Source organism: Helianthus annuus, chromosome 8, assembly GCF_002127325.2.
Source record: "Helianthus annuus cultivar XRQ/B chromosome 8, HanXRQr2.0-SUNRISE, whole genome shotgun sequence".
NCBI lineage: Eukaryota > Viridiplantae > Streptophyta > Magnoliopsida > Asterales > Asteraceae > Helianthus > Helianthus annuus.
In genome coordinates this window covers 142,868,236-142,940,324 of record NC_035440.2, presented here as the reverse complement: position 1 = coordinate 142,940,324, position 72,089 = coordinate 142,868,236, and the positions used below count along the sequence as shown (strand labels likewise).

At 38.4% G+C, this 72,089-nt stretch overlaps 1 protein-coding gene and 4 pseudogenes across 1 annotated transcript; all 5 read left to right on the top strand.

Annotated features, from left to right (window-relative positions):
- The first annotated feature begins 36,499 nt into the window (after positions 1–36,499).
- Positions 36,500–38,546, top strand: LOC110943089 (annotated as a pseudogene).
- A 1,189-nt stretch (positions 38,547–39,735) lies between these two features.
- Positions 39,736–40,877, top strand: LOC110943088 (annotated as a pseudogene).
- Positions 40,878–42,698: 1,821 nt separating this feature from the next.
- On the top strand, positions 42,699–43,837 carry LOC110943087 (annotated as a pseudogene).
- Positions 43,838–45,658: 1,821 nt separating this feature from the next.
- On the top strand, positions 45,659–46,745 carry LOC110943086 (annotated as a pseudogene).
- A 10,633-nt stretch (positions 46,746–57,378) lies between these two features.
- Positions 57,379–58,743, top strand: LOC110943085 (calphotin-like). Its single transcript, XM_022184844.1, has one exon. It carries the CDS (start codon positions 57,379–57,381, stop codon positions 58,741–58,743), a length of 1,365 nt encoding a protein of 454 aa, XP_022040536.1.
- The last annotated feature ends 13,346 nt before the right edge of the window (positions 58,744–72,089 follow it).

Here is a 72,089-nt window from a genome sequence, read left to right as displayed (position 1 = left end):
CACGTTACGATGTGAAGGAAATGCTCAATCTAGAAAGATCAAGCAAGAATTACTAAAGAAAGAGTTTGAAGGTTTCACGTGTATGGAGAATGAGGGTTTGGCAGAGTTATCAACAAGGTTCCATCACCTGTTGAGTGAGATGTTTGCCTTCAGAGTCACTGCTGTGACACCTGTGTCACCGCGACCATCAAACAAATACCAAGCCGATGAAATATTGTATTTCATACTTGGGATCTTGTATAAATATGTGTATGTTTTGCACATATCAATTATTGTTCAATTTCAAACTCTACATTGCTTTCTAGAGCATTATACGCAAACTGGTGCGTAAACGTACTCAGTTTAATGCGAAAAATACTCCGGAACATCAACATATACTCAACATACCTTAAATAACCTTTACATAACTTAGAAATAAGTTTTGAAGGCTTGGGTATAGCAAAAACAAGTTAATTCGCTTACAGGGACTAAACTTGACAAACTGCGAAAGTATGCCAATTTGAACTGTAACGAACATTCCGGAACATGTTCATAAGTTAAAAATACCCTAAATATCCTCTACATAGCTTAGAAATAGGCTTTGAGGTGTTTGGTATGCTAAAACAAACTTTTGGATCATTCAGGGACTAAAAGTGTCAAAAAGTGCACAAGTTTGCACTTTCGCGCATAACTTACGTTTTGAATACATCCGGACATCCAAAAATTTATGTAAGCATCCTTATATTATGCCTTAGTGTTGGGCATGAGAAAAATCCATTCGCCGCGTCATTTGGATCGTCTTTCGCGCTTATGCGCATTCCGTCGTAATTAAGCGAACATCGCAATCGTACGGCCAAACGAACCGACATCCGGAATATTTTTGAGCATATTTCATGTCCCCTACACTTTAACTTCATCTTAGAGCCTTGAAATGAGGTTAACGGGGCTTAAACGTGCCAAAAATGGGCCAAAATACGTGTTTCTGAAGTGCAGGGACCAAAATTGTAAATTCTGATCTGGGAACCTTAGGCGGGGCGCGTAAGGATTTACCAAATCCTTACGCGGGGCGCGTGAGACTGTCAGACAGAAAAATCTTTGCATTTAATGCAGTTTGGCCTTTCGTTCGATCAAGGGGCAATGCCCTTTCACCCAATCAGGAGCCAAGGGCCAAGTTCTGACTTACCACAAGAATTTGACAAGTGTACGCTCGAGATCGCGACACGATATTCGATAAACGATCCTAACGGTTCCACTTTTCCTATAAATACCCCCCCCCTTGTTCCAAAAACCCACAAAATCAGATCTTAAGGCTCTAAGTTGGAACCATTGTTCCATACCTGAGCTATTTGATCTAGATTAGCACTCGGGGACCTTCCGTAAGTCTTCTTTCGCTCTTTTATCGCTTTTCGAGTCCGAAAGTCAACGTTTTGTTGACTTTCTGCATTGACCAGCTTATGGTCGATGCGAAGTTCATGGAACTTCATAACGTGAGCGTGATCACGATGGTTATAGTCCGTAGTGACTATACCTACTGATCACCACGTTAACTAGGCTCAGTGACGAGTCGTAGTTTCGGCCAAAATGTGCATACTTGCATATTTTGTAACCAAACTACTCGTGAACATCAAAGCCGTTTGTTTTGATGGCAAACCTGTTTTCTAAACTTAGTTAAGCATGTTCTAACATGCTTAGCTCGTCACTTTTAGTTTAGTGCTTATATAGGGTCGTAAGGTAAGCGATCTAAACCATCGCTTATACTTTCGAACCCGACCCATTTGGTCGATCATTAGGATCCGACCAAACACATTAGGTGACCATAGCTATAACCTTCCGAGGTTATACCTTGTAGTCACGATGTTAGGCGTTCCGAACGCGTTCTACGCGAACGACGCGTTAGGGTAGCATAAGCTACCTAAACGGGTCGTGACGGACCGTAAGCACTTAGGTTAAGTTTCATTTTAGTATGTAGGCTTTGTTAAACCATATTACACGAGTCTCCATACTCGTTTGGTTTACGAACCCGCGTACTATCCGATCCTTCCGATTTGGTCCGGTACATTAACATAGCTACCTATTAGGTGCCGTTTGATATCCCGTGATCTTTAGCATTATCTGGTTATTATACAAGAACTTCAAAGCAATCTCATGTGAGTACATTGAACCCCTCTTTTACTGTTTTCCAAACTGTTTTGGGGTGAAACACATGTGCCTACTTGCTACTTTCATGCTTTCCGGTTTTCACATCATATACTGCTATGTTCGATAGTACATATATAGTACATGATTTCATTGTGTTTATGCTATGTATGCCTATTGTGTGCGTACTTAGTACATTATTTCATATTGCATATCTGTTGCATATGCTCATCCAGCATATGAACACATTATTCTACATTTTGAACCGTTGTACTCTACAATACATTTCATGCTACGTACGCCCATTGCGTGCATACGTAGTACATTGTTTCACATTGCATATCTGTTGCATATGCTCATCCAGCATATGAACACATTATTCTACATTTTGAACCGTTGTACTCTACAATACATTTCATGCTACGTACGCCCATTGTGTGCATACGTAGTACATTGTTTCGCACTGCATATCTGTTGCATATGCTCATCCAGCATATGAACACAGTATACTATATTTTGAACCGTTGTACTCTACAATACATTTCATGCTACGTACGCCCATTGTGTGCATACGTAGTACATTGTTTCACATTACATTTCTGTTGCATATGCTCATCCAGCATATGAACACATTACCCTACATTTTGAACCGTTGTAACCATTTGACTATGTGAACCGTCTTACCCCTTTTGATTTCATGAACCGTCTGTAACCATTGAACCGTGTAAACCAGTTGTATCCGTTGACATGAATTACATTTGACAATAGACATTTGACTATACATGAACATTTCTACCGTTGTTAAACATTTCATCTTGATGGTTTGGTTTGAGTAAGTGATTTAAGTAACGAGGCATGTGTAATATGATACAAGCATGGTGGATACGCCGCTGGTACTTCCTTTATATAAGTGTTTGTATGGTATTACATATCGTAGCGTTATTTGAATCATTTCAATTTGAGACATGACATTTTATACAAATAACACACTTTTCACGAGACATTGCTTTACAAACGACTTATCTTATACAAATGCATTTTTCATGGTTATCCGTTTAACCATACAGTGTCTTCTTATTTATACATATCATTTGGTCTTACCGTTTTTCAAATGATTTACAAGACAAAGCAAAATACGAGGTTCATGACTAAACATTTTCTCAAACATAAGTCATGAATTTCGTTTTCACAAAACCAATGTATCTCACAGGCATTTTTATGCTGACGTACCTATTTTCACATGTGTTTTCAGGAGATGATGCATAGGACTTATCAAGACATACTTAGGCGGACCTGTGCCTTAGTGACTTAAAACGAGACAAGAACTAGTTAATTTATGTTATGTACACTTTGATTCTTGTTTAGACAATGTAAACTTTCATGTTTGATTTATAAAACGAAACTTCATTTGCCATGGATTTGAAACAATTGATTCTGTTACAACACTCCCCGACGTTTCCGCCACGTTTTGTATGTTCTACGTGGTCGGGGTGTGACAGAAAAGATGGTATCAGAGCCAATGGTTATAGGGAATTAGGTTATTAGTAATGCTTTGACCTAGTCTATAACCTTCCTAGGAACCTAACGCGAGTTTACTTGCGTTTAGTCACAAAACAATACCGTCACTTACCCTTAGGCGACGACCACAACAAGAACATAAATTTCAAAACCGCCTTGAAAGCTAATCATCTGTTCTAGGATGATTGATTACTAGGTTTTGAACCCTCTATTGTAAGGTTTTGAACCCTTTGTTATAAGGTTTTGAACCCCTTTGAATTTTCAAAACTCCCGTCAAAGTTTTGGGTCCTAAATAGTGTGAACACGTGCGAACTGGAAGAGTGAATGCCTGTACCCTGGGTTTTCTGTCTAAGGTTAGAGTGTTCGTACAAATCCACATAATCGGACCAGTCACTCTTACCTGGGAACTCTTGGGGTGAGTGTCCACTTATAGGCGAGCATGTCTTCGCGATACACTATGAGGATCTATTTGCTTTAATTCAGCCTTGGTGTTGTTTGTTTGCTTCATGATTCAAACAAATGACCATCAACCGTGATTATGGTTAGTGATTGTAACATCCTATTCTTACCCAATACCATTTTATTTGTTTCCTTTCATGTTTTTCCCCTTTTAGAATGCCTCCTCGACGCGAACACCAGATAGCAACTGCCGAGCTGGCAGAAATTATTGCGCAGCAGATGGCTGCTCAATTCCCAAATCTCTTTGCTCAATGGAACCAAGCCAACAACAACAACAATGGTACATGCAATTTCAAGAACTTTAACTCGGCTAAACCACTCAAGTTTAGTGGTTCTGAGGGAGCAACTGGGCTTCTCCAATGGTTCGAGAGCATCGAGAATACCTTTCGCCACGTGCAGTGTCCGGAAAATCGCAAGGTCGAGTTTTCTTCGAGTGTGTTTCAGAAGAGGGCTCTTACATGGTGGAACGGGGTAATGAGAGACCGTGGTGCAGATGTTGCTCTAGCACAAACATGGGCTGAACTGAGAGCTCTTATGATGAGAGAGTTTTGTCCTCGTCATGAACAACGAGCGTTGGAGAAGGAGTTTGATGATTTGAAACAAGATAGTGGCGAACACAGGGCATATACTGATAGGTTTGAGGAGTTGAGTCTACTTTGCCCGACTATGGTCGCCCCACTCGACAAGGCTATCGAAAGGTACATCGACGGCCTGCCTGACTCGGTACAAGACATTGTCACTGGTAGCAACCCTACCACACTCCGTCAGGCCATTGAGCTATCTGCAACCTTGACTGAATCGCAGATCAGAAAGCATAAACTTTTTCGAAAGGGTGACAAGAAGCCAATAGAGGAATCAAAGACCATGGATGAACAGACTGAATCTCCTAAGAAGTCAAGGAAGCGAAAGGCTTCTCAGAACTTCGCCGTGGTCGCTCACAATGGTCAAGCCGTCCCCAACCAACCAGCTCAACCCCCTGCTAGAAAACCATACAATGGAACTGCACCCTTGTGCAACCAATGTAGCCTCCATCATCACGCCAATGTACAGTGCCGCAAATGCCAAACTTGTGGACTCATAGGCCATACAACAAGAATCTGCCCAGCTGCAGCTGCACCAAACCAAGCTGGCAACAATCCCGCTCAAGGTCGTTTCCTACCAGGTTCTTTTTTCAACTGTGGCGAGATGGGTCATTTCCGAAGAAATTGCCCAAAGCTTGCTAATGCAAATCCAGCACAAGGATGATCACCCGACTGACTAGAAGACAACATCGTTTAGAAATAATCATGTCTTATGTATTAAGTTTCTTTTGTTGTCAAGATCCAAGGAACAGTTGATATCGTTGTTTATAAATAAATCTTTCATTTACATTGCAATGTATTTCGATGGTTGCATGTATAAACGACATATCCCTTGCAATACCGACAATCAAGGAACCGTATTCCTTGAAGAACAAACTACCCCCAAAATTCTCCCATTCTATAATCGCTTGCGTCTTCCACGGAATTCCTAAGTACCCGTTTATTCTAAGGAAACGAAGTACAAGGCGCAGGTTACAACACAAGACGAATACCCAAGGTACCACTATAAATCCTTAATAGGGTACCTAGGAATTTCCCGTAAGTCTTTAATTGTTGTATACCTTCATTCGAATGTGGTGATTCCTTGTAATCAAAAATCGAATTTTGGGAGATCTTTCTATCTTCTCAGATAGATTCCAGTGAACATTGAGATCCGTCGACAGGTTTCCATATCCGTATTAAATCGATAACAAGTTAATAACAAATTATGATTAAATTAAACAATTATGTGACTATGTGCTTATGTGTTTCCTTATGTATTGTTGTGTGATCCAAATTATGTTATCCAAATCTTCGTAGAATCTTACATATCCGTGTACAAGAGATTAATAGTAGGATGCCCAAAGGTATTACTTAAAATCCTCAATGGACTTCTATGTTATAGTTAAGTCCCTCGGATTATAAAGTACTACTTCATAATTAGACCCCTTGAGTGGTCTACCTAAACAGATTCATCCGAAAATCTGGTTAGGGATATCATGTGATGATATAGCTGAAAGGACTCCTTGGTGGCCTAACCAAGAGGATCCCCTGTCGATCTAATTAAAAGGAACCGATGGAAGTCTAGTCACCCTCGTCACAAGTTTGATATCCTTCCCCAAAACATTACAAAACAAACTGTGCGGACTGTGCAAGGGATTACGTAATTATGGATGCATACATAATTATGGAATTTAGTGCACAGAAATCACAGCAAGTTCTGTCATGTGTCTAGAGTTAACCCTATTCATTTCCAATTCTGATGAAGCATCCGTTGAGGAAAAATGAACTAACTATTCATTTTTCACTTCTGAAGAATATCCGTTGAGGAAATGAATATCCGTTTATCCTTCATTTCCAAATCTGAAGAATACCCGTCGAGGAAAATGACTCCGTTTGTTCATTTTCGTTCTGAAGATTTATCCGTTGAGGAAATGAATATCCGTTTATCCTTCATTTCCAAATCTGAAGAATACCCGTTGAAGACGACTCCGTTAGTTCATTTTCGTTTCTGAAGATTATCCGTTGAGGAAATGAATATCCGTTGTGTAATACTTCATTTCCAACTCTGAGGAAGCAACCGTTGAAGATGACCCCGTTTGTTCATTTTCGTTTCTGAAGATTATCCGTTGAGGAAATGAATATCCGTTGTGTAATCCTTCATTTCCAACTCTGAGGAAGCAACCGTCGAAGATGACTCCGTTAGTTCATTTTCGTTTCTGAAGATTATCCGTTGAGGAAATGAATATCCGTTGTGTAATACTTCATTTCCAACTCTGAGGAAGCAACTGTTGAAGATGACCCCGTTTGTTCATTTTCGTTTCTGAAGATTATCCGTTGAGGAAATGAATATCCGTTGTGTAATCCTTCATTTCCAATTCTGATGAAGCAACCATTGAAAATGACCCGTCTGTTCATTTTCGTTTCGGAAGAATGACCGTTAAGGAAATGACAAGATATTGCCTTACATATCATTGGTGGTTATTTGGCAAATTCACAAATAGACTCCTACGAATAAATTTCGGGACGAAATTTCCTAAAGTAGGGGAGACTGTGACACCTGTGTCACCGCGACCATCAAACAAATACCAAGCCGATGAAATATTGTATTTCATACTTGGGATCTTGTATAAATATGTGTATGTTTTGCACATATCAATTATTGTTCAATTTCAAACTCTACATTGCTTTCTAGAGCATTATACGCAAACTGGTGCGTAAACGTACTCAGTTTAATGCGACAAATACTCCGGAACATCAACATATACTCAACATACCTTAAATAACCTTTACATAACTTAGAAATAAGTTTTGAAGGCTTGGGTATAGCAAAAACAAGTTAATTCGCTTACAGGGACTAAACTTGACAAACTGCGAAAGTATGCCAATTTGAACTGTAACGAACATTCCGGAACATGTTCATAAGTTAAAAATACCCTAAATATCCTCTACATAGCTTAGAAATAGGCTTTGAGGTGTTTGGTATGCTAAAACAAACTTTTGGATCATTCAGGGACTAAAAGTGTCAAAAAGTGCACAAGTTTGCACTTTCGCGCATAACTTACGTTTTGAATACATCCGGACATCCAAAAATTTATGTAAGCATCCTTATATTATGCCTTAGTGTTGGGCATGAGAAAAATCCATTCGCCGCGTCATTTGGATCGTCTTTCGCGCTTATGCGCATTCCGTCGTAATTAAGCGAACATCGCAATCGTACGGCCAAACGAACCGACATCCGGAATATTTTTGAGCATATTTCATGTCCCCTACACTTTAACTTCATCTTAGAGCCTTGAAATGAGGTTAACGGGGCTTAAACGTGCCAAAAATGGGCCAAAATACGTGTTTCTGAAGTGCAGGGACCAAAATTGTAAATTCTGATCTGGGAACCTTAGGCGGGGCGCGTAAGGATTTACCAAATCCTTACGCGGGGCGCGTGAGACTGTCAGACAGAAAAATCTTTGCATTTAATGCAGTTTGGCCTTTCGTTCGATCAAGGGGCAATGCCCTTTCACCCAATCAGGAGCCAAGGGCCAAGTTCTGACTTACCACAAGAATTTGACAAGTGTACGCTCGAGATCGCGGCACGATATTCGATAAACGATCCTAACGGTTCCACTTTTCCTATAAATACCCCCCCTTGTTCCAAAAACCCACAAAATCAGATCTTAAGGCTCTAAGTTGGAACCATTGTTCCATACCTGAGCTATTTGATCTAGATTAGCACTCGGGGACCTTCCGTAAGTCTTCTTTCGCTCTTTTATCGCTTTTCGAGTCCGAAAGTCAACGTTTTGTTGACTTTCTGCATTGACCAGCTTATGGTCGATGCGAAGTTCATGGAACTTCATAACGTGAGCGTGATCACGATGGTTATAGTCCGTAGTGACTATACCTACTGATCACCACGTTAACTAGGCTCAGTGACGAGTCGTAGTTTCGGCCAAAATGTGCATACTTGCATACTTTGTAACCAAACTACTCGTGAACATCAAAGCCGTTTGTTTTGATGGCAAACCTGTTTTCTAAACTTAGTTAAGCATGTTCTAACATGCTTAGCTCGTCACTTTTAGTTTAGTGCTTATATAGGGTCGTAAGGTAAGCGATCTAAACCATCGCTTATACTTTCGAACCCGACCCATTTGGTCGATCATTAGGATCCGACCAAACACATTAGGTGACCATAGCTATAACCTTCCGAGGTTATACCTTGTAGTCACGATGTTAGGCGTTCCGAACGCGTTCTACGCGAACGACGCGTTAGGGTAGCATAAGCTACCTAAACGGGTCGTGACGGACCGTAAGCACTTAGGTTAAGTTTCATTTTAGTATGTAGGCTTTGTTAAACCATATTACACGAGTCTCCATACTCGTTTGGTTTACGAACCCGCGTACTATCCGATCCTTCCGATTTGGTCCGGTACATTAACATAGCTACCTATTAGGTGCCGTTTGATATCCCGTGATCTTTAGCATTATCTGGTTATTATACAAGAACTTCAAAGCAATCTCATGTGAGTACATTGAACCCCTCTTTTACTGTTTTCCAAACTGTTTTGGGGTGAAACACATGTGCCTACTTGCTACTTTCATGCTTTCCGGTTTTCACATCATATACTGCTATGTTCGATAGTACATATATAGTACATGATTTCATTGTGTTTATGCTATGTATGCCTATTGTGTGCGTACTTAGTACATTATTTCATATTGCATATCTGTTGCATATGCTCATCCAGCATATGAACACATTATTCTACATTTTGAACCGTTGTACTCTACAATACATTTCATGCTACGTACGTCCATTGCGTGCATACGTAGTACATTGTTTCACATTGCATATCTGTTGCATATGCTCATCCAGCATATGAACACATTATTCTACATTTTGAACCGTTGTACTCTACAATACATTTCATGCTACGTACGCCCATTGTGTGCATACGTAGTACATTGTTTCGCACTGCATATCTGTTGCATATGCTCATCCAGCATATGAACACAGTATACTATATTTTGAACCGTTGTACTCTACAATACATTTCATGCTACGTACGCCCATTGTGTGCATACGTAGTACATTGTTTCACATTACATTTCTGTTGCATATGCTCATCCAGCATATGAACACATTACCCTACATTTTGAACCGTTGTAACCATTTGACTATGTGAACCGTCTTACCCCTTTTGATTTCATGAACCGTCTGTAACCATTGAACCGTGTAAACCAGTTGTATCCGTTGACATGAATTACATTTGACAATAGACATTTGACTATACATGAACATTTCTACCGTTGTTAAACATTTCATCTTGATGGTTTGGTTTGAGTAAGTGATTTAAGTAACGAGGCATGTGTAATATGATACAAGCATGGTGGATACGCCGCTGGTACTTCCTTTATATAAGTGTTTGTATGGTATTACATATCGTAGCGTTATTTGAATCATTTCAATTTGAGACATGACATTTTATACAAATAACACACTTTTCACGAGACATTGCTTTACAAACGACTTATCTTATACAAATGCATTTTTCATGGTTATCCGTTTAACCATACAGTGTCTTCTTATTTATACATATCATTTGGTCTTACCGTTTTTCAAATGATTTACAAGACAAAGCAAAATACGAGGTTCATGACTAAACATTTTCTCAAACATAAGTCATGAATTTCGTTTTCACAAAACCAATGTATCTCACAGGCATTTTTATGCTGACGTACCTATTTTCACATGTGTTTTCAGGAGATGATGCATAGGACTTATCAAGACATACTTAGGCGGACCTGTGCCTTAGTGACTTAAAACGAGACAAGAACTAGTTAATTTATGTTATGTACACTTTGATTCTTGTTTAGACAATGTAAACTTTCATGTTTGATTTATAAAACGAAACTTCATTTGCCATGGATTTGAAACAATTGATTCTGTTACAACACTCCCCGACGTTTCCGCCACGTTTTGTATGTTCTACGTGGTCGGGGTGTGACAACTGCCACTCCACAAGAAATGGTGAAGAGATTCGCTGATAGCTTACCAGCAAAATGGAGCGGTTATCTTGAAATTCTCAAGGAAAATGGTGTTCTGGACACAATCACCGTTTATGAGTTAATTCAAAAATTGGAGAACAAAGATGTAGAAGAAAAGCTAAAGGCAAAAAGAACAATAACTCCTCAGAATCCAGAGATGTACTATGGGATTGCAGGAGGTATAAGTGGAGAAAAACCAGCCTCTCAACACGCGAAGCTTCAAACAGCTTTCATCTCAAACACCGGACCTTCCACAACAAATCAGTTTGATCCTTCAGCATACACGATGATGTATTCAAGACCAGATTCTTCTTCTCAACAACAACAGACAGCTCAGCAATTCACACCACCGCCTTTCTTAGACCCAAGCAGAGCTCAGCAGCAACAACCGCAACAGCAAGGGTTTTATGGAAACTCTTCAAACTTTCAAGCCACTTCCAATCTGAACACAGTCAGATTAGACACTTCCAACTTTTCCAAAGTCACTGTCGAAATAGCCAAGGAGCATATGGAGATGTTGAATACCTTGGTTAGTGCTTATTGTGGATTAGTTGCAGGTCAGATTGGGAATATCAATCTAACAAATGAAGATTATCAGCAAGTGGATAAAGAAGAGTTTGAAATGATGGATATCAAATGGGCTCTTGCTAGTGCAATTCGAAGAGCAAGGGAGTTTATGGAAAGGACGGGGAGAACCAACTTGGAAAGCAACAACAACACCAAGTATGGTTTTGATAAGAATGCTGTCACTTGCTTTAATTGTGGTGAAAAGGGTCACTTCAAGCGGGAGTGTCAGAAGCCACCTAAGTAAGGAAATCAGAATCCCTTCAGGAATCAAGGACAGCCACAACAGCAACAGAACAACAATACTGTCAGATCAATAGTTCCTGTTGGAGGAAATACATCTGGATCCACAAACACTAATCCCCACAGAGGATTGGTTGTTCAAGCTGATGAAATCTGTAACTGGAACCTTCAGCTTGGAGAAGGAGGAAATGGTGGAACAACATGTTATGCTAAAGTGGTTGAGAAGGTAGTGGAACCCGTGTCTGCTGGTGAATCTTCAGAAGATGAAGATAGTTCGGGTTATAGTGGGAGCATGGATGGGGAATCACTTGATGCTGGTGATCTATCAAGTGATGCTTTAGATTTGGAGGTTGATGAGCTTTTGGCTGAAGCTGAAGCATTATGCAAGAGGAGATCTATTCTTTGCCAGAAATCTGCTGGAACTTCCGAGAAGCTTTCTCAGTTTTTCTCTGAAGACGGATCTTTTTCTTTTCATACAGCCTTTATGGCTCATGTAGAAGGTCAAACCTCTCAGGTATGTGATACTAACTCTGACTCTATTTCTGCTTCTATTGAATGTGCAAAGTGTTTAGAATATGCAGAAAAGGAAATTTAGTTTGAAATCACACACAAACACAATCAAGAATTGATTGTAGATCTTTCTAAAGCAACCGAAGCTAACTTGTTTTTAACCAGAAATGAAAAGGAGTTTAAAGCAACAATTGCGTCATTAAAACATGATGTTTCTGAATTACAAAAGGCTGTTTTGAGAAAACAACATGCTAACAATAATCTAATTGACACAATTGAAAAGCAAATGGTAGAGTTAGCAACAGCTCGATGTGAATGTGAGACAATTAAGCAGAAATTGGAAAGCTATTCCAATTCCCGCTATGTTTTGGATCACATTATTGATGTTCAAAAGAAAAAGGGGGATGCAAAATGTATTGGTTACAAATCATGTCCTCCCCCAATGAATCACAATTACTCCAAATTGCCTGATGACGAGGATATGCCCCGTTTTGAACCTACTATGCCACTCGGTCTAGATGACTTTGCAGCAGGCCTCGGGTTCACAACTGGTACATCATCCTCGGGTAAATCAGAATCTGAGAATGTGACAGATTCATCGTGTGTTAAGGAACAGAGTCCTCCCATTATTGAGGATGCTGATTCTTCGGACGATGAATCTGAAGAAATTGTGAAACAACAGTCTAACTCGGTTACAACAGATATTCCTATCAAGAATCACATTCTGTGTGATCCACCAGTGAAACCGAGTAAGACTGAAATGTCAAAAGCAATGGAATCCCTTGTAGTTAGCTCTGAAGGGAATAACTTGTTGTATACGCTCAAAGGAGATAGCAAAATCTACTCTAACAAAGATTTTCCAATTAAACATGTAAATCAAGATTTAATTGAGCAAATTTTTGAAGGATGCACTGATAAGTTTTTGGGGAACAAAAGTGGCAAAGTTACAGTCACTCAATGTGATCCAATTCCGTGTGAACAAATTAGAAAACAATACGGAAACCAAAAACTACCAATTGAGCGAAAACAACAAGTCAACTCCGGAAAGGGTAAGGTACAGGGAAAGAAGGCTCAGAACAAGAATGTTCATGCACCTAAAGTTCAGCAGCCTAAGACTGAACAACCAAAGTTTCAACAACCTAAAGTTGAACAGTCTAAGTCTACTCAACCTAAGGCTGCATAACCTAAAATTCAACAATCAAGGGTTGAGCAACCTAAGGTTCAACAACAAAAGGTGCAAAACAAAAGAGCTCCTGTTAAGAAACAAGAACCAAAAATGAACTTTGTTGGATCAACTGGTTCAGACAAACTTGAAACATTTCAGGATAAATCTAACGTTGATTTTGTAAAACAAGTTAGAATTTTAAAACGAAATGATCAAAATAATTACACCCAACACACCAACGGATGTGATTTAGGTCCTAGTACGTCTAGATCACAAAGTTCATTGTCTGGTTCTTCGTCTGGTCATCAACATGTTTCTCCGAGGTTTGTAGAGCGGAGAACATGTTTTGAATGTGGCACAGTTGGGCATATTGTAAGATACTGCCCATACCTGCAAAAGTTGAAGGCAAAAACAAGTGCTCCCCAAGAAATCAATTACCAAAAACGACCAGTTTCCCCGAAACAAGACCCACGTGTCTTGAAAGAAAGGGAAAAGAAGTTAAAGCAAAAGAATCAAAAGGTAATTGAAAAGGCCTTAAAATCAGAGGTCAAAGAAGAAAAACCTGTACAAGCAAAATCTACAACTGTAAAACCAGTAAATGCTAAAACAATTAATACAAATACTGGTAAAGGACAAACAGCTTGGAAACAAAAACAGGTAATTCAATCAGGGGGAGCACCACAGGTTCTTTTTCCTAATCATCAAGTGATTGAAATCACTTTCCTTGATGATCAAGGACGACCCAAGTCCACAAAGGCTTGGGTCCCCCTCTCAAACTGATAAGTTAGTTGCATGTGCAGGCGGCTCCAGGAGGAACTATTAATAGTCATTGGATTGTTGATAGTGGGGCTTCCAGGCACATGACGGGCGACTATCGTCTTCTTTTCGATGTGCGAAGTATAAGAGGAGGATATGTTGCGTTTGCTGGAGACAAAGGAGGGTATATCACCGGCGAGGGAATGATCTCAAACGGAATTGTGAGTTTCGACAAAATCAATTATGTGCAACAGTTGGATCACAATCTCCTGAGTGTTTCTCAGATCTGCGACAAGAAGTTCACCGTGCATTTTGATGATGCCGGTTGTTATGTGCTGAAGCCAGGATTCAAGATTCCCGCAGAATGGATTCTCTTATCAGCACCAAGAGTTAATGATTTGTATGTCCTTGATATGAGCCAAGCAATAACTCAGTCCAAACAAGTTACTTGCTTTATTTCAAAAGCCACTGAAAAGGAGACGATCTCTTGGCACAGACGGATGGGTCATATTCACCTCAGAAAAATGAATCACCTTGTCAAAAACAATTTGGTGAGAGGTGTCAATGTGAAGAATTTTCAACTTCAAGATGTCTGTGTGCCGTGTCAGAAAGGGAAGCAAATCAAGAAATCACATCCATTGAAAAAGGTTAACACTGTAAACATGCCACTCGAACGTCTGCATATGGACCTTTTCGGCCCAGTCAAACACAAGAGTGTGCACGGGGAGGTTTTCTGCTTGGTAGTTACTGATGACTATTCAAGATTTTCATGGGTTGACTTCATGGTTCACAAGAGTGAGACTCCAGAAATTCTAAAGAATTTGATCACCTTGTTGGAAAATCTTTATAATCTAAAGGTGAGGCGAATTCGAAGCGACAACGGAACCGAGTTCAAAAACAAGGTTATGGATGAATTTTGCACTGCAAAAGGAATCCTTAATGAATACAGCTCTCGGTACACACCACAACAAAATGGAGTCGCTGAAAGAAAGAACAGAACCTTAATTGAGACTGCAAGAACCATGTTGGTTGAGTCTCAGCTTCCAGTTCGATTCTGGACTGAAGCTGTTGCCTCGGCTTGCTACACGTTAAACAGGGTTCTCACAGTGAAAAGACATGGCAAAACGTGCTTCGAACTCCTACACAAGAAGACTCCTGACTTGGAATATCTAGAACCTTTTGGTGCACCATGTACCATGATTGATCCTGACGGGAAGTTTGGTGCCAAAGCTATCGAAGGTTACTTCCTTGGGTATGCTACTCCTAATCTGCGAGTATGGAACCTGACTACCAAAAGGATTGAAGAATGGGGTGAAGTAAGAGTTCAAAGATATTCTAATCCTCCGAAGCCTTCTGGAGATCCATGGATGTTCGATTATGATGGTCTTTTCGACTCATTCAATCTGCCGACATTTGATGATGACAATGCAATTGCTCAAATGTTGTCTGAAAGCGAGAATGCGACTGGCTCTCAGTTAGCTCGCCCAATCATTGTTGACTCACAAGCATCTTCTTCTGTCAACAATCTCGTTTCAAATGAGGTGTTTAATGATGCTGTCGATTACAATTTGTCATCGGAAGATGAGGAGTATGTTGATGCAAATGATGGTGAAGCACTGCGTCCGGTTCAAGGTACTTCAGAAGCAACGGATCCAGTGTCTGCGCCAATTATCCAAGAAGAAAATGCATCATCTTCTACAACTCAACAGCTTCAGAATGATATCGGGAATTTAAATATCAATAACTTGAGGTCAAATGTTGAAATTCCTCCAGTTTCTGAAACCCGAATTCATAACATTCATCCTCAGCAGAATATTATAGGTGATGTTCTCAGTGGTGTAAGGACAAGAAATCAAATCAGAAATAACGAAAATGCTGGCTTGTATGCTGAGATACGAGAATCGGGACAACAAAATGATTGGTCTTTCGCCTGCTATGTTAGCCAAGAAGAGCCTAGATCTTGGAAGGAGGCATCGAAAGATGATTCCTGGGTGGAAGCCATGCAAGAAGAACTTCAGCAGTTCGAGAAGTTGGGCGTATGGAAATTGGTTGATAGGCCCGACAACTACAAGAAGATCGGAACTCGTTGGGTGTTTAAGTGCAAGAAGGACGACCGTGGGATTGTTGTCCGAAACAAAGCAAGGTTAGTTGTTCAAGGCTTCAGTCAGATCGAAGGTATTGACTACAATGAAGTGTATGCACCTGTTGCACGTCTGGAGGCTATTAGAATCTTTCTAGCCTACGCATCCTTCAAGAAATTCAAGGTGTACCAGATGGATGTTAAAAGTGCTTTTCTTCACGGAGTAGTCGAAGAGGAAGTATATGTCGAGCAACCACCGGGGTTTGAAGATCCATTACATCCTGACAGAGTTTTATTACTTAACAAGGCGTTATATGGTCTTCATCAAGCACCTCGGGCCTGGTATGAGACACTGTCTACCTACCTGCTGAGTAATGGGTTTAGACGGGGTTTGATCGATTGTACCCTCTTCATCAAAGAAAAAGGTGAAGATCTTCTGTTGGTACAAGTGTATGTCGATGACATTATCTTTGGTTCTACTGATGATAAGTTATGCAAGGAATTTGAGAAGGTGATGCAAGATCGATTCGAGATGAGTGCGATGGGTGAAATGACGTTCTTCTTGGGTTTGCAAGTTAATCAGTCCGAATCTGGAATTTTTATCCATCAAACCAAGTACGTCGGAGACATCTTGAGCCGGTTCCAGATGTCCGATTCGAAGCCAATTTCTACTCCTCTTCCGCAGAATCACGGGATTACTCCGGATGAAAAAGGGGATGCTGTAGACTCTTCACTTTATCGTGCTATGATTGGATCTTTAATGTATCTCACCGCATCAAGACCCGACATTATGTATCCAACTTGTCTTCTCGCAAGATACCAAGCGAATCCGAAGGTCTCCCACTATGCTGCTGTCAAAAGGATTTTTCGTTATCTGAAGGGTTGCCCTGACACCGGGTTTTGGTACCCTAAGGATGATAACTTCGATCTCAAGGCTTACAGTGATTCTGATTTCGGCGGCTGCAAGAAAGATGGAAAATCAACTACAGCAGGATGTCAGTTCTTAGGCAATCGCCTAGTCACTTGGCAGTGCAAGAAGCAGACATGTGTGGCTACATCTACATGTGAAGCGGAATACATTGCTGCGTCTAGTTGCTGCTCCCAGGTTCTATGGATCCAACAACAGATGCGGGACTACGGTTTTGAATTCCTAACTACTCCTATTTATGTTGATAATGAAGCTGCTTTACAGATCACTAGAAATCCTGTACAGCACTAAAAAACGAAGCACATCGATATTAAATATCACTTCATACGTGATTGCTTTGAAAAGAGACTTATCGATGTGGTTCACATTCATACCGATCACCAACGTGCCGACCTTTTTACCAAAGCATTTGATAAATCAAGATTCGATTATTTACTTTTGGTAAACGGCATAAAGGTGAAGCAAGAGTAACCGACATCAGGAAATCGTTTTTGTAAATATTTTTCTAAAACCAAAAATCCAAAAATATGTTTTTACTTTATTTTATTTTTGAATTTTAGGGGGAAAAAGTTTCAAGAAAAATACAAAAACATTGAAAAACCACAAAAATACAAAAATATGTTTTTACTTTATTTTATTTTTGAATTTTAGGGGGAGAAAGTTTCAAGAAAAATACAAAAACATTGAAAAACCACAAAAATATAAAAATATGTCTTTAATTTAGTTACTTTCTGCATTTAAGGGGGAGAAAATTCAGAAAAACACAAAAACAATAGAAAATCAAAAATGAGTTTCTTGGTAATATAAGAGAAAATGATATTACATCAGAGGTCAGTTGAAACATGTTTCTAGAAATCAAAAGAAAAGAAAATGATAAGTAGCTCTACTAATGATGTACCGGTAGACTCACGATCATTTTAAAGTATGCAGGAGATATAAACATAACGAACTGAAAACTGCGTGGGAACCGTTCATTGGCATATGGTCTTGGTACCGAAATTTCGTTTGATAGATTGCCGAGGTTCTGAGATATTCGGGGTTTATGCTGTTTATCATCTGGGTATCATGGTTGTTTCTATAAAAGACAAAGTCTAGTTCTTCCATGATACCATACATACGTGTACATATCTCATACTGCATTCGACCTCAATAAGTGATAAACAATCACATGTCCATAACAAATAAGTGATAAAATATCACATTTATCCGGGAGTCAAGTTCGTCTCTCTGCTGTACGGAAGTACTGACCTGTTCACGGACTTGCTCCTGTGCCCTCATGCATCGAAAATCAAGTTCCTCATCAATAAGTGATTCTATCACATAGGGCTTGTTTTCAAATCAAATAAGTGACTTGTTCACATGTTATATACGTTAAAAACGGATGATAAATGGTATACTCCCCAGTAAGATGAACTCTCGTGCATACCTTGATACGGGAATGTGTCGTGAGTGGATGAACACCGGTCGGTAAGTATAAATCATACCTTAAATGTATCTCATTGTATTATGATTACACTTGATCGCTGAGTTTAAGTGGATAACAATATCGGTAATTGTGGTAGAATACTTATCTACTTCTGTAAAAGAATTTTAAAAGGAAATGTGTTTTGACAAAAGACCGCAAGCTGATATGATTCTCTTCGCCAGAAACTCGCAAAAATATTGTGTGTTTGTACATATTTATTTACTGCTTTATTTTAAACAGTTTGTGTCGTTTGGTGCATATCAGCACGACATTAGCGGTGATGTCGTTTGATAACATTCAAAGGATATTAAAATTGTTGTCTTTTATTTTATCAAAAATCCAAAAAGATTTTCAATTTAATATTATTTTTGATTAACTGATGTTGGTGCTCGATCCGATACATGGCAAGCCGAGATACTTCATAAAACTAACCTTTGCAGAACTTCATAACGGACAATTTTTCAAAATGGTCAATTCTGAAAACCTCTAAATTTTTGAAGGGTTTGAATTGGAAATTCCCAAAATCCAAAGTGTTGGTGGAAATCTGATCCTTCGAGGAAGCAATGGCCCTCGAAAGATCAGATGGTCAATGAAAGTCAATGAAAGTCAATAATCTCAGTCGAAAGATGAATTGGTCAACGAAGGATTTGACCAATTTGATCTTTCGAGGTAATCAGATCTTTTGAAAGATGGATACGGTCGAAAGATATCCTTCGAGGATCCTCACAAATATCTGGTATCCTTCGATCCAGATCCTTCAAATATCTGGTATCTTTCGAGCCAGATATGGATCCTTCGACCCAAGGCTGATCTTTCGAGATACCTTTTCATCTTTCGACAGGAAATTGATCCTTCGAGACGGTTCGACTTTCGAGGTCAGAGTATAAAAGGTGTCATCTTCTTCATTTCAAATTATCAGTCAAACTTTCATCACTCAAAACCCTCTCATTACCCCGAAACTCTGCCAAAATCAAAACTAGTTAAGATCAGGATTTTTACATAACGTTCACGGTAGGATAATCATTATCATCTTAACATACAACGGCTCAAACATCAACATGATCATGTGTTCTTATTTTTCTAACTTTTGATAGGATAAAATGTGAAATGTGTATATGTTGTAAATGGGTCAATGGTAGAGTTTGATGATCATATGGTTTTCTTTTTATCTGTTTATTTGTGTTCTGTTTTTTGGTTTGAATCTTTTGATGTCAAGGGTTTGGGTTGGGTTAAACAGAGATTGTTTGGTTTTTGGTCTAAATCAGTGAATGTGGTTGTTTTTAGTGTCCGGATTGGTCTAAATTGTTGATGTTTTTAAATGGTGTTTAGTGTTGTTTCTTGTCTGGTATAAAACACACTTGAAACCCACTTAAAACTATCACCAGAATTTAAATTTAAACTGACCACCGGAATATCGCCGATGAACAGTGTTGCCGGACTTTCAACCTCGAAGGATGTTGACTTTCAACCTCGAAAGATGAGTTGTAAAATATCTTTCGAATTGAGACTCGAAAGATGTTAAGTCTCTCGAAGGATTCATCCTTCGATTGATCAGACCTTTCGAATGATCAAGATATCTTTCAAAGTTATGATCCTTCGAAAGATGATCTTTCGATAAGGCTGTCATCCTTCGAGGAAAGTAACATCTTTCGAACAGTCTGTCATCCTTCGAGCCAATGTTTCAATCCTTCGATGGCTAAATGATATCTTTCGAGGGTTCAACACTTAGAAATTTTTCAAGAAATTGAAATTTTTCTAAGTGTGAAATCCTTGATTGACTGTTTGACTGGTTTCTCATTACGTGTCATTGTTTGATGTACAGAAATGGCACCGAAAGTGAGGAAAGAACGGGCAAAGCCAACGAAGAAGGAAAAATCTGAGGTTGAATCTAGTCTGAACCTAGACATAACATGGCTGCTTATCTACAACCAGAAGGCAAAATCAGTCCGGAATTCACGGGAATAATGGAGTATCTTCATCGCGCTCGTATCAACTATGCAATCACTACACAGCACACTGCTTATCAGTCTCATATCAAGGAGTTCTGGAACTCGGCTGTGGTTGAAACCGTGGAGAACAAGGAAGTGATTAGTGGATCAGTTGCTGAGAAACCCGTGGTAATTACAGAGAACACCATCAGAGCACGTTTGCAGCTTGGAGATCAACCAGAAGACTCTACTTCTATTGATTTACAATGTCAGCGGGGCTTACTGATGAGGCTGCGGTACAGCGATAACGTTCTTGCAAATCAGATCAACAAAAAGTTTATGCCGCTTCGATACAAGTTCTTATTGCATATCCTTATTCATTGCCTGAGCAACAAACGATCTGGATATGATCTGTCGCCGATGGATTTAACGGGATTGTTTACGGCTTTGATTCTGAACAAGCCATTCAACATATCACGTTATATTTTCGACAATCTGAAAGAAAATGCTCGAAGGCCACTCCCGTCAGCAACCCAACGAACATCTACCAAGTTTTGGCTATATCCTAGATTTCTGCAGATGATGATTGATGATCAGATTCCTGGTCTTCCTAAAGCTGAAGCAGATGTTCTACCTGTCAATCCGATGAATGAGCGTACACTGCTGATCTTCAAGTCCATGTCCAACTATAAGGAATCGGATCCAATTAGAAAGCTTATTCGTCATCTCGATGTTCCGAACTACGAGGCACCGCAGAACAACAAATGGCGTCGAGATGCGAGTGATTCTGATGATGAAGAGCCAAGGTTAATCGCTTTGGCTAACACGCAGCTCGGGGCTAAGCATGGTATTAAAGCATCGAGCAGAAAGTCTGCTGGCAGTTCCAGTGCTGCAGCACATGTTGAAGTCGATGTGAATGTTGCTGCAGAAGAAGTTCAGGGAGTGTTTGTCGATCCTGATGCTCGTGTTGGTGCAGGTGGTGATGGTGGTACTGTAGTTGGTGAGACAGGCGGTAGTGCAGGTGGAGATGGTGGTCCTGCTACTCAGTCAGGTGATGTTGCAACTGACAAGGGTAAAGGAAAGGTAGATGAGCCTAGGAAACTAGTGGATGACAGTAGTTCATCTTCTGAAGATGAAGGAGGTTCTGGTGACGATGGTTCGTCTTCTGAGGATGATAATCCTCCTCCTCCAGGGATGCGAAAGGTCTATGATAATCGCGGGAATCTCCGTTTTGAACGAATAGAGAAGACGGTTAGAACTGGAGAATCTGACAAAGATGAGGATTATATCCCTGCCGCTCCTGGTTTGATTAGAAAAAGGAAAGCAAAAAGACAGGGTACTCGTGCGTCAAAGAAAACGGCTGGTGATTCCTCTATTCCTGTTTCTATTCAGCTTTCAACTGCTCCAGAGCAACAACTACCTCCTGTTAGTGATCAACTGACTGCATCAGAGACGCTGGACCTGATGTCTTCTCCTCAGAGGTCTTCTGGGACGCGCACGGTGACTGTTGATCAACAGCCGCCTGCAACTCCCGTCTCAGGTACACATGTCCGACCTCCTCTTGTTATTACTGGTCCAACAGGTGCTTCTGGTCAGGCTGGTCAGTCTGGCTCCTCAGGACCTGAGCCTTCACGGCCGACTCTGGTAGAGACTTTGTCTGTTTTATCTGAAGCTGAAAAGATTCAATTCCTGATTGAATAAGTCAGTGAATTGGGTTCCATAGTCGGTCGGCATACAAGAACGATTGAAGAGTATCGTGTGCAGCGAACACAGGATGTGGTGGCACACAACACGCTGTGTTCAATTGTTAATGCTCAGAATCTCAAGATTAAGGAACAGGCCCTAGAAATTGAAAGGTTGAAGGAAGCGAACAGGGCACGTGACAGGGAGGTCGAAATAATGAAAAGGCATAGTACTGTGTTAGAGAATGAGGCAAAAGCGTTAAGGCAGAAGCATGAAGAGCTGTCAGAGCGCTATAAAAATCACGATGATCGATTAATAGAAGGCTTCAAGCCTGTTCAAGCAAATTTCAAGAAGTTGGAACACAAAGTAGGTACGCTGTGGAATGAAAGGTGCAAAGCTTTAGACATCGTTCCCTCAAAGCGTGGCGATGACAAAGATGATGATGCAGCAAATCCTGATCAACCAGCTGCCTCAGGTTCCGGTGCAACTGCATCCGGTGCTGCAGGTGGGTCTGGCACATCTCAAGATGCTCCTACTGCTCCTTCAACAGCTACTACTGGCCCATCCGAGCAGACCGAAACGCTAGAAACTTCAACAGGGCTTGAACATGTTAGTCTGGAACCAGAAGCGTTTGCAGATCTTCCTGAATCCTCAGCTGTTCATCAGTATCATCCAGTCACGGGTGAACTGTTGGAAGAGGGAGAACATGTTACCGAAATGTCTGATGAACAGGTACTGGCTCTGACAGAATTGGGTGAAGTTGATGTGAGCATGATTGATGCTACTCCGTTGGTTCAGGACCAAACCGATTTCTCTACAATTGATGAAATCTTCATCGGTTCGGATCCTGAATGTCCTGTCTATGTTGGGCAAGATAATGCGGAGGTTAATGCTCTTGATGATGAGTATGTGGCAGAAAAGACAGCAGAATTTGCCAATCTTTCTTCAGATTCTCCGACAGCTCAAGAAAACCGTGAGAAGACTGTGAACGAATGGCGAGCGGATTTCCTAGCTAGGAATCCTCCTCCGCTCGCTCCGTTGGATCAGGTTAATTACATGAGTCTGGAAAAGAATCAGGCTCGGGGTCGTATCATTAGTTGGATGTTTGTTAAGGAACTTCACTGCATGGTAGTGAAACGAGAATGCGGTCTTCAGTACTTCAGATCTCTTCTCAGCATTCTTTCACTTCCTTACTATGACGTTGCAGTATTGGCTCAACTTGAGGTTATTAACCGAGTCGAAGACAAGATGGTGGATCTGTTTGCAAAGAAGATCAGGTTGGAAAGAAGAAGGGGTTGGAAGGATCCACTATACAAGCCGCAGTTTCCTCGATACGAGCAGATCAGGTTTACGCTTGATCCAGAAACCAACACTGCTCGCTATCGTTTGGTTTATGATCCTCCAAAAGTGATGAAGAAGATACCTTTGTTGAAAATGAAGACAGACTTTCTAGGAAACTTTCGTTGCTGGGTCTATGATGCGGATACTGGAGAAGCCGTGATCTTATTCCGAGATAGTCAAGAGAACTTTCGAATAATAGATCCGATGTGGATTACTAACATGTCCAGGTCGGATATTATTGTTCTTAAGGATCACGAGATCAACTACTTGGTTCGGGATCGGGAACAAGCAATGAAGTTTCAGAAGATGGCCTTGTACTGCTTCAATCTACTGGTTAATGCGGGAAGTGCATGGTCATCGCATCATTTGACAGTTGAAAGGACGTCCGAGACTTAAAGACACGAAGATCGAGACAAAGCTACAGCCAAGGGGGAGTTTGTTGGTGCACATGTGTCTGTACTTTGTCTGTATTTTGTAATGTTATAAAACGATGTCTTTTGTTAGTCTTGTTTACGTCTTTTGTGTTTTATATATGTGTTTGGATGTAAGTTTGACCAAGTCAACCATCCTCCTGGTTTGACTTGGCCAAACAGTCAACACTAGTTTGTAAGTTTGTTTGCTTCGAAGGATGTCATCGAAGGATTGATTATATCCTTCGATGACCTCGAAAGATAACCTTCGATGGATTCAAATGGACCTCGAAGGATATACCATCCTTCGAGGTATATGTGGATCCTTCGAAAGGTTTCTGGTCGATAGATGATCTTTCGACAGACATTCTGATCCTTCGACACAATCAATCTGTTATGGGTATATATACCCATGTAAGGGTTCACTTCACAGCTAGACATCAGTAAGACATCCGAAAGTAGTTAGACAGTGTATGTGAGTGAACCAAGTCTTGTAGAGAGCATTTTTCAGTTTGGTCAAGGGCTGTAACCGTGTCCACTGAAATACAAGAGAAAACTTTGATATCTTGTGTGTCTACTCTTTCTCTTTGTTGCTTGTGTTCTCATATAAACTACCGGTTTGCATTCTAGCTTGGATTCCGCACTTGCTAGAGTGTTAAACATAACAAGGATAAGGTTTAACCTCAACCTCCGAGGGACCTACACCAAGGAAAGATTCTCTGCAGAAGAAAAGACAACAGCAAAGGACAAACCTGACAACCAACACGGGGCCGTGCTAAGGCAACACGGGCCTAGTCAACTCTAAGATTCACAGAATCTGAGATAGTACAACAAGTACAATGGCCATGGGCTGTGCCGTTGACACACGGGGCCGTATTAGTACAAGACCTAACACTGTAGTTAGTGAGGAAGAGAGAGAAAGATGGCCACGGGGCCGTGCCAGGCGGGCACGGTCCGTGTTGAGCGTCTGACTTCAGCTATAAATAGGGGTGTTTGGTTCCATTCCAATCCATCCATTGGGAAACCACTTCTCTCACACTTGCCACCACTCCACCACCACTACAACACCAATATCCACCACCATCATCCATCTTCCATCATTTAGAGTGTGTAGTAGTCTCGTGATCCAAGATCGATCGTAAGAGTTCTTGTCAAACAAAGGCCATGCTTGGCTAAACTCTTACATCACTTGGTGAAGACAAATCTTTTATGTATTACTTTTTTATTTCCAATCTTTGGCTCCTTTTTATTTGGGTATGTTTTAATGACTTTAATAACTAGTTTTTTATATTGAAGGCGAATTTATCTAACCATTCTTCATATGTTGTTGATTCACATATTCGTGTCTTTACGGTTTATATAAAGCGTATTAACTACTTGGAAGGGGGTTAAAAGGGAGGTTGGGTAATTCTATGTCTCTTTCAGTGTATAGATCCTGCGAGAACCTGGTTCAAGTTTAGTAATACTTCACGGATGGGTGGTACTGTCCGCCCCGGAAGAAAGTAAGAAACCGCTTGAATCCCTTATCTATAAAGTACTATTAAAACTTTAAACCAATCCTGCGAGGACTGTATCTCTGCTTGTAGGATCGTGTGGATGACCCGAACGAGTCATTTAGAGGAGTTTTGATCAGTTTCAGGTGCGGAAAACAAGAATCTGACTTAGAAACAACTTGTAATTAACTTTAAACACCTTGTTGATTGATCTAACAATGATTACATGCAAGAATCAAACCGGCAGCACCTCGGTATGATTTTCAGAAAACTATTACATATGATTCCGCTCCAACCCTATTTATAGACTAGGTGATTCCTCTTGAAACAGCTTCAAGCGGAATACGTCTCAAGCGAAATCTCTCACAATACAACTCAAGCGGAATCAAATCATTCTGATTTCGCTTGAACACTCTCAAGCGGAATCTCTTACAATTGCACTTTCAAGTGAAATCATCTATAATATCTCCTATTTTCTCGATCTACGTGCCCTGATCTATTATATCTAGTACAACACTCGATACAAGACGAAGTCGACAGATGCATGCACTAACAGACTCCCCCTCAGATGTTAACGAGTCTTCTCATCTTCAGTCTTTATCAGTCTTTGGGCTTCACTCTTACTATCAGCATCACAGATTCCCCCTAACAATGTGCTGGAATTCCTTAAGTTCATCAGCATCATCTGCTTCAGGATCGTAATCTGGCTTTCACATGTTCCAGATCGTTGCTTGGCTCAAACTTTGTCCATAGAGTTCTCAGGTATCGGAAACTGGCTCTCTAAACACAAGCTTCTTAGGATCAATCAACCTGGCTCTGCTATATCCAAACTCCCTTGATGTTGTTTCAAGATCATGACCTGGTTCTCATTTAGCTTAGGATCGTCACCTAGCTCAGATTTACACCTGCACAATCTTTACCTTAAAGTAAACCTTACAAATTTAAACATTTCAAATTTAGGTATTCAGACTCCCCCTCAAGTTTAACAATAATTTTGATGAATCATTTGTAGATTTGATCAAAACACATTTGTTTCCAAAACACAGACTCCCTTTCACAAAAATGTCATCATGTTTAGCACTTGGGACTTTGAAAATCAGCTTTTCAACACCAATTGTCAAAAATCTTTTTGAATTTTTCAAAAGTTTATGCTAAAACACACTAAAATCTTTTTGGATTTTTGATTGTAAAGAAATGCAGTAACAAAATATTTACAGACAATATTTTTGTGAGTTTGTGTAAGAGGATCATATCAGTTTATGAGACAAATCACCAACACCGTTAAGCTTTATTTCATTATAAGTTCAAAACAATTCACCTAGATTGTCAGTATGTTGGTCCACTTAAATTTTCACACAAAGTTCAACTATTTCGAGATACGATATTAATGTCTTAAGCACTTAAACTTATTCGTGTGTCCCACCACTTGAATATACTCCCGTATCCAGATCCCAATATTCAGTCTTACAGGTGAGTATACTACAGATGATATCTGTAAAGGGGTTAAATGTGAAACCGTGAGAGCTCAGGTCAGAACTTCCGTTCAGCAGAGAGATGACGGTTCGACTTTTGGTGTGTCCCCTTTAGAGGATCTTTTCTTCAACAGCAATGATTGTCAATTTTATTGTTTCATCATTTTGCTGAGGGCGGTGCTTTATTTCAAGCATTTGCAGAAAGTATTATATGGGGACTGTTGGTGCACTACATCTGTTGATTCCGTCTAGATGTCTAGGATCAGGTCTTGCATTGTATTGTATAGAATAGGGCACGTAATACGAGAAATTGAGAGAATGTATAGTTTTAGATAGTTGGACCGCTTATATGTCCGTTAGGGTTGTGGATCGCTTTTAGGACCAACAATCTTGGGCTGCTCATGTGTCAAGTTAGTGGGTCGCTCCAATGTCACGTGTCTGGGCCGCTTATTGGGCCTGTCCAATAAGCGGTCCCAAAGTCCTATAAATACCCTAAAGGCGGTCTCATTTGTAACGGTTCCTGATTTTTGTACCGAGGTGCTGCCGGATCGAAAACAGGTTGTATTCATCGTCAAATCAATAGAAAAGTAGTTTAAAGTGTATATCTAGCTATTCCTACGTCATTTACTTGTTTTCCGCACCTGTAATTGACGAAAACACCTCTGATCGACTCATTCGGGTCGCCAAACGATCCTACAGGGACTAGGTCAGAATTTCCATTCAGCAGAAGCCCGGGATAATACCCCAGATATCACTGAGCATAAAGACCTAGTATCTCAGAAAGAGGGACCTTTCAAACAAGATTTCAGGGGTTACCTATATATCCAAGAAATTGTTCCCCACGAAATAAGCAAGTTTGAAATTTTTAGGTTTATATCTCGTTACAATCTACTAAATGTGCAAAAACCTACTAGCATATCCGCAGTGAGATTGTTTATCACATTTTTACTTTCCATATTTTAGCATGTTGTGATAGTCCACTGATGTACTATCATTTCCTCTTTTTCTCAACAAAACTCATTTTTGATTTTCTCATGTTTTTGGCTTTTTCAAATTTTCTAATGTTTTTGGATTTTCTGAAATTTTTACTCCCCCTAAAATGCAAACACATTTAAAAGAAATTTTAAAAACAAACTATACAGAAAGTTGACAACCAATATCGAATTGCCTCAATTCGCCATCCACTTGGCATAAACAATCAGAACTCCCCCTTTCAACAAACTATTTTCTCATTAAGATTTCAAAACATTTAAGTTTATTTTAATCAAAATGATTTTTCCGGAAAATATATTTGTTTTTACCATTTGTAGGGACTGGATCATCTTGTTCAATTTTAACTACTTGTAGAAAATCAAGTACAAATTAATGTCCTTGGTTTACCACTTTTCGAGTATGCACAATGAAACCTCTGTACCAGTTGTAGGAACACAATCACCTGTATCAAGTGTAGGAATAAAACATCTACACTTAATTCATTTTACCAGCTAAGATGCCGATTCCTGCTTCGCACTTACCAACCTGGAAGCTCCGGCAAGTCCTCATCCTGTAAAATTTATCAACATTAAAATTCATTTACATATTCAATTTTAACAAGAATGATGCCGATTCCTGATCCACGATTACAAACTTGGGATCTCCGGTAAGTCCGGTTTTTCACATATTAAACACAGACATCCAAGCCTCAGGAAGCTTGGATGATAGCTTATCAAGTTCACTTTCAGTTAGGGTATATGTTGCTTTCTTTGTTTCATAAAACTCTTTTACCCCTTTCACTTTCCTATCAACCATTTTTTCAAAAATCTTTTTCACACTTCCATTAAACTCTTTATCGACATCAAATTCTTTCTTTTCAGAATAAAATTGATTCGATATCTCAACCTTACCAATTTCTGACTTAAAATTTTCAGACCTCAATGGTGGAAAGTTCTCATCATCCATCGGAGGTACTGAGTTTTCCTTTTTAACCTCAACCTGTGGCTCCTCTGATTTTGTGGAATCAGGTTCATCGTCAACTTTCTCATCTGACCTTTTAACAACCCACATTTGGTTGTCTTTTGCTCTCTTTTTGTAAAAAAATTTCTTAGAACACTCACCATCTTCATAAGTTGAATTTTCAAAAATTTTGAATTTCTCAGTTGGTGGTTCAACATCGACAACTTTTTCTTTAAGTTTTTCAGATACTCCCTGTTTTGGTTTGGTCGGTTGAGAACAAGTTGATGCAATATGACCAGCTTCATTGCATTTGAAACAGGTTCTAGTCTCTTTTGGATGAAACACTCCAGTTCCTTTCCTTTTCTTCTCAGCAAGAAACTCCTGGTTTGATTGTCTCCAGAAAGGTTTCTTCTGTTCATCCTTAGCACTTCCACCTGAAACAAATTCTGTTTTTGTTTTAGAATTTTTCTCATTTTTATAGTTTTCTGGTGGAATAAAACCTAAACCTTTCTTTTTGACATTACCATTATGGTTTGGTTTCTTTTGAAAACCAGAACCAGAATTGTAACCCTTTTTCTTGTTTAATCGCTGTTGAACTCTTGAAGTGTATTTTTTAGGTTTTCCAGTAAGATTTAAACCTTTTATTTCAGAAATATTAATTTCTGTTATTTTGAAAACCTTTTTGATCATTTCAAATCTAACACTTCTTATTAGAAATTCTTTGTCAGAATACAATTTGTCAGAATCATTTAAAGTGTATGCCACTTCAAATGTTTCATCATTCAAATTTGATTTTGATATCAAAAACTCTTTACTGTACGCCCTTTTAACCATTAGTTTTGGACTGTGGACTGACGAACATGAACCTCCAGACTCAGACATTGACTCAGATTCCTCATCAGTATCCAACACCTGATCGACCACCTTTTTTATTAACTCAGACTCATGATCAGTGTCAGACGATGTGAAAGTGACGTCAATATTTTCTGGCAATTCATCAGTTGTATCGGTTTTTAACTTTATATTGGCTGCCTTTTCGACTTGCTCCTCATTTGGTTTTCTGGGAGAATAACCTTCCCAGATCGGAGGCGGACACTTGTTAAAGTTAACAGTCGGTTTCTTACCAGTATCTTTCTTCTTTGGCTTGTCATCCTGAAAAGCTTCCATATCTGCAACAGTCGGATAAATTCGATCAATAAGATAATCAGAACTGGAATAACTCTGCAATAAGCGTCTGATTCTCTCATTCTCAATTTTCTCGGTTTCCAACTCTTGCTTCCACTTTGCACTTTCTTCTATGTAGAAGTTAATAGCATTCTACTTCGTCATCATCGTTGCGTTCATCATTGTTAAAGCATTCTCTCATTCAGAATTTGTCTTTTGAAGACCAGTTACTGTTCTGTTCAAAACATCATAAGATTCCTTTACGTAATTGAGATTGAACAGTAACTGTTCCTTCATCTTCTCATACTCAACCAGCTTTTCATCTTTAGCTCCACATTCCTTGCATGGTTCTAAACACTTTGAGCATGATTTGATGACTTCCACAATCTTTTCTACTTCAATTGTTTTTACCACCTCAACCACTTTTTCTGCTTCAGTCACCTTTTTTGTTTCACCAACCTCCTTAGCAACAATGTTAACCTCTTCATTTTGAACAGTTTCATCTTGTTGAAGAACACTATCAGACTTCATCTGCTTTTGCTCTTTTGCTGCTCTTTTCTCCTTCAGCTTCTCCAAGCGATCTGCAAAATAAAAATGAAAACTTTCAGGAGAGAGATGAGATTTTGCAACATTAATATGTTTTTCTTCCTCATCATCACTGCTGTCATCAGTTGGTGATTGATCAAACTCTACTGATTTGTCAGAACTATCATCCGAAGAACCAGAATCAGATGGTGTTTGATCAAAGATAACTTCTCTTTCTGAACTCTCATCTGAAATCTGTGAGTTTTCATCAGATGAAACAGATTTTTCATCTTCATTCTTCACACTAACACCAATTGATTTCATCCACTCTATAAACATATCTGGTTCTTTCACAATCTTGGCAATGAAAGCTTTGAAATCTCCTTTCTCATCTACAAACATATCCCAGCTAAAACCTTCAGGTAACCTTTCATCATCCTGATTGATTAAGCATGCTTTGCTGTCAGATGAAATGTACTTGTTCCAGCTAAAATCTTCTTGATTCACCAAACATGCTCTCTTTGAATCCTCTATCACTTTTCTACCATGAGCTACTTGTGGTTCTTGTTGTTGTTGTTGACCAACTTGTTGATATATAGCTTTCCGGTAGTAGTCATCTTTTCCGAAAGGATTCTTTGCTTCACTAGCTTCTCTATTCTTGCATTCCCTCTTGAAATGACCTTTTTCCCTGCATCGAAAACAAGTAACTTTAGATTTATTAAAACCCAAAGTTGAAACATGTGCATCAAGAAAATCATTTCTTCTAGTAATCAGTTTGAATTTTCAGCTCTTCTTAGGACACTAGCTAAACACCATTTGATGTCCATGAGCTCCATTTCTTCAGCGTCTATCTGATCGTAATCCTCCTTTGTTAGCATAGGATTCCCGATTCGCCCTGCAACCAAACCTTCATAGGATAGTAGCACGGAACCAAGTAATGCCATGTGATCTTTCGCAACTTCTTCAGAGAAACTTTGACCATCAGGAAGATTCAAGGCAATGTTGCATTGTATCACATAATCATTTCCACTTTTAGAACTTTGATGCTGAAAGCTTGATGTTGTATCTTTTGGATTAACACTCGGATATGAAGAGAATCCGCTGCTTTTGTTTGGACTTTGATCAATTTTTCAGATGAGCCTCCAGCACTAAAAGCAGTTTGAATTTTCGGGCTTCTTTCAAGTTCTGGAACACTGCCTTTGTAATACATTTTCACATCTTGTTGACCACTTGGATTGTTCATTTCTCGCAATCTTTTGCTGTTCCAGATCTTGACCTTCAATCTTCTCAATAAACTGAGAAATCGTCAACCCATCATAAACTCCAGTGTTCTTCAAGATCATCAAGTAAGTACCCCACTCTTTTTGCGGTAAAGCATCAGCTAATTTGTCGACCCATTCTTCACGATCTTTTGTTATGCTTAGCATCGACATGGATCGAATGGCAATATCGTTCAATTAGCTTCTTTGTATCTTCTCCCGGTAAACTACTGAAAAGATCAAATTCCTTTTTAAGCAGTGCCTTTTTGCTCTTAATCATATTTTCACTACCCTCAAACTTGATTCGAAGAGCATCCCAAATTGATTTTGATGTCTTGTCATGTTGAAGCAATACAAAGATGTCTTCCTTAATAGCTTGCTGAAGTAGACTGATCATCATCTCTTCGGCTTTGTACATATCACGTTTTGTGTCAGAGAACTCAGAAATTGTTTTCTCAACTTGCAGATCAGTACGTGGTAGTACATACTTTTTCAGAATACACTTCCATGATCTTAGATGGTTAGCTTGAACCCAGTTTTCGAATCTGTCTTTCCATCCGTAATACTCTTCAATGCTCATTAGCTTTGGGGGCTTTTGTAAAGTTCCGGTCTCGTTTTCCAAATTCATGTTCTGAGCAATGGAAGCCGGAGTAGTCGGGGATGTGGCGACCGCGTTATAAAAATCTTCACTCATGATTCTTGTTCAAGCGAAATAACCAAATTCAGTTCAAGCGGAATACTAAACAACCCTTTCAAGTGAAATAACCCACTATCTCTTCAAGCGGAAATACTTGTTTGGAGCGGAAACACAAGCAACTTTCAAGAGGAATACCAAACTTAGCAATTTGGAGCGGAATAACAGGTCTCGCTTGAAATTTCAAGCGGAATAGAAACTTTGAAGCGGAATCAGGCAATCTTAAGCGTAATCAAGAACTATGTTCGTTCAAGCAGAATCACTTCTAAGGTCCATTTCAGCCATTTTTAATGCGAATTTTTGTCTAATTCTTTCAAGGCTTTGTTAATTTGTAGTTTTACACAAATTGTGAGAAATTGAGCTAATTTTGACCGTTAAATTTTGTTCAAATGATGAAAGAAGGTGTAGAAGTCAGAAAACACAGTGAAATCAGGTTGTAATCTGCAGAACTCCTCCTCCTGAGCTCTGATACCAATTGTAGGATCGTGTGGATGACCCGCACGAGTCGTTCAGAGGAGTTTTGATCAGTTTCAGGTGCGGAAAACAAGAAACTGACTTAGAAACAACTTGTAATTCACATTAAACACCTTGTTGATTGATCTAACAATGAATACATGCAAGAATCAAACCGGCAGCACCTCAGTATGATTTTCAGAAAACTATTACATATGATTCCGCTCCAACCCTATTTATAGACTAGGTGATTCCACTTGAAACAGCTTCAAGCGGAATACGTCTCAAGCGAAATCTCTCACAATACAACTCAAGCGGAATTAAATCATTTTGATTTCGCTTGAACACTCTCAAGCGGAATCTCTTACAATTGCACTTTCAAGCGAAATCATCTATAATATCTCCTATTTTCTCGATCTACGTGCCCTGATCTATTATATCTAGTACAACACTCGATACAAGACGAAGTCGACAGATGCATGCACTAACACTGCTGACTCAGACAAAAGGTCAGTGTCAGACGAGGTAAACGTGACGTCAATGTTTTCTGGTAATTCATCAGTTGTGTCGGTTTTTAGCTTTATATTGACTGCTTTTTCAAGTTGCTCCTCGTTTGGTTTTCTAGGAGAATACCCTTCCCAAATTGGAGGTGGACACTTGTTATAGCTAACAGTCGGTTTCTTACCACTATTTTTCTTCTTTGGCTTGTCATCTTGAAAAGCTTCCATACCTGCAACAGTTAGGTAAATACGATCAATGAGATAATCAGAACTAGAATAACTTTGTAATAAACATCTAATTCTCTCATTCTCGATTTTTTCTGTCTCCAACTCTTGCTTCCATTTAGCACTCTCTTCGATGTAGAAATTTATAGCTTTTTGCTTTGTCATCATGACTGCATTCATCATCGTTAGTGCTTGTTCTCTTTCTGAATTTGTCTTTTGGAGACCAGTTACTGTTTTGTTCAAGACATCATAAGATTCTTTTACATAGTTTAGATTGAACAGCAACTGCTCCTTCTTCTTCTCATACTCAGCAATTATATCGTCTTTTGCTGCACATTCCTTGCATGCTTCCAAACACTTTATGCAAGGCTTAACAACTTCAACAATCTTTTCAACTTCGATTGTTTTCACCACTTCTATCACTTTCTCTGTCTCAATCACCTTCTCTGTTTCAGCAATCTCCTCAGTAACACTTTCAACTTTCTCATTCTAAACAACATCTTCAGTATTCCTTTGTTGTTGTTCTTTAGCAGCTCGTTTCTCCTTCAGTTTCTCCAAGCGATCTGCAAAATAGAAATGAAAACTTTCAGGAGAAAGATGAGATTTAGCAACATTAATATGTTTTTCTTCCTCATCATCACTGTTGTCATTTGGAGGTGACTGATCAAACTCTTCAGATTTTTCAGAACTAGCATCTGATAAACCAGAATCAGATGGTGTTTGATCAAATGCAACTTCTTTTTCTGAATTAACATCATTCTGTACACTCTCATCTGCACTCTGTAAACCATCATCAGCACTTTCTGAGCTTTCCTCAGATGCAACAGACTCTTCTACCACACTTTTCACAGTCTCACCAATAGACTTCATCCACGTGGCAAACATATCTGGTTCTCTAACAATCTTAGCAATGAAAGACTTCAAATTTCCATTTTCATCCATAAACATATCCTAGCTAAAGCCTTCGGGTAGTCTTTCATCATCTTGATCGACTAAACATGCTTTGCTTTCAGATGATATGTAGTTGCTCCAATTGAAGTCTACCAAACACGCTCTTTTAGAATCCTCAATCTTTCTACCATGAGCCACCTGCGGTTCTTGTTGTTGACCAACCTGTTGATAAATGGCTTTCCGGTAGTAATCGTCTTTTCCGAACGGATTCTGAGCACCACTAGCTTCCCTATTCTTGCACTCTCGCTTGAAATGACCATTCTCCCTGCATAGAAAACAAGTAACTTTAGATTTATCAAAACCTAAAGTAGACACATGTGCATCAAGAAAGTCATTTCTCCCGGTAATCAGCTTGAATTTTTCAGCTCGTCTGAGAACACTCGCTAGACACCATTTGATATCCATTAATTCCATTTCTTCGGCGTCTATCTGATCGTAATCCTCCTTTGTGAGCATAGGATTTTCGATCCGACCAGCAACTAGACCTTCATATGAGAGTAACACCGAACCAAGTAGAGCCATGTGGTCTTTAGCAGTTTCTTTCGAAAAGCTTTGACCCTCTGGAAGATTTAAAGCAATGTTGCACTGAATCACATAACCATTTCCAGTTTTTGTATTCTGAGACTGAAAGCTTATATTTGACTCTTTCGGATTAACACTTGGAAATGATGAGAATCCACTGTTGCTGTTGTTTGAACCCTGATCAACCTTTTCTGTTGAATCCCCAGCACTAAATGCAGTTTGGATTTTCGGACTTCTCTCAGCTTCTGGAACCGGAACACTACCTTTGTAGTACATCTTTACATCTTGTTGACCGCTTGGACTGTTCATTCTTGCGATCTTCTGCTGTTCCAGATCCTGACTCTCGATCTTTTCTATGAACTGAGAAATCGTTAGCCTATCATAAACACCCGTATTCTTCAGAATCATCAAATACGTTCCCCACTCTTTTTGTGGTAGTGCATCAGCCAACTTGTCTACCCATTCTTCACGATCTTTTGTAATACTCAGCATCAACATGGATCGCACTAAGTGGCAGTAGCGTTCAATCAACTTCTTCGTATCCTCTTCCGGTAGACTACTAAACAGATCAAACTCTTTCTTAAGCAACGCCTTTTTGCTCTTTATCATATTCTAACTACCCTCAAATTTAACACGAAGAGCATCCCAGATTGATTTTGAAGTCTTGTCATGCTGTAACAGTATGAAGATGTCTTCTTTGATAGCTTGTTGAAGCAGACTGATCATCATCTTCTCGGCTTTATACATAATCCGTTCTTGATCAGTAAACTCAGATAGATCTTTGATTACCTGTAAATCTGTTCGAGGTAACACGTATTTCTTCAAGATACATTCCCACGACCTAAGATGGTTTTCCTGAACCCAGTTCTCGAATCTGTCTTTCCACCCGTAGTATTCTTCAATATTCATCAATTTCGGGGGCTTTTGGGTAGTTCCCGTCTCGTTCTCTAGATTCATGGCCTGAGCAATGACATTTGGAGCAGACGGAGTTGCAAACGCGTTGTAGAACTCGTTATCCATGATGACTTATCACGTATTTCAAAATCAGTGACTTTCGAGAGAAATTAACAGATTACAACTTAGAGCGAAATAGTATGATTATAGAAGCGAAATCAGAAAATGGCAACTAGGAGCGAAATTAGAAAACAGTTTGGAGCGAAATCCCTCAGAACTTGTCCACCGGAGCGAAATCAGAACAACCTTGGAGCGAAATCAGAAAACGCAGCTTTGAGCGAAATCACTAGCTTATCTGTTTGGAGCGAAATTAAGATTAATCTCGAGCGAAACCTCAACTTGTGAAACCCACGAGCGAAATTACAATCAAATCTGGAGCGAAATTAACAAGTTATGGCAATTTGGAGCGAAATCAAAATAATGCCAGGAGCGAAATCTGATGTTCAGTTCGAGCGAAATCAATTCGCAGGTCAATTTTGTCCATTTTTAGTCTGACTTTGGGTGTGAAACTTTCAGGGATTTGTCTTTGTCCAATTATCTATAGTCTGTGAAATTTTGAGCAGTTTTTGACCGTTAAAACTTCCTGAAATAATGAAAGAAGGTGTAGAAGTAAGAAAACTTGATGAATTCCAGCTAATTTCTTCAAAACTCCTCCTCCTGAGCTCTGATACCACTTGTAGGATCGTGATCTGACCCGAATGAGTCGTTCAGAGGAGTTTTACTCTGTTTCAGGTGTGGAAAATAAGAAACAAAGCTAGAAACAGCTGATTCTTTACTTTAACTACTGATTGTATTGATAAAATCACAAATACAAGCAGTCTTCACACCGGCAGCACTTCGGTATGGAAATCGTACAACTGTTATTTGATTTCGCTCAGGAGACCCTATATATAGGGCTCTGATTTCGCCCCAAATACCACATGCTCACATGAGCGAAATCAACATAGTGATTTTAGGCGAAATCACCTGCTAAGACACCTAGGAGCGAAAACAGCATGCTACACACATAAACTATCCTATTTTCTCGTAAAACGCGCCCTAATCTATACAATGCAATCTAAGACTCGATACAAGACGAAGTCAACAGATGTATGCACCAACACACTCTGATACCACATGTTGATCAGTTCTTTATAAACATAAAGGAAAATATATAAATAATACCTAATACACCAAACAGGCCAGCGGAAAATCCAGTCAGAGACGCAGCCATTGTGTTCGACATAGTTGTCAGGATGTTCTCGTTCCCCATTAGGATGTAAGTTATTAATGATTGTACCAAGTTCTTTTGGGTTGAAGAACTTGTAGTAATGTAGAGAGAAGAGGGGGTGATTTTAGTGTTGATGTTATGAGAGTCTAACCCTAATCCCTCTCTAGTATTCTCCTTATATACACCAAAGGGGAAACCCATTTAGTTAATAAGATTAATATGGTTCATCAACAATTACCAACTAGTTATATTATAGTTTAAATATATTTTGATCCATATTATATAAATGATAATGATGGCTACTGGTTTAAATACATATATATAAGTATTTAATATTACACTTCTGTGCGAATCAAAAAACGTCTTTTTTCATCTCGGTTGCACTTTTGATAAGCATGATGTTGCTGTCTGTTTGGGCCGTTTCAGAAGATCCCTATGTACCAGAGGCTCGGTCGAGGACGGTGCGACTAGGAAACAATAGATGGTTGCGGCCTTAAAAGAATTATAAAAGCCCATGTGGATTTTACTGCTAGTCACTTTCTTTAACTGGCTGACATGGTTTCCGTTTTTGTTATTACACATGGACTGGATGGGCAAGGATGTGTACGGTGGAAAGGTGGGGGCACTGGGTTTGATGGTTAACTCGGTCGTGTCAGGTCTGGTGTCACTTTGCGTTGAGCGTTTGGCTCGATGGGTTGGTTGTGTAAAGCGGCTGTGGGGTGGTATGAATTTTCTGTTGGCGGTATGTCTGGCGAAGACATTGGTTGTGACACACATGGCTATGTCTGAGCCAGAGTTTACTAACGCGACACCTACGTCTGGTGTCGTCGGCTTAGCTTTTGCTACATTTGCCGTTCTCGGTGCCCTGCTCGTAGTGGTGAATTTTTTGTTAACATTTTAAAATTTATAAAATTACGTTACTAAATTCTTTGTTTGAATTAGGTACTTTAAGTGTTCCATGCGCTCTGGCTTCTATATTCTGTAACAACTCTCGAGCTGGACAAGGTAAACTCTAAATTGTATTTTTTAGTTAAATGACTAAAAATACAATTTTTTTAACTATTATTTCCAAGCTTGTAACTTACAGGTTTGTCACTCGGTATTCTGAATCTTGCGATTGTCATACCTCATGTACTAACAACTCTGTTTCAAAACATGATTTATAAGATTTTGTATCATTGGTGCTAAATTTTAATTCCTATTCTTTCACAGATTGTGGTATCCTTGCTGAGCGAGCAATGGGACTCGCTAATGGGCGGTGGCAACATGCCTGCATTCGTGGTGGGAGACGTGGTTGCTGCTTTTAGTGGAATTATCACATTCACCATGCTTCATTCACCACCACTAGACGTCCTTGTAAAGGTTTCCGGTGGCAGCGGGATGCATCCGAAAATTATGATCTCAAATAAGATTTTCGGATTTATCTAAAATTTGTAATTTCGAATAAGATTTCGGATTTATCCGAAATTGTGATCTCAAAAAAGATTTCGGATTTATCGAAAATTTTAATTTTGAATAAGATTTCGGATTTATTCAAAAATTGTTTTCCAATATTCGTTATCTACTGATTTTTGGTAGCTAGTTGTGATAAGGGTGAAAATCCGAAAATTAAGGGATCATGGGATCATGTTTCCTGTTTTAATGCAGATTTATGTTTATCTAATTATTTTGAGAATATAATTTATTAAAATTATAACAGATTTCGAAAACTTTTAATGGATAGAACTATATCAAAACAGGAATAACACCCTTTGATTCTAAATTCATTCCAAAATAAGGGTATTTTTTTCAAATTTTCATAACAACATGAAGAACTCTAATACTTAAGATTTCTAAAAATATACAGATTTAACTAGGAAATCTATTTTCGGAAATTATTTAGGGATAGAATTCTAATTAAAATTCTGAAAAAACACAATGATATTCGGATCATACAACCAAATAAGGGTTTGATTTCAGGAATTAGTGATGAACATCATGAGGACCCTAACACCCCCGAAATTTTAAAATCTTAACCTTTTTGAATCAAAATTTTACAAGTTTAATTATAGATTTTGAAGATAATATATATAATAAAATTGTGAACTTGATTAAAACGACTTTCATTAGATTTTAACAAGAACATGTTTTTCCGTTTTAATCTAGAATAAGGTAAAACATAACTGATTAAGCAACATACACTCTGTTGCCAAATCTTGACCAGTTCTGTATAAACATAATGGAAAACATGTAAATAACACCTAGTACAGCAAATAGGCCAACGGAGAATCCAGTCAGAGACGCAACCATTGTGTTCGAGTTGTTAGTTCCCCTTTAGGATGTAAGTTATTGATGGTAGTAACAAGTTCTTTAGGGTTGAAGAACTCGTAGTAATGGAGAGAAAGTAGGGGACGATTTTAGTGTAGATGTTATGAGAGTCTAACCCTAATTCCTATCTAGTAATCTCCTTATATACACCCAAAGGGAAACCCAATTAGTTAATATGGTTAATATGGTTCATCAACAATTACCAACTAGTTAAATTATAGGTTTTAATATATTTTGATCCATATTCTATAAATGATAATGATGGCTACTAGATTAAATACATATAAATAAATATTTAATCTCACACTTCTGTGCAAATCTAAAAACGTCTTTTTTTTTCATCTCGGTCTCGCTTTTGATAAGCATCCTGTTGCTGTCTGTTTGGGCCGTTTTAGAAGATCCCTATGTACCAAAGGCGGTGGTCGAGGACGGCGCGACTTGGAAACAGTAGATGGTTGGGGCCTTAAAAGAATTGTCAAAGCCCATGTGGATTTTACTGCTGGTCACTTTCTTTAACTGGCTGACATGGTTTCCGTTTTTGTTATTTCACACGGATTGGATGGGCAAGGATGTGTAAGGTGGAAAGGTGGGTGCACAATTGTACAACCGCGGTGTTCGTGCCGGGGTAATGGGTTTGATGGTAAACTTGGCCGTGTCAGGTCAGGTGTCACTTTGCATTGAGCGTTTGGCTTGATGGGTTGGTTGTGTAAAGCGGCTGTGGGGTGGTATGAATTTTCTGTTGGCGGTATGTCTGGCAAAGACGTTGGTTGTGACACACATGGCTAGGTCCGAGCCAGAGTTTACTAAGGCGACACCTACGTCTAGTGTCGTCGGCTTAGCTTTTGCTACATTTGTCGTTCTTGGTGCCCCGCTCGCAGTGGTGAATTTTCGGTAAAAAAATTAAAATTTATAAAATTATGTTACTAAATTTTATCATTTAATTTGTTTGAATTAGGTGACTTTCAGTTTTACATGGGCTCTGGCTTCTATATTCTGTAACAACTCTCGAGCTTAACAAGGTAAATTCTAAATTGTATTTTCTAGTTTAATGACTAAAAATACAAATTTTTTAACTATTAATTCCAAGCTTATAACTTACAGGTTTGTCACTCGGTGTTCTGAATCTTGTGATTGTCATACCTCAGATACTAACAACTCTGTTTCAAAACATGATTTATAAGACTTTTATATCATTGGTGCTAAATTTTAATACCTTTTCTTTCACAGATTGTGGTCTCCTTGCTGAGCGAGCAATGGAACTCGCTAATGGGTGGTGGCAACATGCCTTCATTCGCGGTGGGAGCCGTGGCTGCTGCTTTTAGTGGAATTATCGCATTCACTATGCTTCCTTCACCACCACCAAACGTCCTTGCAAAGGTTTCCGGTGGCGGCGGGATGCATCCGAAAATTATGATCTCAAATAAGATTTTTGGATTTATCCGAAAATTCTAATTTCGAATAAGATTTTCGGATTTATCCTAAAATTGTAATTTCAAATAAGATTTCAGATTTATCCGAAATTGTGATGTCAAATAAGATTTCGGATTATTCCGAAATTGTAATTTCGATTAAGATTTCGGATTTATTCGACATTGTGATCTCAAATAAGATTTCGGATTTATCAGAAAACTTTAATTTCGAATAAGATTTCAGATTTATCCGATATGTGATCTCAAAAAAGATTTCAGATTTATCCAAAAATTTTAATTTCGAATAAGATTTCAGATTTATCCAAAAATTTTCTCCAAGATTCAAAATCTACTGATTTTTAGCAGCTAGTTGTGATAAGGGTGAAAATCCGAAAACTAAGGGATCATGTTTCCTATTTTAATGCTGATTTATGTTTATCTAAATATTTCGAAAATATTATCCATTAAAATTATAACAAATTTCGAAAACTTTTAATAGATAGAATTATATCAAAACAGGAATAACACCATTTGATCCTAAATTCAATCCAAAATAAGGGAATTTTTTCAAATTATCATAAGAACGTGATGAACCCTAATCCTTAAGAATTCGAAAAATATACAGATTTAATTAACAAATCTGTTTTCAGAAATTATTTAGGGATAGAATTCTAATTAAAATTCTGAAAATACACAATTATATTCGGATCATACAACCAAATAAGAGTTTGATTTCAGGAATTAATGATGAACATCATGAGGACATTAACACCTCTTAAATTTTAAAATCTAAGCCTTTTCGAATCAAAATTTTAACAGTTTAATTAAGGGATAACTTTGTAGAATAGTAACCAAGTTTTAAAAGTGTTCCAATTAGGTTACTCAAATTTCAAAAGTGTTCTAATCAGGCCACTCAACATTCATTCTTCATTAAAATTAAGGGTTTTTTCATTCATTTCATAGGTAACGGTGGTGATGTGGATTTTTATTTTTTTTTCTCTTTTATTTGATGCTAACGTCGAGTGATGACGTGGATTGTAACTTGTTTTTTAATTTTTAATGTAATTAAATGGTTTTTATTTTTAATAAATATAATTTCATATATTAAAATAATTCGACCCCAACATCTTATGCTCCATTTTTTTCTTGACACGTGGAAAAAAAGGACATGGCTCGATTTGAATGGTAAGTTATCTAATTGGGACAAAAACAACACCAGTGACCTAATTAGAACACTTTTAAAACTTGGTTACTATTATGTGAAAGTTTCCCTTTAAATTATAGATTTCGAAGATAATATATATAAGAAAATCGTGAACTTGATTAAAATGATTTTCATTAGATTTTAACAAGAACATGCTTTTCCGTTTTAATCCAGAATAAGGTAAAATAGAACTGACTGAGCAACATACACTCTGATACCACATGTTAATCAGTTCTGTAAAAACACAATAGAAAACATGTAAATAATACCTAACACGACAAATAGGCCAGCGGAGAATCAAGTAAGAGACGCAACCATTGTGTTCGACATAGTTGTCAGGATGTTCTGGTTCCCCTTTACGATGTAAGTTATTGATGGTAGTACCAATTTCTTTAGGGTTGAAGAACTCATAGTAATGGAGAGAGAGGAGGGTACGATTTTAGTGTTGATGTTATGAGAGTCTAACCCTAATCCCTCTCTAGTAATGTCCTTATATACATCCAAGGGGAAACCCAATTAGTTAATAAGGTTAATATGGTTCATCAACAATTACCAACTAGTTATATTATAGGTTTTAATATATTTTGATCCATATTCTATAAATGATAATGATGGCTACTAGATTAAATACATATAAATAAATATTTAACCTTACACTTCTGTGCGAATCTAAAAACGTCTTTTTTCATCTCGGTCGCGCTTTTGATAAGCATCATGTTGCTGTCTGTTTGGGTCGTTTCAGAAGATGCCTATGTACCAGAGGAGGCGGTCGAGGACGGTGCGACTGGGAAACAATAGATGGTTGCAGCCTTAAAAGAATTATCAAAGCCCCTATAGTTTTTACTGCTTATCACTTTCTTTAACTGGCTGACATGGTTTCTGTTTTTGTTATTTCACACGGACTGGATGGGCAAGGATGTGTACAGTGGAAAGGTGGTTGCACAGCTGTATAACTGCGGTGTTCGTGCTGGGGCACTAGGTTTGATGGTAAACTCGGTTGTGTCAGGTCCAGTGTCATATTGCAATGAGCGTTTGGCTCGATGGGTTGGTTGTCAAAAGCGGCTGTGGGGTGGTATGAATTTTCTGTTGGCGGTATGCCAGGTGAAGACAATGGTTGTGACACTCATGGCTAGGTCGAGCCAGAGTTTACTAAGGCGACACCTACGTCTAGTGTCGTCGGCTTAGCTTTTGCTACATTTGCCGTTCTTGGTGCCCCGCTCGCAGTGGTGAATTTTCGGTAAAAAAAATTAAAATTTATAAAATTATGTTACTAAATTTTATCATTTAATTTGTTTGAATTAGGTGACTTTCAGTTTTACATGGGCTCTGGCTTCTATATTCTGTAACAACTCTCGAGCTTAACAAGGTAAATTCTAAATTGTATTTTCTAGTTTAATGACTAAAAATACAAATTTTTTAACTATTAATTCCAAGCTTATAACTTACAGGTTTGTCACTCGGTGTTCTGAATCTTGTGATTGTCATACCTCAGATACTAACAACTCTGTTTCAATACATGATTTATAAGACTTTTATATCATTGGTGCTAAATTTTAATACCTTTTCTTTCACAGATTGTGGTCTCCTTGCTGAGCGAGCAATGGAACTCGCTAATGGGTGGTGGCAACATGCCTTCATTCGCGGTGGGAGCCGTGGCTGCTGCTTTTAGTGGAATTATCGCATTCACTATGCTTCCTTCACCACCACCAAACGTCCTTGCAAAGGTTTCCGGTGGCGGCGGGATGCATCCGAAAATTATGATCTCAAATAAGATTTTTGGATTTATCCGAAAATTCTAATTTCGAATAAGATTTTCGGATTTATCCTAAAACTGTAATTTCAAATAAGATTTCAGATTTATCCGAAATTGTGATCTCAAATAAGATTTCGGATTATTCCGAAATTGTAATTTCGAATAAGATTCGGATTTATTCGACATTGTGATCTCAAATAAGATTTCGGATTTATCAGAAAACTTTAATTTCGAATAAGATTTCAGATTTATCCGATATGTGATCTCAAAAAAGATTTCAGATTTATCCAAAAATTTTAATTTCGAATAAGATTTCAGATTTATCCAAAAATTTTCTCCAAGATTCAAAATCTACTGATTTTTAGCAGCTAGTTGTGATAAGGGTGAAAATCCGAAAACTAAGGGATCATGTTTCCTGTTTTAATGCTGATTTATGTTTATCTAAATATTTGGAAAATATTATCCATTAAAATTATAACAAATTTCGAAAACTTTTAATAGATAGAATTATATCAAAACAGGAATAACACCATTTGATCCTAAATTCATTCCAAAATAAGGGAATTTTTTCAAATTATCATAAGAACGTGATGAACCCTAATCCTTAAGAATTCGAAAAATATACAGATTTAATTAACAAATCTGTTTTCAGAAATTATTTAGGGATAGAATTCTAATTAAAATTCTGAAAATACACAATTATATTCGGATCATACAACCAAATAAGAGTTTGATTTCAGGAATTAATGATGAACATCATGAGGACATTAACACCTCTTAAATTTTAAAATCTAAGCCTTTTCGAATCAAAATTTTAACAGTTTAATTAAGGGGTAACTTTGTAGAATAGTAACCAAGTTTTAAAAGTGTTCCAATTAGGTCACTCAAATTTCAAAAGTGTTCTAATCAGGTCACTCAACATTCATTCTTCATTAAAATTAAGGGTTTTTTCATTCATTTCATAGGTAATCGTGGTGATGTGGATTTTTATTTCTTTTTTCTCTTTTATTTGATGCTAACGTCGAGTGATGACATGGATTGTAACTTGTTTTTTAATTTTTAATGTAATTAAATGGTTTTTATTTTTAATAAATATAATTTCATATATTAAAATAATTCGACCCCAACATCTTATGCTCCATTTTTTTCTTGACACGTGGAAAAAAAGGACATGGCTCGATTTGAATGGTAAGTTATCTAATTGGGACAAAAACAACACTAGTGACCTAATTAGAACACTTTTAAAACTTGGTTACTATTATGTGAAATTTTCCCTTTAAATTATAGATTTCGAAGATAATATATATAAGAAAATCGTGAACTTGATTAAAATGATTTTCATTAGATTTTAACAAGAACATGCTTTTCCGTTTTAATCCAGAATAAGGTAAAATAGAACTGATTGAGCAACATACACTCTGATACCACATGTTAATCAGTTCTGTAAAAACACAATAGAAAACATGTAAATAATACCTAAAATGACAAATAGGCCAGCGGAGAATCAAGTAAGAGACGCAACCATTGTGTTCGACATAGTTGTCAGGATGTTCTGGTTCCCCTTTACGATGTAAGTTATTGATGGTAGTACCAATTTCTTTAGGGTTGAAGAACTCATAGTAATGGAGAGAGAGGAGGGTACGATTTTAGTGTTGATGTTATGAGAGTCTAACCCTAATCCCTCTCTAGTAATCTCCTTATATACACCCAAAGGGAAACCCAATTAGTTAATAAGGTTAATATGGTTCATCAACAATTACCAACTAGTTATATTATAGGTTTTAATATATTTTGATCCATATTCTATAAATGATAATGATGGCTACTAGATTAAATACATATAAATAAATATTTAACCTTACACTTCTGTGCGAATCTAAAAACATCTTTTTTCATCTCGGTCACGCTTTTGATAAGCATCATGTTGCTGTCTGTTTGGGTCGTTTCAGAAGATGCCTATGTACCAGAGGAGGCGGTCGAGGACGGTGCGACTGGGAAACAATAGATGGTTGCAGCCTTAAAAGAATTATCAAAGCCCCTATAGTTTTTACTGCTTATCACTTTCTTTAACTGGCTGACATGGTTTCTGTTTTTGTTATTTCACACGGACTGGATGGGCAAGGATGTGTACGGTGGAAAGGTGGTTGCACAGCTGTATAACCGCGGTGTTCGTGCTGGGGCACTAGGTTTGATGGTAAACTCGGTTGTGTCAGGTCTAGTGTCATATTGCAATGAGCGTTTGGCTCGATGGGTTGGTTGTCAAAAGCGGCTGTGGGGTGGTATGAATTTTCTGTTGGCGGTATGCCATGTGAAGACAATGGTTGTGACACACATGGCTAGGTCCGAGCCAGAGTTTACTAAGGCGACACCTACGTCTAGTGTCGACGACTTAGCTTTTGCTACATTTGCCATTCTTGGTGCCCCGCTCGTAGTGGTGAATTTTCGGTTAAATTTTAAAATTTATAAAATTATGTTACTAAATTTTATCATTTTCTTTGTTTGAATTTGGTGACTTTCAGTGTTCCATGCGCTCTGGCTTCTATATTCTGTAACAACTCTCGAGCTGGACAAGGTAAATTCTAACTTGTATTTTCTAGTTAAATTACTAAAAAAACAATTTTTTTAACTATTAGTTCTAAGCTTATAACTTACAAGTTTGTCACTCGGTGTTCTGAATCTTGTGATTGTCATACCTCAGGTACCAACAAATCTGTTTCAAAACATGATTTATAAGACTTTTATATCATTGGTGCTAAATTTTAATTCCTTTTCTTACACAGAGTGTGGTCTCCTTGCTGAGCGGGCAATGGGACTCGCTAATGGGTGGTGGCAACATGCCTGCATTCGCGGTGGGAGCCGCGACTGCTGCTTTCAGTGGAATTATCGCATTCACCATGCTTCCTTCACCACCACCAAACGTCCTTACAAAGGCCGGTGGCGGCGGGATGCATTAGAGTAACATAAGGTAGATTTCTAAGATATGTTAAGTGTGATCGGTCACATATGAACTTGTTTATAGGTTAAAAGGACTTGATCTGGGACAATTGAGATGAAATAAACTGTATTAGTTGGTTGGTTGGTGATTTGGAAATGAACTTGTTAAATCTATCTAATATTAACTTGTTATTATGTTTGAAGACTCAAATTTGTTCTTATTAGAACTATTCCTAGGGTCTCATAGTTCAAACAAACTAATATTTTTTGATTTGGAAAGCCAGATGTGATTGTATCAAGTGAATATGGATGGTATGAACATTCAGTTAGTGATCTAGTAGCTTGTTTAAATTGTATTTGGTTATAAGCTGGTGCACTGGTATGGATTAAATCGAGTGCAACTGAATAAGATAATGAATTATTCCGAAATTATGATTTCGAATGAGATTTCGGATTTATCCGAAAATTATGATCTCAAATAAGATTCTCGGATTTATCAGAAAATTGTAATTTCGAATTAAGATTTCAGATTTATCAAAAATTGTGATCTCTAATAAGATTTCGGATTATTCCGAAATTGTAATTTCGAGTAAGATTTCAAATTTATCCGAAATTGTGATCTCAAATAAGATTTCAGATTTATCAGAAAATTATAATTTCGAATAAGATTTCGGATTTATCTGAAATTTTGATCTTAAAAAAGATTTCGGACCTATCCGAAAATTTTAATTTCGAATAAGATTTTGAATTTATCCGAAAATTGTTCTCCAAGATTTGAAATCTGCTTATTTTGGCAGCTAGTTGTGGTAAGGGTGAAAATCCGAAAATTAAGAGATCATGGGATCATGTTTCCTGTTTTAATGTTGATTTATGTTTATCTAAATATTTCGAAAATATTATCCATTAAAATTATAACAGATTTCGAAAACTTTTAATACATAGAACTATATCAAAACAGGAATAACACCCTTTGATCCTAAATTCATTCCAAAATAAGGGAATTTTTTCGAATTTTCATAAGAACATGATGAACCCTAATCCTTAAGATTTCAAAAAATATACAAATTTAATTAACAAATATGTTTTGGGAATATTTAGGGATAGAATTCTAATTAAAATTCTGAAAAAAAAAACACAATTATATTCAGATCATACAACCAAATAAGGGTTTGATTTCGGAAATTATAACATCATGACGACATTAACACCTCCGAAAGTTTAAAATCTAAACTTTTTGAATCAAAATTTTAACAGTTTATTTATAGATTTCGAAGATAATATATATAAGAAAATTGTGAACTTGATTAAAATGATTTTCATTCGATTTTAATAAGAACATGTTTTTCCGTTTTAATCCAGAATAAGGTAAAACAGAACTGATTGAGCAACATACACTCTCATACCACATGTTGATCAGTTCTGTATAAACATAATGGAAAACATGTAAATAATACCTGATACATGTGAGTGCATAATGTCTATCACTTCCGTCAATCACGTATCGTAGCAAGAAACTGATCAAGACAAGGTTTTGTAATGATAAATATAGGAGAATGGCACTCTTGTAAATAAGGAGTCTATCCTTTACGAGAGCCCTATAAATAGGGAGCTTATTATGTCATTTAGGAACTTTTGCACATTTGAGAAGGTTTAGAGCTCTAGAGAGAGAAAGTCTTGTACAAGGTGATTCAAGGTGTTGTATTTATCAAATCTTCAATAGAATCATCATCATATTATATTCTTGTGTTCGATCCACACATGTATACGGATTCCGCACGTGATACGTGTTCTTCGCAATCGTCGGGAGTTTGAATTCGATCCGAAAATGCACGTTCAAGTGGTATCAGAGCGGGAGATCGATTGCACGGATTAGAGATACAAGAATTCAAGTGATTTCATTAGATTTGGAGCTGAAATTTGTCAAATTCGTCATATTTATTCTTCCACTCAATTTCTTACTTTCTGAACTAAAAATCTCAGATTTACGGTGATTTCATGGTTAAAATCAATTGAATTATTAATATGATATGCGAAAACATGTTTTAAACAATCCTACAAAGTTTCAAGAGTTAAATCGAAGGATTTGTTGTTCAATTTTTGAAAAAAAAACTTGCTGAAAAAATGGTATATTCGCGTGAACAGTGAGTATCAGCGCCCATCCGTTCGATTAGACCTCATCTGGACCAAATTGTTACCTATTCGTAAATTTTTGGAAGCCCATTCGTAAGATTAGTGGCCCATTCGGACCTTTAGCAGTCTATCCGGAATATTCCAAGCCCATCCGTAGTATTTGAGTGTCCATTCGAAAACTTATAAGTCCATCCGGAAGTATATATGTTCCATTCGGTCTTATAATAGCCTATCCATGAGTTTAATTGTAGATCCGGTCCAAACAATAAGATACCCGTTCGTGAATTCTAAGTCCATTCAATAAAAAGGTATCTTCATTTGGCTTTTATACATCCGGCCGACTAGAACTTCATCAGGGTTTACTGTACATCTGGAGATTTTAGGTTCATCCGGAGATTTCAGGTTCATTCGGAATTTTCAGCATTCATCCAAAGAAACCTCCATTTGGAAACATCTTCATTTGGTAAACATTTCCATCCGGAAAAACCTCCATCCGGACGAAACACCCATCCAAGATTCAAGCACACTCGGAGATTAGTTCCATTCGGGGTTTGTCCATCTGGAGTTTACGTGTTCCTTATATAAAGATTTAAAGTTCATTCACTGTTATACTTTTTGATTCGCTGGTTCATCCAAAAAACTTTCTGCAAATCAGTGCATATGAAGCAGAAAGTTGATGGCGAGACAAAGCTATCAGTATCAGGTTGTCAAATTTTCTTTAAATGGTTTTGAATTTTAGGGGGAGTAAGAATTGTTGTCACAAAAACCAAAAACATTAAAAAACTTGAAAAAGCCAAAAACATGATAAAATTCAAAAATGAGTTTTTGTGTAAAAAGAGGAAATGATAGTACAGCAGTAGACAATCACAGTATGCTAAAGAAATGGAACGTTAAATGTGATAAACTGTCTCACTGATGATATGCCAATAGGTTTTTACACGCTTAGTAGATTGTTTTCGAGATATAAACCTAAATATCAAATACTTACTTATCTCGTGGGTAACATCTCTCGGATATATGGGTAACCCCAGAAATCTTGTTTGAGAGATTGCCTGATTCTGAGATACTAGGTCTTTATACTGTTTGATATCTGGGGTACTATACCTGGTCTTCTGATATTGCGGAAGCAATGGCCTAGACTTCGTATAATACTTTACACGCTTTAAAAAGCTCACCCTCTGCATAAAAATTGATAAAATATCGAAAGATACGAATCAAGTGCAGTTGTAAAGAAGATTCCCAAGGGGAACACACCTAAAGTCGAGCCTTCATCTCTTTGACTGAACGGAAGTTCATACATGAGCTCTCAAGGTCTCGCACTAACCCAGAGAACAGATATCAAATTGGTATACTCACCTGTAAGACTGAATCTAGGGAATCTTGAAACGGGAGTATATTATGAGGTGGGACACGCGAATAAGTTTAAGTCCTTAAAACACTAATCTCGTATCTCGAATCGATTGAACTTTGTGTGAAAATTTAAGAGGATCAGTATACTGACAATCTAAGTGAATGGTTTAGAACTTAAAGTGTTAATAGCTCAACGGTACTAGTGATTTGTCAAAAACTGATATGATCCTCTGTCGCGAACTCAAACAAAAATATTGTTTGTAAATATTTTTATAATTGTTTACTGCTTTATGTTTCAGAAAAATATACAAAAAGATTTTGATTTCATTTTATTTTCGACAACCGATGTCTGAATGTCTGAGTTTCAAATTCTGAGTATGCTGAACATGTTTATGAAAATAAAACAAGTTCATTAATTTGAAACTTGAAGTTTTTATTTAAAAATCAAAAATAGTTTGTGAAAGTCTCCAAGGTCATTAATTTGGACTTGGATGATAAATCGTGAAGGTTTTGTATGATCAAATTGTTAAAGATCGGTCGCAAAGAGCTAGGTTTCGATCTTGGTTGCTTAAACTGCCAAATCTATAAAGTATTTTGATAGGGGGAGTGACATCAAGTTAATTCTGGTTATAGTCATTTTATTATATTTTCGAGCCAGGTTCTTGATTCAAAAAGTTTTTTTTTTTAAAAGCCAGGTAACCGTTCCTGGATGCTCAAAATGTTTTTACTTATAAATGTTTGAGATTTGTAGATATTGTACCAGATTACGATCCGAATAGCTGAGCCTAAGGGGGAGTCTGAAGACGAGCTCGACGCAAGGGGGAGCTTGTAACCGGAAAGCCAGGTGTTGATCCCAAAAACACGGAAGCTTGACGAAAGGGGGGGGGGCTGAAGAAAAGATGTCACAACCTGAAAATATCAGAGCTGGTGTGACTGGACTTGTATCTTCATTGCACAACGGAAGCAAAATAAGCTAGGACTTCTAGAAATTGAACGCCCACTAAGTACTCATATCTCCAATGGCCCTCCTATGCCATTATTTTTGATATGCAACCTGAGAAAGAAACATGCGAAAAATCAACATAAAGTTGAGCGAGTTCATAGTTTGTTTTGGAAAAGATTTAAAACAAATCTTTTTGATAACTGGTTTTGAAGTTGTGTAAATACTGAAAAATCATTTTTCTTGGCCTGATATATAAACACTATGAGCTCCAAACAACTTGTAAACCTTTGAGAAACTCCTTTGAAAACAGGTATGAAAAGCACTTATGAACAAATCAAATTAAAGTTTTGCAAGAACATTAAAGCATGTGAGGACATAGGGAGCACTCAAAATGAGTAGGCTTATACCCTCATCGATTTCCCTCGACTATGTCGAATTCCCCTTCGACTATGTCAATTCACCTTGACTATGTCGATTTCCCTCAACTGGGACACCGAAGCACTCAAGTGATCACATGAGGACCATGAGTGGGGCTCGGCCGTACTCGTTAGATCTAACCTTCGTCCCTAATTAAGAATTAATGGCATTTCAATATTAAGTCTATGCTCACATGAGCTAATAGTGCATTTCATAGGCATTTCATACCGTTTAAGCATTTGTAACATGTATTCCACCCCCGAGAGTTATAAAACCAAAAACAGTTAAGAGAAAAGGGGGTGCATGAACTCACTGGGTTGTCTCGTTTTACGTACGCAGACCAACCCAGTCCCGTTATTATAACTAGGACCATCCCGTCCCTAATCATGAAAATCATTCACGTTTCGAAAATACGCATTTGTTTTGTAAAACCGGTATCCTTAGTATGAATCATTCGTAAACCATTTGAGTTCCTTGAAATCCATTCGTAACATGATTCAGAAATATGAGTTTTCGTTTATTCAAAGAAAAACCTCGTATGTTCTTTGCAAAACGTGCTTTGTCTAAAATATGCAATCTTTGTTCATCGAAAATTTTGTATGTTTCTACAAAACGTGCATGTCTTTCCACCCCGAAAACATTTATAAAAATGTAAAACCGTAAAAAGGTGGGGTTATGAACTCACCTAGATTGTCTTGTGCCAAGCTAGCTAATTATGATTCTCTGGAGTCGTTTCCAAGACGTGACTCGCTAGCGTGCATTCTACAATATTCCTAACACGGAATATCTTATAAATTTCTAGATAAAAGCGGTAACTAAACTACGTGTCACCGAGCTCTACCGAATCGTTGACCGAACGATTCGACGATTAAGTTGTTAAGTTAATGGAAATGACTAAGTTATACTTTGTCGCCCCGAGAAGTTGTTTGTGTATATAGGAATATTCGTATGAAAGTAATATATAATAAACTTGTATTATGTATATTGCGTCTTGTATATATTTGCCAAAACATATGTATATGTTGTTTCGGCATTTGAAATAAATATAAAAAGTTATATTTATTTTATAAGAGAATCCTCGAGTTGTTGTGTTTGAAACAAATATAAAACTATATTTATTCTTATAAAGGAATTCGTGTGGTGCGATACTTGAAATAAATATAAAAACTATATTTATTTTATAAGACGAAATCGTGTTGTTTGATATTTCAAATAAATATACAAACTATATTTATTTTTACAAAACGAAATCATGTCATTTGATATTTGAAATAAATATCTAAATTATATCTATTTTAGAAAAGAATTCATAGGGTTTGATACTCGAAAGAATTGAGAATAATAAAAAAATTGAAAATATTATATCACATTTTATTTTATAAAGAATTGTCAAAAATAATATCCGAATCGTCGTTTTCGTGATGTTGTAAAGTGTTGTCGTTTTGACAACCCTCACAATTTCAGGTATCCGTACACTTAATTAATGTTTAATTTGTGCCTAATGACTGTGCTTGGTTACAACTGACAATTTAAAATGCTTTCTGATTTCTGTTACATACATACACATGCATCACATTCATACGGTCACTCCATTTATTTCACACAAACATTAGTGACAAACTTGATGCACAAAGCACAGTTAGCACAGTGAGCGGATAACCCAGAAAACATGCTGACAATGCCAGCACATAGACAGACAATGTTTTTGAGGCCAGTATGAGCCAGAGACGGGGTACTACACTAGTAGGGAGTGTAGGGAAGTGAGGACCATAAAACTGCGTCACTAGGTGGTAGTCAAGGTGCCGGGAAGTGCCTAAAACACACTTTAACTGCAAAATTCTGCACTTTTAAACAAAATTCAGCATTTAATCATGCTAGTTACTTGCAAAAATATGGCAAAATGGTCCTGTATGCTTTCCTAAGTGCCAGGAATTAAAAGTGTCACTAAAAGTTGTATAAAAGACACTTTGCGGATTAATTAAGCACTTTAACAGAACGATACCCAACCGAACAACCGGACTTTACCTGGGACACAAAAATATTACTAAAAACATTGTTACACTTTTTCTGAACTAGTATTGGTTCCCGGACACTATAGCACCTTGCATAATACCCGGTACACACTAAACACTAGACATAGCACTAAACTCCCACTAATTAACTTATTTACCCACAAATTTACATCTTACCCCCCATGTGTATAACCGTCCCCATGGGACCTCCATCACACAATTTCTATGAATCTTACAAATTCCCATGTGATCACCTAGGAAATGTCAAGATTATGATTGGACTTGTACTCACCATTGATACTTACACTTAGCATCCTTCTAATCACCAAATACCCACCAAAACTTACACTAAACCCCCCTAATTCTTTACTGATTTCGGCTCACATGGCCCCACAAGATATTTTATTTGAATTTTGTACATTCCCCATGTAATCTCTATGGAGATTATGGATGATTATGTATGGTACTTCCTATACATATAATCCACTGGTTAAAAGGAAACTAGGTTATAAGCATCACCATTATCCTCAACACTTCATCACAAAAATTTCTTTCCCCCTCCCCAAACAAGCTACAGCAGAAACCCTTGTCACCACCATCTTTATTTTCAATTCTTGTTCAAGTGTTCTAAACCCACTACAAGGTGCACTAAGGCGAATCGTAGAGTGTGGAGCTCACGGATCGTCAAGGACCTCCCTCGTTTGTCTTTAACCACTCATTTTTCGCCTTGTTTCTTCCCTAGCTTAAAAGCTAGTAGTAAGTCCCTTTGATCCTCATTTACTTCTCATTTATGGTGGTTAATAGTTATGTTGTGATGTAACCACAAGAACACTAAAAGATCATGAACACAAACTTGAACATAAAGCTAATATGATGATGTAATAAGATGAAATCTTGTTAAAATAAAGTTGTTTTGATATTGTTATTATTTATTTGATGATTACTTGTAATAGGGTGTTTAACATTATGGGTGAACTTGTTAAAATAAGATTAAAAACTTAAGTTAACAAGTTCGGAGGTGATTAGTGAGCTACTTAAAAAGAATCACCTTCATGTTTCAACATAAACTTGGTAACAAAGTGGTATCTTGAAAAAAATAAGTGAACTAACTGAGTAGATGGTCTTATGGACCCAACATTTACAAATGATTTTTCTAGAAAAACCAAGTTAAAAGACGGGTTTTTGAAGAATCATGATTTTTACACTATTTTTGAAAGAAATAAGTATATAAGTACTAGTAAGACATGAAAATGTAGTACATAGATATTTTTGTAAAATAAGTTCACAAGTTGTGAACATCTAAAAATCCCGAGAGCGCGATTTTAACAAAAATAAACACACTCTGGAGGGTAACTAAACCCACTAAACACCCCACTAAGTTACTACGCGTTTTTACTAAAAACCAAGTTCATGTTATCATGTAAAGTGCATTGTTTTGCACTTGGTTAGTGTAATGTTGTCCAATAACTTGTTGATGATTGTTGAATGAATTTTTTTAAAAGAAAATGATATGCTTATAAGCATGGACACCTCCATTTACAAAGGGAACTCTGGCGAAATTTTTCTAAAAATCCAACATTTAGGAAATATTTTACTAACAAGTGTTTACAAATATATTTTTAACTTAGTTTCCAAAATAAACTTCGCCATCGTTGTTGTTACAAAATACCAAGTATCGGAGGTTGATTTTACAAATAAAAATGGATAAGTATATATTTAAAATATATATTTTATACAAGAGACTTGTGTGACTATTTGTTTATTTGGTGAACTAGTTATATTATTTTTATGGTAAAGTAATATAACTTAATACATATCATGGGAAATTACAACTCCAAAATAATACCAAAACTTTCACGGGATAAATATTTGAGTTACGCATTGTTATTGCAAAACTGAACGCTAAAACGTAACTTATGTAATATTTCAGAAAATACACTTACCCATACATTTTTGGTAAAATATTATTTTGGAAATTAATGAAGTAAAATATATTATTTTTGGAAAAATAGATATATTTTGAATCAAGATGTTTTTGGACAAATAATTTAAATATATTTTTCTAAGTGGGACTTAAAGTATATTTTTCGGAATTACACTAATACATGTATAAATACCCCCATCATTGGGAATGAAATACGAAGTTAAAATACTTGTGAAGTATAAATACGAAATATTATTTAACGATTATTCCATAATAAAATATAATTTAAAGTTAAGATAATTATTTTAACTAATAATTAAAACTTGGAATAATGTTCGGAAACTTAAGAGTCGCAACTCAAAAACTATAAACCCTAAAGCCAAGGCACGACCCGTTCGTCTAATAGACATTAGTACGTGTAGGTCGTCGTGTAGCGGACAGAGTTTGGGTTGACGATTCGATTCAGAGGACGCAGTATAGTGAGTTCATATCCCCCTTTTCTCTTAACTGTTTTCAGTTTTATACTTCGGGGGTGGAATACATGTTACAATTACTACAGACAATTTTATACATGGTATGGTTAGCTTAAGGAGGGTTTACTACTAGATCATGTGAAGGGTGGGTACAACACTTAAGGACATCAATCCTCGTTGTTAGGACCGAGGGACATGAGTGATAGATCTATTTGGGTGTAGCAAGCCCACACCCATGAGGCCAGGGTGGCCCACAGAGGTGACTGTGTACTACATTTTCATGTCTTACTAGTACTTGTATACTTATTTCTTTGGGTGTAGCGAGCCCGGCCCATGAAGCCTGGTAACAAATTTGCTAGGTTTGAGTCTTCCTGCACCTTTTCACACATACCAATGGCTTTGCAACCCATTGGTGATCTCTTTTTCCTTATTGCTACATACCAGGGACTTTTATTCATACTTGAAGGTTTATACATACTCACTTTTACATGAAATTGCTCAACTTTTGTTGATTTTTCAAACTACATGTATTTCAGGAAATTAGTGGATCTGGCGAAGTGTGCAATTGTGTCAAGCTGCGTAGTGAACAACGATGTCATCCAGGTTTAGGAGGTGTAAACCTTACCTGGACGGGTTACATGTCTTTAAACCACGTTTTATTTAAATCTTTTGTTGTGTCATGTGAACACGTTTTAATCTTGTCATGGTTGTAACTTGTTTTATGTGTCGACATTTTCAAACAATGATGTTGTGGTATCTTTAAACTTAATGAATGGATGATCATCTTGTGTTTTATTTTCATATAGCATTGTTATGATTGTTGTTATGGTATTAAGAAGTCACACCAATTAAACCCACACTTCCACAAAAGCCAGGGTGTGACAGTTTGGTATCAGAGCCTCGATCATAGTGAACTAGGATTCTTCCTCGAGTCTAGACTATGATCACTAGGGCTCTCACGAAAACATTTTTACATTGCATACACAAAACATCCAGATCCAGGGTACAAACATTTTTACAAACAAAAGGCACAAATACACTTTTCAAAATTTATATTTCAGTCTTAGAGACTGAGGGTGTTCAGCCTTAGAGGCTGGGGAAGTTCAGTCTTAGAGACTGAGGGGTTCAATCTTAGAGATTGGGGATGTTTAGTCGTAGAGACTGGGAGGTTTGGTCTTAGAGACCAGGGAGTTGGTCTTAGAGACCAGGGGATTAGTCTTAGAGACTGGGAGTTGGTCTTAGAGACCAGGGAGTTAGTCTGAGAGGCTAGGGAGTTCAGTTTGAGAAACTGGGAGGGATAGTTTGGGGAAGACTAGGATGATTACTTGCTTGCATGATTGCGACTTACATGCTTATTTGATTACATGTTGATATATGTGCATATGTGTGGTTGTGATACAGACCATGCCATCTTCCTCGGATACCGGAGTGTCAGATACGCTCGACCCTATGGCGGTAGTCTCGGATGATGAGATCCTGTCCGAGAGCGAGGTTTACACGTCAGACACTACTAGCACGGATGAGGATGCCTTCAAGCCGTTTGCTCTTCCTGATTTTGGGAATGATATTCCTCTTGCTGATGGCCCTGTCGACGGGGACCTACCTCTTATTCAGTTCCCTGCTCCTCTACCACTCGCCGCAGTTCCTCTCGAGGATCTGCCATATGATGAGTTCGCTGATGATGACATCGATTTGTTCCTAGAGGGTCCCCTGGAGGGTGACCAGGATGGTGTGGCCCTTATAGATGCCGATGTCCCTCTTGCTGATCCCGTTGTCGACCCTGTTATTCCCTTGGTTGAGATTCCTGCTGATATGCCCATTGCTGATCCTGTTGTTCCTGTCGAGGCTCCCATAAAGGAGGCTCCATTTGATCCGTTTGGTCCTTACTCATTCGAGTCGGTAGCGTCCGCTTCACTGCACGCCCAGGGCGTACAGCACCACCCCTCCGACTCCGACTCAGACATGGCGATGTCTGTTACACCCCTCGTTCCCCACGACGTTGACCCAGAGCCAGAGGTCGAGTTTTTACCTGATGAGCCTGCTCCAGTTGGTCCGGAGCTGGTCGTTGCTCATGACCCCATTGATGCCCCAGCGGTTGCACATTTGCCAGACCATTTACCTGAGCCTGATCATGTCGATATACCAGACGTAGTACCACCTGTCATTGTTGTGCCCGCCATTGTACCACTGATTCCGAATGCTCCTGTTATTGATGCACCCATTATTGCACCGATAGTACCTGTTTCGGCCCCTGTGCATGCTGACCATGCACCATTTGCCGCTCACATCGATCCTCGTTATGCTGACACCCGTAATGGGTGGATCGAGGATGATGATGACTACCCACCGTTTGTGCTACCGGTCACTCCTCCTGTAGCACTTGTTTCCGCACCTATCGATGTCCCATTTTTCCACCCACACATCTCTGATGTCCATCGCACCGACCTTCCTATCACATTCCTCCAGGACATTCCTCCACCTCGTCCTGGGGAGGGTTCGTCGAGGCAGCAGCCTGCTTTCGTTCCTCCTGTGTCATCATCTGTTCCGTTCATATCTCAGTTCCCTCACACTACACCATCTTTTGTACCTTTGGGCGAGCCGTTTCTGTGGGCTTCGCCCAATGTTATGCCGTTATCAGACCAGTACCACCCTTTTCATGTGGGGTACACTACAGAGGACATACTTGCATCCCTGCAGCTACAGCAGGATGCTCTAAGTCGTCGAGTCGGGGAGTTAGAGAGAGCTCCACGTCCTCCATGTCACTGTTAGACTCCTTTTGCCGCACCACACACTCCCCTCCCGCTACCCCCTGATTCAGATATTCGTTTCCTCACCTCCGAGCAATAGATTGCCTACTTGCTGCGCGTCATTCGTGCACTAGAGGAGGACTGGGTGCGCATGTGCCGGTTGCTTTTCTCTTATTTTCCTCCTCCTCCTCCGCCATCAGCATAGATATTTTTGGTTTGATGCAGGTAGATCGTTTTGGTGAGAAAGTCGCAATTGAGCCAGCGTACGAAGACCTTTGGAAGACCACACTTTTGTATATGATTTGTGTAGACTAACTTGTATTTTGGGGGTGACGTAACCCTATGATCTTATTTTTGATGTATGATGTACTATAAAACATGTAAAAACTATATTGTGGTCATGATTAATAAAAGCTCAATGGCAACGTTCTCACTACATGTTTTGTTGAATTATTTGCTTTGTATTATAAATGGGAGGTTATGTGTATTGTGGTTGATGAATGTTATTACGTACGCATATTATTTACTTACTATGACCTGACCAATATGATCATCTTTTGGAAGATGCCTCCACGACGAAACGTACACCTGCCTACTACTGAGGCGGAACTACAGGGGCTAATTGCCACAGCTATAGCACAGTATGCGGCCTCCCAAGCAGAAACAAGCGGAAACACTTCAGGAAACAACAACCCACCTAATGGTAATGTTAAGTCGATTGAGACACATTACGTTACATTTGGATATTTCTAGCACATCCGCTAATACCATCTGTAAATACTAACGTATGTGCAGGGTGCACCTACAAACAATTTCTTGACTGTAAGCCCGTAAATTTCGACGGCACTGGAGGTGCTGTTGCATTCGTCAGGTGGGCAGAAAAGACAGATTCTGTCCTGAGGATGAGCAAGTGTGCCCCTGAGCAACAAGTTACATACATCTCAGGGTTGTTTCTTGACGGTGCCCTATCATGGTGGAATCTGCAAGTGCAAACATTGGGAGAAGCGGCGGCGTATGCACTAACATGGGCTGAGCTGAAGGAGCTCATGAGGAAGAAATACTGTTCGCGGGCTGAAATACAGAAGCTAGAAACTGAGTTCTGGCACCTAAAAATGGAGGGTCCTAAAATCGCAGAGTATGTTCAGAGGTTTCATGATCTGTCCCATGTTATAACAATCCTCGGTAAAAACCGACACCCTCATAATAGTTCTGACACCCTAATATATTTTAAAATGTCTCAACATGTCTTTATATGCACCCCGTATGTGAAAAACCGAGCCAAAATAGATTATAATATATAATATAAATTAAAAATCTTAAAAAGTAAGCTGAGGCGGGCCGCGTAGGGCCTCACCTCAACTTAACGCGGGCCGCATTAGGATGTAACCAGACTCCGCTGAAATCATTAGTTGATGCGGGCCGCGTACGAGTTCGTTTAAGTTAATGCGGGCCGCGAGCGACCTAGAATGTGGCGCAGCCCGGTGATGACACGTGTCATCACCGTGTCAAGTCTAGAGTACCGGGCCAAGCTATACGTTGACCGGAGGTTGACGCGGGCCGCGTAAGGGTTAGCCTTACTTAACGCGGGCCGCGTGAAGATGCGATATCAGCCCTATAAATAAAGGGCAACGGGCCTTCAGTCTGTTCGCTCATTTCTTTCTTTCTTTCTCAAATTTTCTGTAGTGGCGTTATTATACCCGGGCATTATACCCCTAATTAGCGAGGTTCTGCTACGATGTAAGTATTATAACCCCTGGAGACGTATTAGATACGCTGCCCGATTGATCTAGGGTTCCGTAACGGCTGTCGTGGTTCTGCCCGACGTAGTCGTTGGAATGCCGTCTCGGGGAGGGTATTACTAATGTTAAAATGGGTTATTATACTAACACACGTGCATTTGTGTAAATTATAGATATTCACCAGGAAACCCTAAAGAATAACCTAAAACAGCAATGTGAGTAATCTCCTTTTTATAAACTGTTTTTACAAAATCTCACTTAATTAAATATATACAAAGCAGTTATTGAGTATTTGTAAAGAATACAATTATAGTGGGTATGTTGGGGTTTTGTATACAAAATTGGTTACTGGCGTGGTAACATCCCATAAGTTGAGTATGACTGTACCACTGATGTTAATTGTGATGTCTTGGAAACAAATGTAATTGCGGATGTGCCCTCAATACTGCAAATTGGTTTTTACTTAAACTTGATTAAACTGGGATTCACTGACCAGTATTTCCCACTGACAAAATGTTTTAAAACGCGTTTCAGGTAACAAAATGTGAAAGCCAAATAGAAGCCAGCTGGACAGCACTGAAGGCTTGGAAAAGTGGCAATAAAGTTACCTAAGAATAAAATGGATGTTTTTATTAAATAAATAGGATTTATTCCTATAAAATGTGTGTACTGAAAACTTGGGTTTTACCCATATGTTTAATATTATTAAACGAGGTGGTTTACTCTGATTTAACATTTCCTAACTACGATCCTGATGAAAATTTCCGCTGCCAAATTGAATAAATAAACACGATACCACCAAAACTGGCTCACGACCGCCCGTTCCCGGGAACTAGGGATCGGGGGCTGTGATAGAAGGTGGTATCAGAGCTATGCCACTGATTCAGCCACAGAAGTGTTCTGCTGACATCAACATTCGAAGTGTTAGGAAATAAATTATGAAAATACGTGCATAATTGTATTTTCTTGCTATGTGTTATCTGACTATTTGTTAGTTTACAGTATGAGCGACCAAGGACCTTCTGACGCCTATCGTCAACTGTCTGGTTCGCCTAGGAGCGAAGGCACCTCCTCTTCTCAGCCTGCCCTCTCAGGGTATTCTGCTGACACAGAAGAAGGAATCTTTGTGTTTAAGGCTCAATCTGAAGAGCCATTTCCTCAGAAAAAGAGGGGATGGTTCAGTAGGGGAGCGCACGAGCGTAGGAAACGAATGAAAAAGTTGCAGGAACAGCGAGTGTTAGCCGCAGCAAAAAGAGAGACTGATGCTTATAATCAGGATATGCTCAATAGGGGTATCGCTAATATCCATATTTTAGCAACCACTGCTGCTGACCCAAACCTGGAACAAATGCTAGCACCCCAACCACAAAATCCTGACCAACCCATGGAAGTAGAAAACCAGATAGAAATGCCTGATTACAACCCGGAGGAGATACCTAGGGTACCTGCACCAGATCCCCTAGACCCAAACAACTACGACCCCTGGTGGGACGATGTTAGGGACTACGTGCAACAAAACCCAATACAGGAAAATGTGTCAATGCCCAACTTAGGAGCTTATCCAGGGTTAGATCCTCAAGATCCCTATAATATTAGTGATGCATATGTTGGGGAAATTTTAGAGAATCCATACCCATACCAGGCCCCTATGCCTCCGTATCAGGAACCCGTACCCTAGTTTCCAAACCCAGTCCTAGAACCTGCACCCCCAATGAGTGCAGAAAATGTCCAAGAACTTAGGACTTTTGGGGAGGAAATTTTAGAAAGCAGTGAGAGAATGCGACATGTGGGAGAACGCCTCGTATGGAAATACGAAGAGCGTAATATGGATTCTGGATGAATCCATATCAGTGAATGCGATGGCAGTAACGATAGTAGTAATAATAATAATATAATATAATAATATATATGTGTGTATGTGAAAAAAAAAAAGAAAAAAAAACTACGGATGCCTACTATTAGTATTGTAGCTTTACATTTTAGTTGGTATTGTAATTTAAATTTCAGTACTAGTGTGTAATGATGCATACTATATAAATAGAGTAAAAGTCGCAATGCTCGATGCTTTTGATTAAAAGTGCGTGTCATGTGATTGGCTATATTCAAATATTAATTGTGATATTAATATTTGGTAAATGTTTAAAATTCAGATGGCCGACGAAGGAAATCAAGATAATCTGAATAACGATAACAAGAGTAACAATAACGTGGTTAATGAGAATCCAAACAACAATGGAAACCAAATGGATAATAGTGCCGTTCAACACATAGTGGCACAAGGAATTATAGATGCAATGCCATTTATTATTCAAACGGTTCAAGAAGCGAATAATAAAAGTAAGCATAGCAGTAAGCGACCAAGTGAACCAGAAAATAGTGTGAACAATGGACCCGTACTTCAAGCGCCCATCCCCAAAAGAAGAAGAACCATGCCATATGGTTGTTCTTACAAAGAATTCTGGTCCTGTAAACCAATAGAATTCTCGGGCAATGAAGGACCCATTGCAGCCCTACGCTGGATAGAGAAAACTGAGGCTGTTCTAAAAATAAGCAAATGTGCTGAAGAAGATAAGATAATGTTTGCTTCAAATCTATTTAAAAATGCAGCCCTAGAATGGTGGAACACTATCCTCCAGTCAAGAGGAAGTGATAGGATTTATAACATGGAATGGGAGGAATTTAAGAACATGGTAGAAAGGAAATTATGCCCTCCCAATGAAAAGGAACAGATAGCAAATAAGTTTCTGAATCTTAGAATGACCGGGGTAGACAGTAAAGGTTACACTACCACATTCTTTGAATATGCTAGGATAGTACCAACCCTTGCTTCACCTGAACCAGTGTTAATCTCCCGTTATATCTGGGGATTAATTGGAGAAATTAGACATGTAGTCAAGGCAGCTAGACCTCAAACCATAGAAGAAGCTGTAGAACTAGCCAATACCTTGACAGATGAGTTAATCCGTACTAGAGAAGAAGACCAGAGAAGAAACCTATCCCAAAAGCTTACTCAAGAATTCCGTTCGGGGAATTTTAACCGTAGGAACGTAGGTTCTACCTCTGCACCATACTGCAAAGCCTGCAGAAAGAAGCATTCCGGAAGATGCTCTATTTACTGTAATTTTTGCAAGGCCCCAGGACACAAGGAAGAGAATTGCAAGAAGAAATCTAGTAATGGAATGTGTTTCAATTGTGGAGAAAAAGGTCACATCAGGACAAACTGTCCGAAATTGGCTCCAGTTGCAAACAACAAGAATCCTAAAAATGCTAGAGCATTTATTCTAACTGCAGATGAAGCTAGACTGATTCCGGACGTCATTGCTGGTACGTTTTTAGTTAATGATATATTTGCTAAAGTATTATTTGACTCTGGTGCAAACCAAAGTTTTATTAATACTTCATTTTGCAAACTCCTAAATCAATCATTAACTAAACTACCACAAGAATGTCTAGTAGAGACAGCAAATGGAGAAACTGTTAAGATTTCTGAAATCTTGCAAGGAGTAAGAATAGAAATTTTTAATCAAAAGTTTATTGCAAACATTTACCCAATGAATCTAGTAGGATTTGATATCGTGTTAGGAATGGATTGGTTAATAGCCAATAAAGCCAATATCTTATGTGATCAAAAGTCAATACAAATAAAATCACCAAGAGGTGAAAAGATCACAATTAAAGGAGATAAACCATCTAGATCCACTAAATTCATCTCTGTGATGAAAACTGCAAGTTATATAAGGAAAGGATCTATAATGTATTTGATCTCTATAATCACTAACACGAAAGGAAAAGAATTAAAAGACATTCTAGTAGTGTCCCAGTTTTCAGATGTCTTTCCAGAAGAATTGCCAGGACTACCACCCGACAGGGAAGTTGAATTCAGAATTCACCTGTTACCAGGGACAGCTGTGACACCTGTGTCACTTCAACCATCAAACAAATGCCAAACCAAGGAAATATTGTATTTCATACTTGGGATTTGTATAAATATGTGTATGCTTTGCACATATCAATTCTTGTTCAATTTCATACCCTACAACGCTTTCTGGAGAATTATACGCAAACTGGTGCATAAACGTACTCAGTTTAATGCGACAAATACTCCGGGAGACCATCATACACTTAACATACCTTAAATAACCTTTACATAACTTAGAAATAAGTTTTGAAGGCTTTGGTATGGCAAAAACAAGTTAATTCGCTTACAGGGACTAAACTTGACAAACTGCGAAAGTATGCCAATTTGAACTGTAACGAACATTCCGGAACATGTCCATAAGTTAAACATACCATATATATCCTTTACATAGCTTAGAAATAGGCTTTGAGGGGTTTGGTATGCTAAAACAAACTTTTGGATCATTCAGGGACTAAAAGTGTCAAAAAGTGCATAAGTTTGCACTTTCGCGCATAACTCACGTTCTGAATACATCCGGACATCCAAAAATTTATGTAAGCATCCTTATATTATGCCTAAGTGTTTGGCATGAGAAAAATCCATTTGTCGCGTCATTTGGATCATCTTTCGCGCTTATGCGCATTCCGTCGTAATTAAGCGAACATCGCGATCGTACGGCCAAACGAACCGACATCCGGAATATTTTTGAGCATATTTCAAGTCCCCTACACTTTAACTTCATCTTAGAGCCTTGAAATGAGGTTAACGGGGCTTAAACGTGCCAAAAATGGGCCAAAATACGTGTTTCTGAAGTGCAGGGACCAAAATTGAAAATTCTGGTCTGGGAACCTTAGGCGGGGCGCGTAAGGATTTGCCAAATCCTTAGGCGGGCCGCGTGAACATGTCTGACAGAAAGATTTTGCATTTAATGCAGAATCTGGCCTTTCGTTCGATCAAGGGGCGATGCCTTTTCACCCAACGAAGAGCCAAGGGTCAAGTTCACTGAACTTATCCACTTGGACACATGTACGCACGAGATCAAGGCACGATATTCGATAAAACGATCCTAACGGTTCCACTTTTCCTATAAATACCCCCCCCCCTTTAGTGTAAAATTCACAAAATCAGATCTTAGAGCTCTAAGTTGAAACCATTGTTTCATACCTGAGCTATTTGGTCTTGATTAGCACTCGGGGACCCTCCGTAAGTCTTCTTTCGCTCTTTTATTCGCTTTTCGAGTCCGAAAGTCAACGTTTTGTTGACTTTCTGCATTGACCAGCTTATGGTCGATGCGAAGTTCATGGAACTTCATAACGTGAGCGTGATCACGATGGTTATAGTCCGTAGTGACTATACCTACTGATCACCACGTTAACTAGGCCCAGTGACGAGTCGTAGTTTCGGCCAAAATGCGCATTCTTGCGTATTTTGTCACCAAACTACTCGTGGGCATCAAAGCCGTTTGTTTTGATGCCAAACCTGTTTCTAAACTTAGTTAAGCATGTTCTAACATGCTTAGCTCGTCACTTTTGGTTTAGTGCTTATATAGGGTCGTAAGGTAAGCGATTTAAACCATCGCTTATACTTTCGAACCCGACCCATTTGGTCGGTCATTAGGACCCGACCAAACACATTAGGTGACCATAGCTATAACCTTCCGAGGTTATACCGTGTGGTCGCAATGTTAGGCGTCCCGAACGCGTTCTACGCGAACGACGCGTTAGGGTAGCATAAGCTACCTAAACGGGTCGTGATGGACCGTAAGCACTTAGATTAGGTTTCATTTTAGTATGTAGGCTTTGCTAAGCCATATCACACGAGTCTCCATACTCGTTTGGTTTACGAACCCGCGTACTGTCCGATCCTTCCGATTTGGTCCGGTATATTAACATAGCTACCTATTAGGTGCCGTTTGATATCCCGTGATCTTTAGCATTATCTGGTTGTTATACAAGGAACTCAAAGCAATCTCAGGTGAGTACATTGAACCCCTCTTTTACTGTTTTCCAAACTGTTTTGAGGTGAAGCATGTGTACCTATCTGTTATTTTCATGATTTCAAGGTATAATTGATTATACATGTTAGTATTTATCTTTTGACAAACTAAATGACTATCTATGGTTTAAACACTGATTTCTCAAAAAATTACAAAAGTAATTGTTCACCAGACCGATTGGTAGTATGATATAGCGCTATAGGACTAGACACCCCATTCCTGTTGTCATGGAATGTCTGAAACCAATTTATTTCTCCATCCAAATAGGGATTTCCTTTGTGGTATCCTTATAGTCTCAAAGGTGTAGTTTGATGCACCAGGTCTGAATGAATTCTTAAATCGCACCTTTAAAGTATAGTTTGATATACTCTCATGTGTGGTGTTGTACAGAACCAACATATATTTTGTAATCATCCAAAGCATATTTTGATATGTTATTTACAAACCAAGACATAGTTTAATATGTTATTTATCACATCCAAAGCATATTCTGATATGTTACTTACAAAACTAAAGCATAGTTTAATGTGTTATTTATAAATCCAAGGTATACCTGTAATATACTACTGAAAACTATTATTTTGAACACCTAAAGTATATTTAATATACTATCTATCAAACGATTTGGTTTTGGTTAGTGTTTAGATAACAGAACGAGTGTAATGTGATGAAAACATGGTAGATACGCCGCTGGTACTTCTTATATATAAGTGTTTTCATTGCATTACATACCGTGGCGTTATTTAGTACACTTGGGTTAACAATATTGGAACTGAAATATATTTTAATATATTACTTATTCAACTTTCTTAAAACCAAGGTATATTTTATATATACCATAAACGTTTTATTAAAACATTGTTTTTCAAAAAACTTAACTTATACAAACTCATTTTACATGGTTATTCAGTTAACCATACATTATTCTCTTATTTATACATATCATCTGATCCTATCGTTTTTCAAATGATTTACAAGACAAAGCAAAAATACGAGGTTCATGACTAAACATTTTCTCAAACTCAAGTCATGAATTCCGTTTTCACAAAACCTATGTATCTCACAGGCATTTTTATGCTGACGTACCTATTTTTACACATGTTTCAGGTGCTGTCTTGAGATGATTGTTGATGCATGCTACATTTAGGATGGACTCGTGCCTTAGCAACTTTAAAACTTGGAAGATCATAGTTGTACTTATGTGATTGTAATAGAACAACGAGTTCATTTAATCAATAAAACAATATTTAAATTTCCATGTGTTATGAAACAATGATTCTGTTACAACACTCCCCGACGTTTCCGCCACGTTTTGTATGTTCTACGTGGTCGGGGTGTGACAGAAAAGTTGGTATCAGAGCTCATGGTTATAGGGAATTAGGTTATTAGTAATGCTTTGACCTAGTCTATAACCTTCCTAGGACCCTAACGCGAGTTTACTTGCGTTTAGTCATAAAACAACACCGTCACCTATCCTTAGGCGACGACCGCAACAAGAACATAAATTTCAAAACCGCTTTGAAAACTAATCATTTGTTCTAGGATGATTGATTACTAGGTTTTGAACCCTCTGTTATAAGGTTTTGAACCCCTTTGAGTTTTCAAAACTCTCGTCAAAGTTGGTCTAAATAATGTGAACACGTGCAATCTGGAAGAGTGGATGCCTGTACCCTGAGTTTTCTGTCTAAGGCTAGAGTGTTCGTACAAATCCACATAATCGGACCAGTCACTCTTACCTGGGAACTCTTGGGGTGAGTGTCCACTTATAGGCAAGCATGTCTTCGCGATACATTATTTTTGACCTATTTGCTTTGATTTATCACCGAGGTCGTTTGTTACTTTGTAGTAACAAACAAATGACCACTATCCATGCTTTCATCAGATTTGTTTCATCTCATTCTTTTCGTCTAATTCTCTCACTCGTTTCCTCTCATGTTTCCTCTTTTAGAATGCCTCCTCGACGCGACAATCAGATGGCGAATGCCGAACTGGCGGAAATCATCGCGCAACAAATGGCTGCTGCCTTCCCAATTCTTTATGCTCAAATAACTCAAGCCAACAACAACAACAATGCTCCATGCAATTTCAAGATTTTTAACTCAGCTAAACCGCTCAAGTTCAATGGTTCTGAGGGAGCAACTGGGCTTCTTCAATGGTTCGAGAGCATTGAGAATACTTTCCGTCACGTTCAGTGTCCTGAAAATCGCAAGGTCGAGTTTTCTTCGAGTTTGTTTCAGAAGAGGGCTCTTACATGGTGGAACGGGGTTATGAGAGACCGCGGTGCAGAGGTTGCATTAGCACAGACTTGGGCCGAGCTTAGGGCTCTTATGATGAAGGAGTTCTGTCCTCGTCATGAGCTTAGGGCTCTAGAAAGGGAATTTGATGATTTAAAGCAAGACAGTGGGGAACATCGAGCCTATACTGATCGCTATGAGGAATTGAGCTTGTTATGCCCTACTATGGTTACGCCTCTGGATAAGGCGATTGAGAAATACATTGATGGGCTTCCTGACGTAGTTCAGGACATCGTTACTGGCAGCAACCCTACTACTGTCAGACAAGCCATTGAATTGGCTGCCACTCTGACTGAATCCCAAATCAGGAAGCGCAAGCTGTTTCGGAATGGCGACCTAAGACCATCTGACAAGACTGCTCATGTGGAACCAAAGGAAGAAAGTGCTGAGGTGTCCAAGAAGAAAAAGCGCAAAGCCTCTCAAAGCTACGCGGTAACTGCTCAAGACAAACAAGTTGCACCAAACCAGCCAACACAACCTCGTAAAAGACAAAACTATGTTGGTACTGCACCGTTGTGCAACAAATGCAACCGTCATCATCTAGAGCAAGAGCAGTGTCACAAATGTACCCACTGTGGGCGGTTGGGACATTTGATCAATGTTTGTCGTTATGCAAATCAAACTGCTGCAAACCCTGCTGTTGTTCAAGCACGGTTCCCTCCAGGGTCATGTTATAACTGTGGTGACCTTACCCACTACAGAAACAATTGCCCAAGGCTTGTTAACATACCTCCAGCGCGTGGACGAGTGTTCAACATCAATGAGGCAAACATGAACAATGAGGCAGCAGTGAACAATTAGTGTTTTGTATTTCCTTAGTTGCTATCTTTTGACACTTCAAGACAAATCCGGTGCTACATAAATAAAGATTTGTTGTTTTTATTTATGCAAAATTTATGCGTTTGTGTGAATGCTTGATGCAACTTTATGATGTCAACCCAAAAACAAACTACTCGTATGGTTCTGTCATATTATGATCACTTGTGATCTCCCCAAGAACCTTAAACTCTCGTTTCTTTTAAGAAACAAAGTCAAACACTTATTGAGAATCCCTCTATCTTTATAGATAGATCTTCATAAATCGTTAAAGTGCCAAATGAAATCCATAGGTTGGATTCCTAGTGTGCCTTAATATCCATACCTAAGGATAACAAAATAAAGAATCAAGTTAACTAAATTTGTGCTTATGTATTTTCTTACATGTTTTGTGGTTGTATGTGATCCATCCAAATCCTCATAGAATCTTTCATATCTTCATACGAGAGATTCATAATGGGATATCCAAAGATACTATCTTAAACCCTCAATGGATTTCAACAGTGTAGTTAAGTCACTCGGGTTATAAAGTATTATTCTATAATTGGACCTCTTGAAAGGTCTGCTTAAACAGATTGATTTTGAAAATCTGATTAGAAATATCATGTGATGATATAAAAATGATCCCTTAAGCGGTCTATTTAAAGAGATCGTACGACGGTCTAGTTAAGAAGATCATGTGTTGATCTAGTTAAAAGATCGTTCGTTGATCGAATTAAAAGGATCCTTTGGTGGTCTAGTCAAATCGCTTCATATTTATTTAAGTAATTTTCCTACGGATTATGAAATGGACTGTGCGGACTGTGCAAGGAATTACGTAATTATGGAGGCCTACATAATTATGGAATTCAGTGCACAGGAACCACAGGAAGTTTCATCATGTGTTAAGACCTAGTGACAAGAATAATGATACGGGAGAAGTCTCGGACCTCGACCAATGTCATTTATTCTCACACTCCCCCAATTCTGATCTCAATCACACACCAAGTTTTCCTATGATAAGCCTTCATAAGAAACGTTCGTCAATCAGTAGTTCAAAATTTCATGTTTTACTATTTCAAGGAATTCACTCTGAGGGTTAACAAATTCGCTAAGAATCCTAACATGGCCCAGGGTTTTACCTAAGGGTTCAATGGATCTATTATAAGGCGAAACCTTCACAGCTGTCCTCACGAGTTTCCTCTAGAATTAAATTTCGGGACGAAATTTCCTAAAGTAGGGGAGACTGTGACACCTGTGTCACTTCAACCATCAAACAAATGCCAAACCAAGGAAATATTGTATTTCATACTTGGGATTTGTATAAATATGTGTATGCTTTGCACATATCAATTCTTGTTCAATTTCATACCCTACAACGCTTTCTGGAGAATTATACGCAAACTGGTGCATAAACGTACTCAGTTTAATGCGACAAATACTCCGGGAGACCATCATACACTTAACATACCTTAAATAACCTTTACATAACTTAGAAATAAGTTTTGAAGGCTTTGGTATGGCAAAAACAAGTTAATTCGCTTACAGGGACTAAACTTGACAAACTGCGAAAGTATGCCAATTTGAACTGTAACGAACATTCCGGAACATGTCCATAAGTTAAACATACCATATATATCCTTTACATAGCTTAGAAATAGGCTTTGAGGGGTTTGGTATGCTAAAACAAACTTTTGGATCATTCAGGGACTAAAAGTGTCAAAAAGTGCATAAGTTTGCACTTTCGCGCATAACTCACGTTCTGAATACATCCGGACATCCAAAAATTTATGTAAGCATCCTTATATTATGCCTAAGTGTTTGGCATGAGAAAAATCCATTTGTCGCGTCATTTGGATCATCTTTCGCGCTTATGCGCATTCCGTCGTAATTAAGCGAACATCGCGATCGTACGGCCAAACGAACCGACATCCGGAATATTTTTGAGCATATTTCAAGTCCCCTACACTTTAACTTCATCTTAGAGCCTTGAAATGAGGTTAACGGGGCTTAAACGTGCCAAAAATGGGCCAAAATACGTGTTTCTGAAGTGCAGGGACCAAAATTGAAAATTCTGGTCTGGGAACCTTAGGCGGGGCGCGTAAGGATTTGCCAAATCCTTAGGCGGGCCGCGTGAACATGTCTGACAGAAAGATTTTGCATTTAATGCAGAATCTGGCCTTTCGTTCGATCAAGGGGCGATGCCTTTTCACCCAACGAAGAGCCAAGGGTCAAGTTCACTGAACTTATCCACTTGGACACATGTACGCACGAGATCAAGGCACGATATTCGATAAAACGATCCTAACGGTTCCACTTTTCCTATAAATACCCCCCCCCCTTTAGTGTAAAATTCACAAAATCAGATCTTAGAGCTCTAAGTTGAAACCATTGTTTCATACCTGAGCTATTTGGTCTTGATTAGCACTCGGGGACCCTCCGTAAGTCTTCTTTCGCTCTTTTATTCGCTTTTCGAGTCCGAAAGTCAACGTTTTGTTGACTTTCTGCATTGACCAGCTTATGGTCGATGCGAAGTTCATGGAACTTCATAACGTGAGCGTGATCACGATGGTTATAGTCCGTAGTGACTATACCTACTGATCACCACGTTAACTAGGCCCAATGACGAGTCGTAGTTTCGGCCAA

Excerpts from the sequence above, each read along its gene's own strand:
- LOC110943085 (XM_022184844.1), top strand. The coding sequence starts at position 57,379 with ATGCCATCTTCCTCGGATACCGGAGTGTCAGATACGCTCGACCCTATG.